This window comes from Cibotium barometz, chromosome 52, assembly GCF_041138505.1.
Source record: "Cibotium barometz isolate CiBa-2024 chromosome 52, ASM4113850v1, whole genome shotgun sequence".
NCBI lineage: Eukaryota > Viridiplantae > Streptophyta > Polypodiopsida > Cyatheales > Cibotiaceae > Cibotium > Cibotium barometz.
Window position 1 is genome coordinate 41,469,625 of NC_141097.1, and position 72,089 is coordinate 41,541,713.

Here is a 72,089-nt window from a genome sequence, read left to right on the forward strand (position 1 = left end):
GATGACCGAGCTTACAGCTTGTGTAATGCTGGTCGTAGGAATGAGCTAGATGTACATAGAGCTAGAAAGCCAATTTTGGGCCCCCAATTGTGAATGGGCGGCTGACCATTGTAAAAAGTGAGCTCATGTATATAATTCATTTTATGGAATATGAAAAGGAACAATCCCATTTATCTCTCTCTCTCTCTCTCTCGCTCTCTCTTTCTTTCTCTCTCTCTTGAGCTTATGGTTGCATGCTTGTGTTGTGAATGCTTGCTTGCTTGATTGTTGTGTATGCATGGAGGGGATAGTGAATCGCCATGTGGGTGACACAATTGGTGGTGGAGTGAGCCCCTAGCAACCTCACATAGAGGAGTTAACCCTCATTAGTGTTGGCTAAATGCTATTCTCCAAATCGACCCTTGCATGGTTTCATTCCCTTCTTCTCTCCCTCTCTTGTGCAAGGTAGTATGTTTAGGTTGAGAGAGAGAGAGAGAGAGAGAGAGAGAGAGAGAGAGAGATGGTTTTGTATCGTCCAGAGATGGACAAAATTACAAGGTTGTGGGTATGCGAGTGGGTTCAGGAGGAAGGGGGAGTAGTAGGGCGAAGGGGAGAAGGGGATGCGATAGAGGGGGAGAGAGAGAAAGAGACATAGAAGTCGAGAAAGAGAGACGGAGGAGAGCTTGGGGGGAGGGTGCAGAGAGACGGAAGCAGGAGGAGGTGACGGCCGAAGAGGAGGTTAGTTTACAACGCATACCTATTTTAATGTAAGTAACTAATGCAAAACAGAAATTGGGTGAACAGGTATGCAGAATAGAAATAAAAAACTATAGCATCGATTAATTAATTCCTCAATTACCAAAATAAAAAACCATACCAAAACTTTTGACGCTATAGCATTAATTCATTAATTCCTCAATTTTGTAGCCAGAGTGTTTCATGGACCATGGTAACGTATGGAGGACACATGCAGGTGAGTGTAATGAGGAATGCCAAGTCGATTGCGCAGCCTGCTACCATCACCGTCCCGAAGCCCACATAAAACCCATCACCAGCATCGGGAGGGTCTCTTTTCTTGCGAGAAAAATGCAGCCAAGCCCGCATGTGTCAGCTCTGAACATCGTGGGAAGCAACACTCACATGGCGCTGACCTTCTATCATCTCTGTGTCAAGAAGGGCTGTTGGATTCGGCCCTACATCGCCTGGAGCAGCTACCTACTCCACCTTCCCACAATGTCTACCTTTCCCTGCTCAAGGCATGCCATAAGTATAAGGCCCTATCCCAGGCCAAGCAAGTCCATGCTCATCTTGCCCTGAATAAAGTGGAGCTCACCGGCACCCTTGGTGAGCACTTGGTCATCACCTTTGTCAAATGCGGTGCCCTCGAAGATGCCCTCCATACCTTTCACAGATTGCCATGCCATACAGCCTTCTCCTGGACAGCCATCATCTCTGGCTTCACTGACTGTGGTCGCGGCCACGAGGCCCTGCAAATGTATGCATACATGCAGGAGGACAGTGTCGAGCCGGACCCTTACACCTTTGTTAGTCTCTTCAAAGCGTGTGGCAGCATCCCCAACCTCGAAGTAGGCAGGAAATTACATGCTGCAGCCCGAAGGAAAGGTTTCAGTTCAGATGCCTTCACTGCCACCACACTTGTCAGCATGTATGGAAAGTGTGGAGCCATCAAGGAAGCAGAGGATGTGTTTGTTGGACTGCACTGTGGTGACTGTGTGTCATGGAACGCAATGCTGTCAGCATATGTTGAGCAGGGCCAAGGAGAGAAGGCTTTACAGCTTTATACACAAATGCAAGTTGAAGGCCTACTTCCAAACAAGCAGGCACTAATAATTGCTCTTCAAGCATGTGGCACCCTTGCAGATAAGGAAGATTTGAGTAGTAATGTTAATGTGGCATCTTTGGAAATTGGCCAAGCGTTACATGCAGATGCTCGAAGAGAGGGCTTGGCTTCAGATATCTATGTAAGTACTACCCTTATAAGTATGTATGGCAAGTGTGGGACCTCTCAGGAAGCAGAGAAGGTCTTCAGTGAGTTGTTCCTGCCAGGTGTGGTGCCATGGACTGCAATGCTTTCAGCATATGTTGAGCAGGATGAGAAAGAGAAGGCTGTACAGTTGTACAGACAAATGCAAAATGAAGGCGTGGGTCTAAATCAACAGACACTAGTATGTGCTATTCAAGCATGTGGCACTTCTATGGAGAAGGATGGTGACATTTTTGAGGAGGGGCTATCAACCAAAAAGTTCTTAGAAATTGGCAAGGCAATACATGCTGATGCCCGCAGGAGGGGCTTTGCTTTAGATCTTTTTGTTTCCAATGCCCTTGTAAGTATGTATGGAAAATGTGCAGCCATCGTGGATGCAGAAAATGTTTTTGATGGGTCGTTGCAGCATGATGTCGTGTCATGGACTGCCATGCTTTCAATTTATGTTGAGCAGGGTCATGGAGAGAAAGCTTTACATTTATACAGACAGATGCACGATGAAGGTGTGAGTCCCAACCATCATACATTTGTCATGGCCCTCCAAGCATCTGGCATCCTTGCTGAGAAAGAAAAAGCTAATCATGTAAAGGATGGGCGACCAAAAATTCTGATGTCTTTGGAAATAGTCCAGGCTCTGCATACTGATGCTCAAAGGAAGGGCTTTGCTTCAAATGTTTTCATTGGTACCACACTTGTGAGTATCTACGGAAAGTGTGGGTGTCTTGTGGGAGCAGAGAGTGTGTTTAGAAGATTGTTTGACCGCAATACTGTGTCATGGAATGTGATGTTCTCAACTTATGCTGAGCAGGGCCAAGTTGATAAGGCCTTAAAGTTGTACAGACAGATGGTAAAAGAGAAAGTGGCTATGGATGTTTGCACACTTGTCTGCATATTGCAAGCCTGCAGTGAAACAGGAACTGTTGACACATGTAGGAAGCTTCATTTTGCTATCATTTGTGCTGGGCATGATGGCAATTCTTCCCTAGCAAGCACTCTCATACATGCATATGGGAGTAGTGCAAGTATGGTAGATGCAGAGGCAGTTGCTCATGGAATGCCGCAGCCTGATATTGTGTCATGGAATGCATGCATTGCTGGCTATGCAGGTGAAGGGCAATGCGTTGCAAGCTTGCAGATGTTTGAAGAAATGCAACTAGCAGATCTTGGGCCAACTGGAGTCTCGTTTACCTCACTTCTCTCTGCTTGCAGTCACGCGGGCCTTATTGACTTAGGTGTCAAGTACTTCGAATCCATGGGCAGACATTACAGCGTAACTCCAGAATTGAAGCATTATGTGAATATTGTAGACCTTCTTGGGCGTGCAGGAGACTTCAAGAAGGTGGGAAACATTCTCCGGAAGATGCCAATGCAGGCTGATGTGGATATTTGGTCATGCTTGTTAGGTGCATGTTGTACGCATAGCAATATAGAGCTTGGAAAACTAGCATTCTCGAATGCAGTGAATCTGCAGCCCAAGCAGGCTGCTGCATATGTTTTGATGTCAAACATCCATGCTGACGCCGAGCCGAGGTGTATGTGGAAAATCTAGTCTAGAAGAAGCCTGGTCAGAGCTGGAAGGGGCATGAGCAGGAAGAGGCGACACGTGGACTCAACTTATGGAAATTCTGGTGTCCATGAAAAGTTCTTAACCGAGGTCTTGGACAATTACGATTTTTCTGGAGGGCTTCAACAGGTATCTGTCTGCCAGGTATGTGTGTGGCGTCAGCATTACCCTGCCTGTGTTAGTTTTCAGATATCTTGCCAGTGTTAGTTTTCAAAGTGTTGTGTGCGATCAATCTTTAAACTGTATCCTTAGTTGAAAAAAGAACATCCACTTGCAAGCCTCTCTAAAGAGGTAACAAAGAGCAAACAAAATGGGGAAGGCAGGGGAAGGGCCATCCCCCTTAGGTAGGGAAGGGGCCTGGGCTGCAAGAGCGGAAGAAGGCTGTCCAGCGCTGCTGCCTCCGCTTTGACTTCTCTGTGAGGGGCTTCAATCACCCTTGGAGGGTGTGAATGAGGTCTGCTTGGATAGTGTGGGCAGTGTCCGCAGGGGACTGACGGTGCCCTCAATGGTTTCACTGCATCGCACTGGCCACCTATGCAAGTCGCAATGCTGCTGATAAGCTCTCATCGCTGGTCAGTGTGGGTCTAGTTGGTCTAGGATGTGGTTGACTCTGGGTCACTGGTGATTGTTAGTGAATTGAAGCACAAGACCCCTGCTTCCATCCTGATAGAGGAGTGAATTGAAGCACAAGACCCCTGCTTCCATCCTGATAGAGGAGTGCCGGACACGTCTCAGCAGCCCACGCGTTAGTACCCCAAGTGAAAATCTTGAAGGTCATGGGATCTGAAGTGAAGGTGCAAGATCTGCCATCAAATTTACTGCCTTTGGGCAATCCCAAAGCCTAAAGGCAGCAAAGGTAGTGCTGTTGGGTGTCCTGAAAAGCGCTGCACTGGCTGCAAGCAGCAGGGTGATTTGCCTTATGCCCATTCCAAGACTTGTATGGGCAAGGGTCACTTTTCTTGGCTCAAAACTGTCCCAAAGCCTTTTATAAAAATCTGAGAGGAATAAAAGGGAGAGATCTCATGTTGTTCCTAGTGGGGGACTCTGTCCAGTGTTGCATTGATCCTACACATCTATTGCCAGGCTGGTCTGGCTGAATCTTCATTTGACACCCCATTTTTCTTTTCATTATTTTCACTTGTCATTTGTCGTAGAGTTGTCTTAGGATTAGCTTAGAATCAAACTATGTCTTTGGACTCATTCTATGTCTTTTAGAAAATTGGCCATTTTGAAGGGGGGTTTTGTCACACACATCCTGCACTTGATGCTGCGGGGACATGTTTGTACAGGACAAATGCACGCCTTGGGCCCAACACCAAACATTTTGTGAGCCCGTACAGGAGTGAGTCACCCGCCACAGGTGATCAGTTGGATTGCACTGTTTTGTTGTGCCCATCTGGCACTGTCCTTGTAACCCACTCTGGGAGTGAACGATGTTGATTACGCACACACTTTTTTTAATGGTTTTATGTTTTAATCAGAACCTTGCCAATGCAACAACATAATCCTCCTAGGGAACAAGCTGCCAACAAGTAGAGCATCCTCTAAGTACATCACTATGACCAAACCACCGGTTTCCATGTCACTCTACATCTGTACGTGTTAGAATATATTTGGTGGTTTGTATATAATATGTTTTGATGATGTAACTGGACACTTTGGGTGTCTTTTGCAACTCAATTGGTGTCTAGGTAACTAGGCAACATACAAATGTTGGTTGTGAATGGTGAGTCTTAGGAACTTACAGCAACCAAAGACATGGGAAGCATGGATCTTGCCAAAATGTAGAGGTAAGTCGGCAGGTGTAGAAGGGCAGTGAGCAGCCAATAGTCTACAGTGGCCTTACGCCAATGCCCAAGCACAATTGGTTGGGCCCATGAGCCCTAGTCAGCAAGCACAAAAGGGGCAAAAAACCCCGTCTTCCTCCAGTTGGCCAGCCCTACACCAAGTCGGTCCGAGTCCTCCAGGATGACTAAGGCCCCAGCCCTTACATGAAGGTGCGCAAATTCCTCATTTTTTCCATCTTCAAGTCCAGCAGATGCATCATCTCTGGCAGTCATACCAGGTAGCCTGGAGGAGATCAACACATTCTAATGTCTAACTGCAGCCCTCATCTGGGAGATCTTTGGCAGCCATCTTGCAGCCTGTGAAGAGGTCAATGCTTTCCCTATGTGAGGTAACCAGTTCAGTCCAGTATTTGGGCAGTACACTGACATGTGACATTCATATTGAGCTTGATCTTGTGACATGTATTGAGCATTTTCTCTCTGGTGGATGGTTTGTTTTACTTGGAATAGGAACTTGTGAAACATTCCACCTTGTTGCTGAGGTGTAAGGTATTTTCTGCGCTCAAGCAAAGAGTCATTGAGCCTTCCACCATGGATCAACAAGAGAAGCAGATTGAGAGCACCAATCTTGATGTAGTGCCTTTGTCACCATTTGGTCCCTCAACCGTCTCGACCAGTGTTTTATACACTAGGTAGAACCAAGGTGTGAGCGGGGATTTTTCCGAAGGCAGTTTACAGGACATGAGTTTACAGGATTTTACTCACTCTTATGGTTTATAAGGATACATGTTCACACTTATAAGTGGGTGGACATGTGGGGTTTTGGTCAAAGAATATATGTAACTATTTGGTCCTCCATGCTCTTTTCACATAATAAAACTCATGCCCGGACACATGGACAGGATGATGAACACATGGAAGTAGGGTTCCTAAAGTTGGAATGGGAAAAAGCACTTGTCTGGGTCAAAAAAACAAGAAAAAGCAAAAGTCAAACTTTGTTGACCAAAAAGCTGAGGACACCGTTGGAAAGAGCTCATCGAACTGAGTCAAAAAGCTATAAGCTGCTTTTTCAAAGCTGAGGACACCGTTGGAAAGAGCTCCAAGGCCAAAAAGCAAGGCCCTGAAGTTAAACCAAGAACTTTGCTTATTATTAAAATAAAAGCAAAAGGCAAAAGCAAAGCATGGTAAAAGAAAGCCTCCCCTCAAGTATTTAAAGAACCAAGCACTCTCTTGGTGAAGTCTTGTGTGTTACTAACTTCGGGCTGATTTTACGAAACCCGTTTGAAACTTTTAGGAAACCCGTTTCAAACAACCCCCTAACTACTATGCTCTCGTCTTGGCCTCTTTCGAAGCCTAGCTTTCTCAAATTTCAATAATACCCAATCACCTTCCTTGACTTGCATGTCCCTTCGATGCTTGTCATCAGCAACCCTTTTATGCTTGTCTTGTGACCTTGCAATGGCTGTCGCACCTGAGCAAAGGCTGCATCCAAGTCACGCACATACTCATCAGGTGCAAAAATCTCATCTTTTGTACGAAGGATGGGTGGCAAGACCACTCTGCCATAATAGTCTCAAATGGGGCCTTCCCCGTGGAGGCATGAACTGTGTTGTTGTAGGCAAACTCCACAAGTGGAAGATACTTTTCCCACATAGTCTTTTGATCTGCCATGTAACACTCCAACAAATCCAACACGGCTGAATTTGCAGCTTCACTTTGGCCATCCGTTTGGGGGTGATAGCCTGATGAAAACTCAAGTTTAGTGCCCATGTTATCAAATAAAGCCCTCTAGAAGAGGCTCGTAGTCCTGGGATCTCTATCCCCAATGATGGATTTTGGCATACCATGATGCTTGAATATGTGAGCAAGAAAAAGCTTCACCATATGATCAACTTTAATGGTTTTCTTGACAGGCAAGAAGTGAGCTTGCTTGCCAAACCTGTCCACAATGGTCCAAATAGCATCATTCCCATGCTAGGATCTAGGCAAATCCATAATGAAGTCCATAGTAATGCTTTCCCATGGCTGTGAGGGAATAGGCAAAGGTTGAAGCAAACCTGGAGGCTTTTGCCTATCAAATTTCACCTTTTGGCAAGTGAGACATGCTCATACATATGCCTCAATGTCTTTACGCATGCTTGGCCAAAAGAAATCTCTCTCAATCATGCGTGTAGTAGGCATGATACCTCTATGACCAGCATAAGGTGGAGCGTGACATTCCTCCATAACCTTTGGACGCATATCTTTCACCACACATAAGCAGTTATCCTTCATAAGATAACCCTCTTTGATCACATAAGAGGCATGTGAGTGACCAGCCATCAAATCAGTCCATGTATGGCAAAAATCAGCATCCAAATGATACAAATCTCGCATGGCAGATAAGTCCCCATGAGAGGTGTAACTTGGTTGAACACAATGCTAATCAATACACTTAAATACACTCAGATTTGATGGACACTTGCTCAAAATACAAGAAGTAAATTGCTGAATTGACAAGAGACACACAATGAGCCGGAACGGCCGACCCCTCCCTGAAATAAAGTATATTGATCTTGGGAGAATCAAGTACATAGTGTCATGGGCATTTCTGACCAGATTTCCATACCAATGCATATGAATACAGTATTGCAAACAAGTGGTTGTCGATGTAGACTTGCAACCCACACTACCCTCTCAAGTGCCCATGTTCCCTACCATCTGCTCTCTATTGTTCCACCAACACATGGTAGCAACAATCTGCAAGAGAGCATGTAGGATAAGAGAACACTACACAGGGTATGTGATCTTGTAATCTGATTCCTCCCTCCTGCTACTTGCTCCCATATTTAAGCATAAAAGCTTACCAATAGCAAGTAGAGTCGATGACAGTGGAAGTCTTCGCGATGGAAGTCCTTGGAGTGTTGAGATCTTTGATTTGTCGCCTTTCTTCGCGACAAAAGTCTTCAAGAGGATGAAGGGAACCTTGGGAAAGCTTCCCCTATGGTTCAACTTGAGAAAGGAAGGCTGAAATTAGGGTTTTCAGCAAAAAGACCAGAAATTACAGCAAAAATGACAGCTGTTTTACTGAATTTCAGTCATTGGGAGTGAGTAGGAGAGTGATTAGCACTTGGAAACACTCTTGGAAGCTTGGAAAACACCCTAGCAAGTTGGGTATGGCTATATGGAGAGCTTGGAAATGGAGAGAAATGGTGGAAAAAGAGAGTTTTCAGTCTCCAAAAATCTTCATGAAGAGAAAACACGAATTTTCTCTTAATAAGTAAGTGAATTGGGATCCAATCAGGTGAAGGGACATGGGGAGATGTCCATTTATGAGTAAAAGGGGAGGATCAGGTCCTGGACATTGAGTCTTGTCCGCCTCGGGACTTTAGTGAGTGTGAACTTGAAAGCGGTCATACTTTATAAGTGACTTTTGGGTGCCCAAACTTTAATGAAATGGGAACGCACTCACTTATAAATATTGGCTAAGTCCTAAGGGCTATTTGAGCCTAGATTGGGTAATACTTACCACCTGTTCACATGCCACACAACCATGTCAGCAGACAGTTTCACACGCACGGTTCACGGGCGGGCGTCCCCTTATCCGGAACTACACATTGGTCAAGCAAGCATGAAAACAGCATGCAATTTCAATTGCAAGCAAGCACATAAAGATGCTATGCAATGCAGCATTGGTATGGACAATCCCCGTTCATGAGACTATATCAAAATAGACGTGCTCCAGGCAAGTACACGAGATACCAGACCCAATGGAACACCATTCCACCAAGCATTTCCGGGCATGTATACGGAGGCACAAGTCCCAACGAAAAGCCAAGTCTACAGTATCACATGAGTGGCATCAATCCTCGGCATAAACAACTGCCATGGACACCAGTCCAATGTACATACATGATAAGAAAGCACGGGTAGACCAATTGGGTGGCCAAATGGTGACATCCCCACCGGCTTCTAAACAGTTGTTCGCAATTGAAAAGCATCCAAATATGTCTGAAGCACATGCGGGCAATCTCTGAAGAACTCTTCATCTACCCATTTAGCATCAATGGGAAGTCCGCCACAGCCCGTTCTGCCTAGCTTCTTCATCGGCGCTACTGCACGCACAGTCGCTGCGGCCGCTCCCAGCCGGTGCTGTTAGTGCGCAGGAGGCAGCCACCTCCGACCGGTGCTCCTGCGCCCATCTCCACCTTTGTCCCTCGTCTTTGCTTTTCGTCACTGGCCGTCTGCTGGAACTAGCCCAGAGCCATCGCAGCTCAGCGCCGCCCAGTGCCTCCATCCATCGGTTCACGTGCCCAGCAACACCCCCGGCTGACGCCTGCATTACACGTCAGTGCCATCCGTACTGCAGGTACTTTTTTGACAAAATTTTGTTCACATGAAAATACACTTTTTGCAGACACTTCAGTGCAGGTCAGATTCAAAGAAGAGTTGCAGGTGGTAAAGGGTTAAGGCAATTTGGGGGATTTCTCAATTTGAGGCCAAATTGAAAAATTGGACATGTTGCTTTGCTTGCAATTTGGGGGTTTTCCAAATTGAGGTCAAAATCAGCAAATTGAGCCTCTTTCAGTTGCAGAAATTTGGGGCTTTTGTGAAAATTGGCCAATTAAATGCACATTGAAGCGATTGGAGTGCATAAAAATTGGGGCTTTTCAGATTGGAGCATGTAATTGGGCATTATAGCTGTGATTTGTCGCGTATGTATACACATTGTGTGTAATTGGACAATTTGGCATAGGTTTACACTTGCTTCAGTTTGCAGGCAAACATTTGCACAGGACATTTGGTTGCCTGGCAGTGCACATTGGTGCTTGGTTTGCTTGCAGGTATATTTTGTTGACATGGCTCAAAATGCTACAGATGTATTTGGTGTGCTCACCCAGGAGGACAAGTTGGATGGATCTAACTGCTCCCTCTGGAGTTTCATGATCCGTAATTTGCTGGTAGCCAAAGGGCTTTGGGGCATCGTGTGTGGTGATGACACACGCCCACTTACCATACAGCCAGCCACGCCTCAAAGGGGAGGTGCTCAAAGAGCTCCTGATGTAGAACCTGCTCCCACACAAGAGTAGAAGAGATGGGACTCTAGGGATGCACATGCCATGTCATTGATAGCCCTTTCAGTGAAAAGGACTATTATTTCGCACATTCGTTCTTGTAAGACATCGAAGCTTGCATGGGACACATCGGAAGCAATGTATCGGGTACGCAATGAGGCAAGAGTTGCCTACTTGAAGAGGCAATTGGATCTTCTTTCTATGGATGAGCGTGATTCCATGGCAGATCATCTCACCAAAGTGAAAGATTTGCAGGAACAATTGCTCAACATTGATGAGGTTATCCTAGACAGACAGCTGGTCACCAACACTCTTCATTCTTTACCACCTTCCTACTTGGACTTTCACACCTCTCTCAACCTCTCAATGAGAGGAGGTGGTGATCCCGTCACTTTTGAAGAGCTGGTGGGTTTACTCTTGCAGGAAGAGCAAACAAGAGTAAACTTAGCAAGCAACCGTGGTGGAGACAAGGCATTTACAGCCAAGGATAAGGGTAAAGCAAAGAGCTTTAAGCATGGGGGACAACAGTCTAGGAAGGCTGGTCATGGACAGCCCTCTTCTGGTGGTGAAAAGTCCGACAAAGGGGATGCAAACAAGCCCAAAAAGAAGGGCAAATGTCACTACTGCCATAAGCCTGGACACTACATCAGTGAATGTAGGAAGCGGATTGCAAAAGAGAAAAGGAAAGAAGCAGGCAATGCAGTAGCAGACTCTTCTGATGACAAAGCACAGCAATCAGCTAATGTAATCCAGGAAGAGTACACTTTTTTGGTCACATGCACTAGTGGTTGTCACCAATTGGCCGACCATTTGGTCCATCTCCAGTTTTTGTGTCTCGTTCACTTGAGGCCAAGCCGGTGTCTCATGTGAAGAGGCCAGTATTTTGCTGACATGGACGGGAGCCAGACTGGTGCCACCCGTGTGTTAGCAGGATGGTGTTGTATGGACGGGAGCCAGACTGGTACCACCCGTGTGTATGACCTGGACTGTGTTCGACCCATGGGATTGTCACGCCATGGAAGAGCCAGTATTCGTGCCGTGTCTTACCTATGGGACTGTCACTCCATAGGGAGGCTCGTGCCTGGAATTGTCTTACCTATGGGACTGTCACTCCATAGGAAGACCAGGTTTTTATGTTTTACGTCGTACCATTTTTGTGCCGACAGATATTTTGTACTTGTTCCATGAACGGGAGATATGTCCATGATACTATTTGCACATGCACTCATGTTCTGCATGTTTGAAACTGTTTTCGCATAACTTGTATTTTTGTGTTTGCCTGCTTGACGTGTTACTTACTGAGCGGGGACGCCTGCCAGTGAGTCGTGAAGTCTGCTCTGTCTTCTGATGAGTTTTGGTGCCTGTGAACAGGTGGTAAGTATATTGCACATGTTGTTTTAATATTTCATATTTTAACCTTTGTTTTATAAGGTCATTTGTTCACACTCACTTAAAAGTGGGCATCCCCTTTGGGCACCCACTTAGGGGCCAAGGTGGGGAACCCCACTTAAGTGTGTGTGTGGGGGTGGGTGCATGGACACCTACCCACACCCCCCACCCACATGCAATCGTGGGGGGGCCAGCCAAATCACTATTTGTTTACTCCCCCTCCAACCTTAATAAAAAACAACAGCCGGCGACCACCCTTGAAACACGATTTTGTGCGCCTCCATCACCCTTAGTATTGCTCCAAATTCAGTCAAACTGAAGCTAGAAAATTCTAGAACTTAGTTGGACTCAGTTAGTGGCCTCCCTCACACCTATAAATAGACCCTCATTCTTTTGTATTCTCATCTGTGAACTAGATCATGCTAGTATTACTCTAAAATAAGCATATTTTCTGTTATCCTCTAAAAATCCTCACAATTTGGAGAGATTGGAGCTTCTCTCTCTCTTCAAACTTCTTTGGAGCTTTCCTCAACATAGTAACCAATTGATTGGTTGGAGGCCTCTCCTAAGACTAGAGAATCAAGCAAAATAAGAGGTAAGGTGTGACTTTATGATTTTTTCTTAATCTTCTAAATGTTTTTCACTTCTCAACCTCTCTCAAGTTTGAGAAGTATTCAATTGAATGGTTCTTCAATGCATATGAAGCTCTTTAATGAATTTTAATGATTAATCACATAAAGTTTATATTTATGCTTAAATTAAAATATTTTTTAAAGCATATCTCTTTGGTCATCCTATATTAAATGAATAATTCTCATCATATCCATGAAAAATTGATTTTTAATGTTTATGCATAAATAGTTAATTAGAGAAAAAGAGAAATTTTTAGTAATTTTATTTTTATGATAAAAGAGGAATTCCCATGATAATGGTCATCCATGTATTCCAATGGAGAAAGAGAAAAATTAGAATATCAAAATAATGGATATTTTATTTAAAATTAAAAAAGAATTTTAGTTAAATTTATTTTTATGCATAAATAAATTTAAATGATGAAAGAGAAATTTTCACCATATTTGGAATTCAATCATTTAAATGAGAAAAGGAAAATTTCTAGTATAATGGAATTAATGGATATTTTTTATTTAATTTTTAAGAGAAAATTTAGTTAAACTTATTTTTATGCATGAAGAAATTTAAATGATGAAAGAGGAATTCTCACCCTATTTGGAATTCAATCATTTAAATGAAAAAAGTGGAATTAATTCTTGTCATATTAGGATTAATGGATATTTTTATGTAATTTGTAAGAGAAATTTTAATTAAAATTATTTTATGCATGTATAAATTTAAATGATGAAAGAGGAATTTTCATCATAATTGGAATTCAATCATTTAAATGGAAAAAGAGAATTCTTTGTATATTTGAAATATTAAATATTTTTATTTAATTTAAAGAGAAATTTTAGATAGATTTAATTTATGATAAAAGAGAAATTCCCATGACATTTGGATTGCACTCATTAAATGGGAAAAGGAGGTATTTTAGTTTATTCAAAAAAATAGATATTGGTATTTAGTTAAAAGAATAATTTTTATGATATTTAAGAAAAGAAGGATTTGAATTAGTTTTTAGTGTCAAAAGAAATTTTTTTACCATAATTCTACCTATGGAATTAAGGTTGAGAAATTAAATGGTAGAAAGAATATCTTTAGATATTTTATGCGTTTAAATTATTAAATTGGTATTTACCCAAACTAGATGTATAACTGAAGGAAATCCTTGTTAGAACTAAACCGAATGAATTTGGTTAGACTATGAAAGAGACGGACAAGTAAACCTACTTCTCCATCTCTCGATTTGAATCAAGCAAAACTTCGTGATCAATTCCAGTTCTTAAATACAAAGAATAGACTACCGTTGAACTAAATTAGTTTTCCTTTGATCGAGCTCACCAAGAATCTAGTTGGACAATCAGTCAAATGATGGGTAGATTACCCTGATGAGAGATCAAGGATCCTCATTATGAAATTGGAAATTACGAAAAAAAGGATTTTGTGAATCAATCTCAAATTGGGAATTTTACTTGTATTGGAACCTCTGTTTTTTATTTAAAGGACTGTTTTATGCCAGAATGCTGGAGGAAGCATTTGGCATCATGTGTTTTAATAAGAGGAGGTTCGTTGCAACAGGTGGCGGGGAGTCGTCGAGTGACGTCGCTCGCGGCAAACCTGGTGAGGTCTTGACCAGCCTCGGTGTGCGGTTAAAGTGGTGCGCTTCCGGTATGATGGGCGAGGACCGACGAAGCGGTCCTTGAGTGAAGTGCTAGAACACCTAAGGAGGATCCTAGAGGGTTTTGACCAAGCGATGCACGGGCTCGCGGTTGCTAGGACACCCATGCGTGCGTCGAGGAAGATTCGGATGGACTAGAAGGAAAGATTTTTGTGAATCAAATTTTGATACTAGATCTTGTTGGTTGGATAGCTAGTCTTCAATATGGAGAGTCTAGAGGACACATTTTGTAATACAATGGACTCAGAATTTTGGAGGATGATGATCAGTAATATCATGATTTCTATTGAAGGATTATTTTAAAGCCAGTCGAATATGTTATAAATGGCAATTTCATATTGGGTGTGTACGTGGTATGCCTACCTTAATTTTTGTATAAATCACCGGCTAGGGAGCCTGGGAACTCTTTTTCTCGGTACTCGGGCAAAACATAACCAAATCTTTATAAAAGAATCCCACCAATACAATGGTCGGGTGGTTGGCTAATAACCCATGGGCCAGCTGGATCGGAGGATTCCTGTGAAACAATTAAGATGCGATTAATTACGTTAGTTAGATTAAGTACTGAGAGGAGAAGACCTTGTTCTGTGGGAGGGGATTAGCGGCTGTGCCTGGTTAAAGGAGGAAAAAAGCGATGATTCCATGGACCAAGTGCAAGTCTCTTCTTGATCTGACCATGTGACTTCAGGTTTGGTCAGATCAGTTTAACTAGTTAAGACTTGACTCGTTAGAGTAATTCCACTGTTAGAAGATTTTCCCATGGCGGAATCGCCTGTGCCATCCGGGCGAGGAGAGTTTTCCGGGCTCGGTTGTTTCGGAGGAACCGCCGAGATAGTCTCTCGTCCGGACATCCACGGGCGAGGCCGCGAGTGTGGATCCCCGCCCCGCGCGGGAGGTCGACGCCGCTTTCGCCTGCCGGCGCCCCCCCCCCCGAGGGAGATCTCACCAGCTGGTATCAGAGCCTTGTTGAAAGCTAATAAGGACAAATGAATTCTTATCACTCAAAAATTTGTAACCAAAAACTCAGAAAGAGCATTTACATGTTGTATTTTCATTCCGTAAGCCTCATTAATGAAGATTTTTAATCAAAGGAATTTGATTTTATAGATGGAAGTTTCACACTTATCTGGTGTTCCTGACCTCACCCAGTCACAAGACATGACTGCCTTCGCCTTCGAGCATCTCATCTCTCCGCTTCTACAACTTGAACGAGTGGAGCCAGACTCGCAGGCCATTTCGAGGATCTATATTTTCATGACCCAGCGGAGAGACGGCAACACAAGTAGTTTGTAGAGCAGTATGTTCACACCTCTTGCGACCAGCATGCGATGCTGAGGCAGAATCTCTCATTGACCATGATTCTAATGAAGCTGAAAATGATACATGGTGTTATTTTATATCACTCAACGCCTCGGAATTTTAGACTTTCATGCCAAATCTACTGACTCCTTAGTCGCTTTATTTCTAAAGGAGAAGATAGTAGCTCCCTTGGCAATAAGGGAACGTTTGTATCAGGGCATGGCTATAGCCCAGTACCGTCATCTTATGCGTCTCTTGAGGAGATTTTGACTTCTGGAGCCGAGCTGCTCTATGTACATATTGCAACCTTTCTATAAATAAAGAAATGTTTTGTGGAAAAAGTCCCTGTTGTATAAGTGATTGTTTATGGACGAACTGATGAAGCAAAATCTATTATCGGACATATGTCATATATCCTATTTAAGGAAGAGGTTTTGTTTCCTTGGGTTCTTAGAAACCAAAATGAATGAATTTTTAGAGTTAAACCAGGGGAGCAAAACCATCGAAGAATATCACTAGGCATTTGCTCTTCTACTTAAGTATTCACCACCTCTAGAGAAGACCAACTTATGGCCAGGTTCATTCGGGGAGTGAACGAACCCTTAGACATACTGGTCAAGAATGCCAAGCCAGTGTCCATGGCAGAAGCTGTCAGAATGGCGAAGGACTTTGCCAAAGCCTTCATCATGAAAGTCCCGCCAAAGCCAGCTCCCTCATCCTTCAAAAGATTTCAGACACCGAGAAGTTCTTCCAACCTTCCGCCTCCAAAGAGACACCAAGGTCCCAACCAGAATTTAGAGACGGGGAGCTTCAGGAATGAAGCAAGACCTTTCCCTGGAAGTACTTTCTCAGGAACTCTGGCTCTCTCAAGAATGCAAAGGGAAGAGCTTTGAAGCGAGAACAGGTGCTTCGGATGTCAGGGGTTTGGGCACCAGCTCAAGGATTGCCCATCTCCTTCTGTGGGCCAAGGAAGCCAGGGTCCTAGAATTCAGAGACAGACTCCTTTATATCAATCCAATTAGGGTCCCCCGCGCCAAAATCAGGGTAGCCCCAGAAGAGTGCCAGCTCAGCTTCTGCAGCCTCCATGCAAAGCAGTCTCCGAACTCCCTCCCAGAATTGGAATAACCAAAGAGAGAGAGTTCCACCTCAGACTGCAGCAGCTAGAGCAGTCACTATAGCTGATGAAGTGGAGGAAGAAAAAGGACAGATCTATGCAGCAATAGAGCACCAGGGGAATAACCATCAATTCTCAGTCAATTGATTCAGGCAGAGTACCATCAATTGATTCAGGCAGAGTACCATCAATTGATTCAGGTAGTACTCATTTTAAGTAATTCAAAACGGTCAATTCTAAGTAATTTAAGCTTTTGATTGATTCACGCAGTACTCATTTTTTTATTTCCCTAGGATGTCTGCGTAAATTAGTCCTAAATCAAAAATCAGGAAAACCTATGCAAGTGGAATTGGCCAATGGAAAGATTCTTTTCACACACCTTGAGACTAACCTTATTCAGTTTAACCTAGATGGGAATGTAACAAAGTGCCAGTTCAAAGTCCTACCCTTGGGAGTCTATGATGGAATCCTTGGAATGGATTAGCTCCAAAAGAATCAGGCTGACATTCATTGTCACAAAGGAACCATCTCTTTCCTTGACCTTCACGGGAAGAAAGTTCAAGGAACTAGAATTTCCGGATCCCCAGTGCTACAATTAGTCAAGGCTTCCAAATTATTAAAAGGGCTCAGAAAGAGGCAAGCTGTGTATGTCATTAAAATGAATCTAGTAGACATAAAATGCAAGGCTGCAGAACCAGAGTGGTTAAGTGAGTATGTAGATGTGTTTTTCCTGAAGAGCTGATTTAGATGCCTCCGTCTCGCGAAGCAGATCATGAGATCGAGTTAATCCCCGGAGCTCAGCCAGTGGCTCAGCAAGCATACAGAATGCCAGTCCCTGAAGCCATAGAACTTAAGGAGAAGTTAAGACAACTGTTCAAGCAGGGATTCGTCAGACCCAGTGTCTCACCTTGGGGTGCGCCCGTTCTCTTTCAAAAGAAGAAAGATGGAGCGCTAAGACTCTGTATTGACTACAGAGAATTGAATCAATTAACAATTAAGAATAAGTATCCTATTCCTAGGATTGATGAACTTCTGGATCGATTAAGTGGGACCCAAATGTTCACAAAGATAGATCTCAAATCCGGGTACTGCCAGATCAGAATCAAGGAACAGGATATCCTAAAGATAGCATTCAATACTCGCTATGGGCATTATGAGTTCACAGTCATGCTGTTTGGATTGACTAATGCCCCGGTGACATTTAATCGTCTTATGCAGGATATTCTCAGAGAATACTTGGATGATTTTGTTCTTGTCTTCTTTGATGATATCTTGATATACTCAAAGAATGCTGCAGATCATGAAGATCATGTGCGCAAGGTCCTGGAAATCCTAAGAAAACACCGACTCTTTGCAAAAAAGAGCAAGTGTTCTTTCTTTGTTGACCAGGTGGAATACTTGGGATTCATAGTGTCAAAGGATGGGATTTCTCCTGATCCCGCAAAGATCCAAGCAGTCATAGAATGGCCAGAACCCAAGACAGTAAAGGAAGTGAGAGGATTCCTAGGATTAACCGGATGGTATAGGATCTTTATACCTAGGTATGCTAAAATAGCATCCCCTTTAACTAACCTCCTCAAGAAGAGTACACTTTTTCAGTGGACTGCAATGTGTCAGAGTGCCTTTGATAAGCTGAAGACAGCCTCCTTAGTAACCAACCCTGTTCTTAAGCTACCAGATTTTACCAAACCCTTTGAGGTAGTTACTGATGCCAATGGGTTTGCCTTAGGTGGTGCTCTTATGCAGGAAGGCTCATGCAGTGGCCTATGAATCCAGAAAACTCAGAACACATGAGAGAAATTATGCCGTCCATGACTTAGAGTTACTCTCAGTAGTGTATGCTCTGAAGTTGTGGAGACATTATCTTTTGGGACAGAGGTTCACCTTGATGATAGATCATCAAAGTCTAAAGTGGATCCTCACCCTGCGTCAAAGGAAATGGATGCGTCAAAGGAGATGGATGTCAGACCCTGCAGAAATTTGATTTTGAAATTAAGTATCAGTCGAGGAAAGAAAATGTGGTTGCAGATGCGCTCAGCAGAAAAGCCTCCTTGCTTGCAATTATAGTGGTGTCAAATCCATTGATCAGTGAAGCAAAGGAGAAAATCATGTAGGACAAATTCTTTGCCCCTATTGCTACCCTTCTCATGCAGGAAAGCAATACTCCTCAGGAAATGAGTCAAGTTCTTGGGTACAAATTGGACGAAGGATGCATGTATTATGATAATTGGCTATGTATCCCCAATGATTATTAAGAGACTAAGGTTATGTAAAAGGGAAAGAGAAGGGTGTGTGTGTGAAGGCACTTAAGGTCCGCTAGCTCACCTATTTAAAGGTGGAGCTAGAAGGCTTTTAGTGTATGGAGCAAGAAGCCTAGTTGTATTTGAGCAACTTAATAAGCAAGATATTTTTCTTGTATTCTTTGTGAGTCCCTCTCCTCCACACACTTGATCTAGCATGAGCACCACGAATTCTAACATGGTATCTAGAGCTTTGGTTGATTAGGCCCCTTTGTGGTGTAGATTAGGTCATTTTGCTTCACTTTTCCTTATCCTTTCACTTGTGGAGTTGAACCCCCTGGTAGTGGAGGAGCTCTAGCAGCTCGTGGAGGCCACAACTCGCCGAGCTTTCTTCAAGGAAAATATAGAGGACATCCGGGCGCATACTTTCGTACTGTCCATCAGCTGAATCGGGCGTTTTCCATCGCGGCATTGCCGCCTGTGTAGGCCGACTGCATATTCTGGCTGTAGTCGTGGTCGTACAGAAATACGACGCCTACAGTTGATCATTAGCAACATGGGCTTAGGGCTTTTGAAGCCCAATGTCTCAAGAGTCTACAGCTCAAGTTTCAAGGCCAATGGTGCATCCTCGCGCGCGCTACAGCAGAAAAACCAGGCAGCACTCCCTTAACTCCATTGAAGCTCTCCATTAAAGCTTCAAAACTTTTTTCTTTTCTTGCTCCAATCCTCCCCTCTTTGCCCTAATCACCTAAGTGATCTTGTGAGGGCTTGTTGCTGATCTTATTCTTGATTTTGAAGCGGTGGCCAACCACATGAGGCATTCATAAGTCTCATTCATCAAAACGTCATCAAGCTTCCTCATCATCTTCAAGTTCACAAAGCTTTTCAAAGTGTGCTTTATAAGCACTAATAGTGTTGATTAACACTAATGAGGCTTCTAATCCAGCAAAAGGGGAGTTATTCCAAAGTGTTTTTAAACACTAAGAGTGTTATTAAACACTAATGGTGAATCTAATCACCAATACAAGTGTCATTAGACGCTAAAAATGTGCTCTTAAGCACTAATCGTGTTTTTAAACACTAATAGTGATCTTAATAACCAAACAAAGTGTTGCTTAACACTAATGTGGTTTTAACCATCAAAGGAGGAGGTCTTTAACACTAAGGAGGCTCTTCTTCATCAACATTGGAGGCCGGGCACACACCATAAGTGCCACATTATAAGTCTTCATCGTCAACCCGCTTCTATGCTTACCTTGGCAATCTTCCAAGGAGAAATGGTGCAACCATACGCCATTGTCTTCATCACATAAGCCAAAGGATTGAAGTTTTCTAGTTTTTCATCAACAAACTTAGTTTTTGAGTGGTTTAAAGTTGGGCACATGTACACTAAGTGCGCATCTTTAATGTTGTTGTGTATCACCCTTGAGGCTCGTGTTTGTAAGAGACATAGGCATGTCATAAGCCATATGCTCTCATTTCCCAAGCCCAAGGCATGTTATTCCGCTGCATATTCAACATTTTCATCTTCCAAGATGAGTTGTAAGGTTGAGCATACCATCACTAAGTGCTCGACCTTGTTGTTTGTCATGTTTTTAAGCATCTCTTGGCATTGTCTTTGTAAGAGGCATAGGCAACATTATGAGCCATGCCCTCTCCTTCTTGAGCCAAGAATGATGTACCTTATTGATTTGAGCATTTACCTCAACCACTTACTTTCATTAAGCTTGTACGTTCAAACCCTAATGGGTATCATGTAACCAACATGCACAAAAGCTTTTGTTGCCCTTGGCCAAACCATAAGGCAAGTGGTAAGACCCTCCCTTTCCCTTTCCCATATAAATCTACCTCATAACCATTACTCTAAAAAGGAAGGCCCTCATTGCCCATGGAGGAGGTATGGTATTCAAGGAAGTATCAAGCATGTTGAAGGAACATCTATGTGCAAACCACTTAAGCAAGGGTGACAGCCTTGTTTTGATCATTGTGTGAGAATGGTCAAGGTGGAAAGCATGTGGAAGCAATGGCATGTATGTCTAAAGCATGTCAACTACAAGAGGTCAAGCAAGCACAAAGAGTGGGGTGCACCATCATTAAGGTGTACATCTTCATCGACATCAATAAAGACTTAGATGGCATCATTGTTTTAGCCTCTAAGGCTCTAGGAACATAGTTGTAAGTCCTAGATAAACCACACCACCTATATTCCTAACCTTGTACGCCTAATGTTATAAAGGCATCCTATGTCCAATACCACCTATTCCAATTTCTTTCATAGTTGGTATTGAGGGAGGGTATTAAAAGACTAAGATTATGTAAAAGGGGAAGAGAAGGGTGTGTGTGTGAAGGGACTTAAGGTCCACTAGCTCACCTATTTTAAGGTGGAGCTAGAAGGCTTTTAGTGTATATGGAGCAAGAAGTCTAGTTGTATTTGAGCAACTTAATAAGCAAGATATTTTTCTTGTAATCTTTGTGAGTCCCTCTCCTCCACACACTTGATCTAGCATGAGCACCACGAATTCTAACAATGATGAGGGAATAAAGGGAAGAATTCTGAGAGAAGCCCATGATAGCTTGATAGCTGGACATCCAGGGTTTATAAAAACCTATATGTCTACTATGAAGAAAAGCTTCTTCTGGCCAGGACTAAAAAAGGATGTACTTGATCATGTGCGAAAATGCTTAATGTGTCAGAGAGTCAAGGCAGAGAGAGTCAAGATGCCAGGGAAACTGCAGCCTCTAGACATTCCACAGATGAAGTGGGAATGTATCAATATGGACTTTGTCACTAGATTACTTACCTTCACTGCAATTAGGTTACAACTCCATTTTTGTGGTAGTTGACAGGCTAACCAAAGTTGCCCATCTGATTCCAGTGAAAGAAACATACACTGCAGTGGATGTTGCCAGAGTTTTCCTTAAAGAGATCTTCAGATTACATGGCTTACCCCAGGAGGATAGTAAGTGACAGAGATCCCAAATTCACATCGAAATTCTAGACTGCATTCTTCGAAGCAGTATGAACTTTCTTGGATCTCAGCACAACCTATCACCCCGAAACAGATGGCCTGAGTAAAAGAGTGAATCGTAATAGAAGATATCCTTCGATTATGCTGCGGTAGGGAACCCAAGAAGTGGTTAAGCCATTTGCATCTGGTCGAATTTGCTTACAATGCTTCTTATCATCGAAGCATTGGGATGAGTCCTTTCAAGGCTTTGTATGGACAAGATTGCCTTACACCGTTGACTTAGTCTGATCCAAATGTCCAGACAAATGCTTGATGACATGGACCAGTAGATGCAATCAATCCGTAAAGATATAAAGGTAGCCCAAGATAGGCAAAAGCAATATGCAGATAAAAAGAGATCAGAGAGAGAGTTTGAAGAATCAGATATGGTCTTCATTCGAGTACGAGACCAAAAAGAAGTTCCTTATCCAATGCTAGAGGAAGCATTTGGCATGTGTTTTACTAAGAGGAGATTTATTGTTGCAATAGCTGGCGGGGAGTCGTCGAGGGACGTCGCTCACGGCGGCAAACCCTGCCGAGGTCTTGACCAGCCTCGGTACGGTTAAAATGGTGCGCTTTCCGTACGATGGGCGAGGACCGATGAAGCGGTCCTTGAGTGAAGTACTAGAACACCTAAGGAGGATCCTAGAGGGTTCTGAACCAGGTGATGCACGGGCTCGCAGTTGCTAGGACACCCATGCGTGCATCGAGGAAGATTCGGATGGACTAGAAGGAAAGATTTTTGTGAATCAAATTTTGATACTGGATCTCGTTGGTTGGCCAGCTGGTCTTCAACAGTCTAGAGGACACATTTTGTAACACAATGGACTCAGAATTTTGGAGGATGATGATCAGTAGTATCATGATTTCTATTGAAGAATTGTTTTAAAGCCAGTCGAATATGTTATAAATGGCAATGTTGTATTGGGTGTGTACGTGGTATGCCTACCTTAATTTTTACATGAATCGCCAGCTAGGGGGCCTGGGAACTCTTTTCCTCAGTACTCGGGCAAAACACAACCAAATCTTTATAAAGGAATCCCACCAATACAGTGGTCAGGTGGTTGGTTAACCCATAGGGGTTAGGCTAGATCGGAGGATTCCTGCGAAACAATTAAGATGCGATTAATTACGTTAGTTAGATTAAGTCCTGAGGAGAAGGCCTTGTTCTGTGGGAGGGGATCAGTGGCTGTGCCTCGTTAAGGAGGAAAAAAGCGATGATTCCATGGACCAAGTGCAAGTCTCTTCTTGATCTGACCTTGTGACTTCAGGTTCGGTTTGTTCACTTTAACTAGTTAAGACTTGACTCATTAGAGTAATTTCCCCGTTAGAAGACTTTCCCATTGCGGAATCGCCCGTGCCTTCCGGGCGAGGGGAGTTTTTTCGGGCTCGATTTTCGAAGGAACCACCGGGCTAGTCTCTCGCTCGGACATCCACCGCGGGCGAGGCCCCAAGTGTGGATCCCCACCCCGTGTGGTGGGAGGCCGATGTCGCTTCCGCCGGTGCCCCTGGAGGGGGATCTCACAATTTGGAACACCTGATGGTACGATTCTTCAACTAACCATTTGAGGGTTCGTTTTTATTATCTTTTCAAACATTTCCTTTGGATACATCTTTACCCTTATGCATCCTAGATTTATCAAAATTGCTCGAAGGAAAAGATGGTTTATAGAAGACTTTGTAAAAGACTTTCTTGCATTCTGAAATCTCTAGAAATAGAAGTTTTGCTTTTAGAATTTAGAGAAAGTTCCATAGTAAAACTAAGACTATGAGGATAAAACATATTGACCTCAGCCCTAATAGTAGGCTTAAGACCGGAAATGAATTTTCTTCTTTGCTCTCTTACTTTGACCTTCTCAATCACTTGAACCTACAATAGAATATCCTAGAATTTATCGATGTAATCTTGGACATTCTCTTTCTTGATCTAGCATAAAGTATTCCATCGTTGATGAGCTTTAGCCTTGTATTGAGAAGGAAAAAAATGTTTTTTTTAAAGTTTATGAAACTCCTTCCATATCGTAGAGGTCAATGTTTGCCTTGCTTGATCACATTCCACCACAAAGTAGCACTTTTAATCAAATGATTACAAGCACATTAAATCTTCATTTTCCAAGAATTTTTTGCTTGAAAATAGTCCGATCCAATTGACTAAGCTATGCAATAAGTGCTCGTGCATCTTACTTGCCATTATAGTTATGGAAAGTGAATGCCTTTTGGCTAATCTACGAGTCTTCTCGGGAGTTCTGGGCACGTAAAGTAGCTTTGACAATGCACCTAAAATGATTACTTTCCTCCTCGTCAGAGTTAGAAGAGTCATGCCTTAGCCACACTTACGCTTAGAACGCTTACTATATCGCTCTAGCTCATGTCAAAGTTCACACTCCTTAGGTACAGTACCTGCACTGTACCTGCACAGTATCTGCTTGCAGTCGCCTTCAGTTCTGTACAGTACAAGTCGAATGTACCTGCACAGTACAGTCAACTGTACTTGTTCTTTTGGTGGACTGTACCTGCATATGTACCACAACCTGCTCAGTCAACTTGTGGTAAGCATTACAAATTTTGTTTTTTGGGCAATTCTATTTTCTCTGTGAAAATCTACAGGCACTACAGGCAGACTTTCTAGCAAAGAAGTCTACAGGCTTTTTGCACAGTTTTGGGTGCAGTAATTTTGGGCATTTTTGGGGCATTTTGGCATTGTGTACGCCATTTTTGCTGCTCTACTCAGTCATTGGTGCATTGAGCTACACATTGAGAGGATTGAGAGTGCAGGCATATTTGGGTGAACTGTATTCAGTGGAGTACAGTTGTTTTCAGGGTTCTGGCTATTGGGTTTTTTGATACACAGGTACAACATTGTGCATAGGCATAATGGCAAATCAACAGCAGAGTGATGTATTCACGTATTTGTCTGAGGAAGACAAATTGGACGGCACGAACTACTCCTTGTGGAGTTTTATGCTGAAAAATGTGCTTGTGGCAAAAGGTCTTTGGGATTTTGTTAGTGGTGATGAACCACGTCCAGGTCCATTGGCTCCAGAGACTCCTCCCCAAGGGGGTGCTCGTGGACGAGGACAACAGGTACAGGCTCCAGGGCAGCCATTGCCTGTTCAAAGAACAAATGCTCAAAAGACATGGGATGCCAGGGATGCACAAGCTTTGTCACTCATTGCATTGTCAATACAGAGGTCTATTATACCTCATATTCGTTCAGCTGGCTCTTCACAGAATGCATGGGTGACTTTGGAGCAGATGTATGCTGCTCGTAATGAGGCTCGGATCTCATTTTTGAAAAGAGAGCTGGAAAATCAGAAAATGAATGAAGGAGATGATATGTCTAGCCACTTAAACAAGCTGGAGGATTTGAGAGAGCAACTCATCAATGTGGATGAGATTATTCCTGAGACACAGCTTGTGTCCACCATCTTGCACTCTTTGCCAAGATCTTACTTGGCTTTTCATACCTCTTTGAACCTCAGCATGAGGAATGCTGTTGAACCCCTCAAGTATCAGGAACTTGTTGCTCTCTTGCTACAAGAAGAGCAAATGAGGAAGAATATGAATATGAACACAAGTGCTGAACAAGCATTTACTACAGGTCAAAAGGGGAAAGGAAAAACTCAGCCAAAGAGTTCAAATCAGAATTCAGGTGATGGTGGTTCATCTCAGGATACCAAGAAAGGTGATGGACAGCCCAAGAAGAAGGGCAAATGTCATTACTGTAAGAAGCCAGGTCACTACATCACTGAATGTAGGAAGAGGATTGCCAAAGAGAAGGCAAAGGAAGCTGGGATGTCTGTCAATGATGCTTCTAAAGCTCCTCCAGAGACTGCTTCTTTTGTTGAGGACAGGGATTACTGTTTTTATACATGCAGCTATGATGCCTCTTGGTCTTCACAGGCACTCAGTATGACAGAGCATGCATGTACTTGGTATTTTGATAATGGTGCCTCAAAGCATATCACATCTCGTAGGGATTTGTTTTGTCATGTTGGCCCTGCCCCTGTTGGCAAAACTGTTCAGTGTGCCAACAATGCTTCATATCCAGTTCGTGGCATTGGGGAGATTCAGCTCACAGCCATTGATGGCTCCATTCTCTGCCTTACAGATGCCTTATATGTACTAGGGATAAAGAAGAATTTGTTGTCCATTTCTTCTTTAGCACATTGTGGTATGCAAGTCCACTTTGATGATGATAAATGCATGGTCAGAGACAAAGCTAATGCTTTGACCTTGATGCTTACTGGTACATTATGTCATGGACTTTATCAGTTGGATGCATTTCAGCCAGTGGATCAGTCTGCTTATAATGCATTCACTCTTACTCCAGCTATGGTTGATGCAGAGTTATGGCATGCTCGCATGGGGCATGTAAATTTTGGTAGTCTTATGCTTATGCAGCGACATAACATGTTTACAGATCTACCTCTCATGGAGAAGCCTCCAGATCACATTTGTGAAGGATGTATTTTGGGAAAAATGCATAGGTTTTCCTTCCCACGTGATCAGGCTCTACGAGCAACTGCAAAGTTGCAGCTTATACACAGTGATCTTTGTGGTCCCATGCAGACGAAGTCATTAGGTGGTTGCTTCTATTTTGCAACATTTATTGATGACTTCTCTCGTATATGCTGGGTCTATCCTTTGACACAGAAATCACAGGTATATGATGCATTTTTGGCCTTTGTAGCACTTGCTGAGACAGAGTCAGGATGCAAGGTCAAGACTCTCCGTTCTGACCGAGGGGGGGAATATATGTCACACATGCTGAATTCCTTTCTTGGGAGTAGAGGTATAAAACAACAGTATACTACTCCTTTTACTCCACAGTAGAATGGGGTTGCAGAAAGGAAGAATTGGTCACTCATGGAGATGGCCAGATGTATGCTAAAGGCAAAGAGGCTACCACATATCTTTTGGGTGGAAGCTGTCATGTGTGCTTGTCATATTTTGAATCAATGTCCCACAAAGGCATTGGTTTCCATTACTCCTTTTGAGGCTTGGCATGGCCGCAAGCCTTCGGTATCACATTTTCGTATCTTTGGGTGTCTTGCATATGCACACATACCCAAAGAGTTGAGGAGGAAGTTGGATGATAAAGCCACAAAATGCATTTTTGTTGGGTATAGCCGTGAGAGCAAGGGCTACCGGTTATATGACCCACTATCCAGGAAGATATTCACTAGTCGGGATGTGATTTTTGATGAAAAATCAGAAATATCCATGGCTGGTTATGATGCAAATCAGGCTGAAAATGATGTGTTTGAAGGTCTACTACCTATGGAGTTTCATTCCACAGTTGGTGATCCAACTCATGAGGGTACAGGACAGCCAGCAAATGATGAAGGTGGTGCAGAAATTCAGCAGCAAATTGAGCCAGAAGCTGAACCAAATATGGGGCAGCAGGCACCATAGGTTAGACACATACCTAGATGGTATTTGAGGACATTACAGGACAGCCATTTAGAGGGTCCTCTTGCTGGTCGTACTCGTAGGGAGACACGGACCAATGAGCATGCACACATCATGGATTTGAATCTGGTTATGGCAGCCAGTTTACAGGATGATGATGAGCCTGATTCATTTGTGGATGCACGAGATAATGTGCATTGGAACAAAGCCATGCAGGATGAGCTTGATTCTATTAAAAGGAATCAAACATGGGATTTGGTTGATCTGCCCAAAGGCAAGAAAGCAATTGGTACTAAATGGGTCTATTAATGGTGGCTGAGCTTGTAACCCTTGAGGTCTACAAGCTCTACAACTCCTTGAGAAGAAATTCCACCATGCCTTGAGCATTGTCACACCACCGCGTTGCACTACGGGTACTCGTCCTTCCTCTCACCTCACTTCACTCACACACACTCACTAGCATGCATTAGGGAGAGAGATTAGCAAGAGGATAAGCAAGAGCAAGACTCCATTGCACAATGGGAGAATATGTTGTATTATGAGAGATGCACTTATATAGATGGCCATAAGTGTTCACACTCACTTAAACTGTGGCTGACCAGGCACTTTAGGCTCATAAGAGGCCTAATGCTATTACAATGATTACTCTCATAATATATCCATGAAATACATCACTTAGGACTTCATCCTAACTTGCTACCACATGCTCTTGAAGTGGGAATCACCATAAATAATCTGTCACACTATTACAGGTGTCCATCCAAGTTGTAGCTTTGGACATTATTGCATCATATCTTGCATGTATGACCCTTTGGTGTATCTACCTTGACTCCTTGATGTAAGATAATGGCAGTAGCTCTTGTTAATCCTAGGAATGGGTTAACATCCCCCCTTCCTGACGGCGATCGCGTGCTCATGACTCGAAGACCTTTTTGTGGGGAGAATGGACAAGCTTTGTTGATGGCTTTGATGTTGAGTGACATTCAATGGTCTTTGTCCCTCTAGAAGGAATGAGAAAGGTTAGTTAGTCAATGAAAAGGTTAGGGGTTTATTGGGAATTCCTAACGGGCTGGGGGTGAGGTTTTTTGCGAACAATTGCATTTTTATATTTGTGTGAGCATTTTTTGGGGGTTTTTTGCTCACTTTGTTTTTTGCAATCATAAGCAAGGTTACATGTGATTTGTGTTAGTGGGGATGCTGAGAGAGGTTAATAATCGGAGAGAAGGGAATGAAGGATCCAAAGGAACGTAGACATAATCATTAGAACGAGATGGTGATTCTTAGTTCCTCATTTGATTCATTGAAGTGACATTCATCATTTGAAGAAATTGACCTTCAATGATATTCCTTTGTGTGGTAGGATTGTTTTTAAATGTTGTTTAGTAGGACTTGTTCCTATAGGCTTCTTCCCATATGCTTTTTTATGTTTTTATGTATATTTAATTGCTCTTATGACTACATGTCTAGAATTAACCCTTACACTTTCTGGTTATTGTGCCACTTTCTATATTTTTACAGATTGGGAAGCGAAAGGAGGGGACAACCATGGGAATTATGTATAGGAAAATATTTTGATTTTTTCTTTGATTGCAGAGGGTGGTTGAAATTGGCGCATTTGCTAGGAGAGGCGGCGGCAGTAGAGACCAAGCCAAGGTCCATGGACATGATGCTGCATTGGTACACTATCTTGGTCGGCTTCCTGTGGATGGCATCGCTATTATCCACAGGGACTACATCCCTCAATCTGCCTTCACTCTCTTCTTTTTGATGAAAGCCCTCTCTAAGGTGCTCTGTGTAGCCTCTATGGCATAGAGCACCAAATGTATAGTTCTGATTAAAAAATCCATTGCCTTCGATGTTTTTGGTTCTGGATTTAGGGGTAAGCTTCTTGCTCGTATAGGTATAGCCAAAAGCATAGGCATAGAGGATTCTCAAGAAATAGCCCAATTACTCCTTGAGCACACTCTGCCCAATAACAAGAGAAGGAAGCTCAACAAGCTTTTGTAAAGATGATGTATCACTTCTTATTATGAATACAATAGAGTTTTCGCAAACTTATTTTCATTAAGTATATCATTGTTTTTTCTAGTTTGTACCATCAATGTTTTTGTGAATGCATTAGAAATGACCCTGGGAGCTTGGGGGAGCAGTGTCAGAACAGTGCGAATTTTAAGCCTGCACCGCTGTTGTAGAGCCCAAATTCGCACTGTTGTGGCACAGCTTCCTCAGTCCTTCAGGAGCAATTCTGATGTATTGAATGACAAATAATATATTTTTACACATGATTAAAGGTATTTTTATCTTGTAAATTATTGTTTTTCATAATCAATGTACTCAACTTCATTTTAAATGCATCAGAAATGATTCTGAGTGGCTGGGAGAGCAGTGCCAGAATAGTACGAATTTTGAGCCTGCATCGTTGTTGTAGAGCCCAAATTCGCACTGTTTTGGCATAGCTTTCCCAGTCCTCCAGGAGCAATTCTGATGCATTGGATGACAAATAATGTATTTTTACACATGATTAAAGGTATTTTTATCTTGTAAATTACTATTTTTTATAATTAATGTACTCAACTTCATGAATGCATCAGAAATAATCCTGAGTGGCTGGGGGAGTAGTCCCAGAACAGTGCAAATTTTGAGCTTGCACCGTCGCTGCAGAGCCTAAATTCGCACTATTCTAGCATAGCTTTCCCAGTCCTCCAAGAGCAATTTTGATGCATTGGATGACAAATAATGTGATTTTACACATGATTAAAGCTATTTTTATCTTATAAACTATTGTTTCTCACAATTAGTGTACTCAACTTCATTATAACTGCATCAGAAATGATCCTGAGTGGCTAGGGAAGCAGTGTCAAAACAGTGCGAATTTTGATCTTACATCGCCGTTGCAGAGCCTAAATTCGCACTGTTACACTGTATTTTTACACATCATTAAAGGCATTTTTATCTTGTAAACTACTGTTTCTCACAATTAGTGTGCTCAACTTCATTATAAATGCATTAGAAATGATCCTAAGTGGCTAGGAGAGAAGTGCCAGAACAGTGCGAATTTTGAGCCTACATCACCGTTGCTTGCAGAGGCCAAATTCGCACTATTCTGGCAAAACTTCCTCAGTCCTCCAGGAGCATTTCTGATGCCTTGGGTGACAAACTGGCACATGATAGACACTCCATGTTAAACAAACATGATGACACCGAGACATTATAAGAGAAACTTAAAATTTTAATTATCAGAAGAAGGTTACAAATGAAAGCCAGATAGGCTTGTTACAAAGGGGGGTTTGAAACAAAAGAGTTGCTTCAAAAAGAAGGTTAACATCTAAGATCTTAAGATCGTGTCTCGCTCGCCTCGAATGCGTCGAGCTAGTTGCTGCATGTCCTTTGGCAGATATGGTAATCCTCTTTGCATGTATTGCAAGGAGGTTGGCGTCCTCAAAAAGCCCAACAAGATAAGCCTTGGAGGCTTCTTGCAATGCTTCAAGGGCAATTCCTTGCACACAGAACTCTGTTCTATATCGTTGGAGAATCTCCTTCACTGTGCGAGCGAAAGGGGCTCGTCTTATCAGCAACTCAGTGTTCCTCTGATAAAACTTGATTTCTTGATTTATTGTGATGCTTACAATTGAGATTGGAGAATATGGGTTTGCCAAGCTCCACTTGTAGTCAATCTTCTGGTATCCTAACAAGCCAAGCTCTCCTTCACCAACAAATTGCGTAAAAGATGATAAATTACCGAAAGGAGGGTTTGCTCTTAATGGAGGGTCAATTGGATAGGGATGCCCATCAACCCAAAGATCTACATTTTTCTCCTTAGCTATCCTACGAGCTTGGACAGATTATTGTGCATCAGTAGGATGGGTTTTTTTAGAGCTGCCATACTCTTCAGGAATACGAATGTGTAAATCAACCTTCCGTTTTCTAGCTTCACAAGGGGCTACACACACAGCTTGCAAAGGCTCCATAGCTAAGCAGAGGAAGCAGCTAAAGCAGAGAGATCCTCAAGAGGAGGAGGAGGAGAGAGAGAGAGAGAGAGAGAGAGAGAGAGAGAGAGAGAGAGAGAGAGAGAGAGAGACTGTTAAAACTTTGCTGTTGGAAGTTTAACACAAATTCGTTTTTCTAAGTAGAAAATGATATTTTTGATATACAAATATACTAACATGGAGTTTTTCAATCAATAAATTATATTTATGAGAAAAATTTAAAAATATTAATTTTTGGGATCCCACAATTTTGGGATCTCATGGATGTAGTGGTTCCTGACAAATAGTTATGTTTATGGGGTCGTGGTGGTGGAGACCTGACAGTTAGTTATGGATGTATTGGCTCTTGACAGGCTTCTGACGTGACCCTTGAATTACAAGCTTTTTGGAGAAAAAAAATTAATTTCACCATACATATTGGTTGGGTGGTGTTTTTTTCACCTCAAAATGTAAAAAATAAAAAATATTCACTTTAAATTTGGGACTCACCTAAATACGAGAATGTTTTGTTGATGTGGAAGGGAGATATGGTGAGAGTTAATGAGAAAGGAGATTTCAAACTGACAAGAAGATTCAATTTGTAGAGAGTGAAGATAAAAAATTCATACATATTGGTTGGGTGGTGTTTTTTCCACCTCAAAATGTAAAAAAATAAAAAAATAAAATTTTTTACTTTTTGGGACCCACCTAAATACGAGAATGTTTTGCTGATGTGGAAGGGAGATATGGTGGGAGTTAATGAGAAAGGAGATTTTAAACTGACAAGAAAGATTCAATTTGTAGAGAGTGAAGATAAAAAATCAAAAAGTAAGAGAGAAAGTATGAGAAAAGTCAAAAATAAGAGAGATAGTATGAGAATATTCCCTTTAAAAAGTGAAACTAGGGGGTATGGCTGATGTGGCAAGGTAAAAAATAGGGGTCATCATAGCCTTTGTCTCCCTTAAGCCCAGCTTTTTAAGCTCTAATCCCTTAAAATTAGAAATCCTTAGAAGGTCCTTTTTGGGTCCAAAAATTTCCTAATGACAATAGTCCATTTATGCCCCAAGATCAAATCTGCTTCCAACACATACTCAACCACAAAAACTTGCAAGTGAGGAGGTTAGTTTCAATATACATTGTATGTTCAAAGTACCCCAAACATGACATGTTTAAGTCTTGTGTAAAGGAACATACTCAACCACCCACAAAAACTTGCAAGTGAGGAGGTTAGTTTCAATATACATTGTATGTTCAAAGTACCCCAAACATGACATGTTTAAGTCTTGTGTAAAGGGAATTCTTTTAGGATGAACCGTGAGTGTTGATTGACCTAATAAATCCCATAACTCGAGAGTCATGAGATTGTGTTCTTGTGTTGGATAAAGCTATGCTTGAGCTGTGGTGATTTTATTGGAAAGTTCCAATCTAACAAGAATCCTAGGGATCTTTTCAATAAGATATGTTGGAAGTTCTAGCTCCTCCAAGGTCTCTTCCTCCCGTAAGCAATTGTACATTTCTTGCAAGAGTGTTCAAGGTGACTGTTTGCATGGATTCATCACTTGAATATAATGAGTCACGTATCCAAGTTCCACCAAGGATGACATTATACTCAAGGGAATCTAGAATAACATAGAATGCAAATTCCACATCTCCACCGATTGTTTGAGTAGCATAGGCAAAGTAACCTGTAACTTCAATGTTCTGTCCATTGGCTCCTCTTGTGCAAGACCATTGTCTGTAGGGATAAGTTTAGGTTGTCTCAATGACACCCAAGTGTCTATTGTCATGATGTCATGACTAGCTCGAGGGGCTAATCAATGCGCATTTATGCTTAACATCATTGCCTGTGTAGGGAAATCCAACCATATCATGATAGAATCTTCAAAAGGAACCATGGATATTTCAGTTTTTGTTTCAGCTTTAGATCCCATTTCTATTTCATATTCCCATTCACTTTCATCCTCTTTTTGGCTCTCAGTTTTTTCAAGAGTACCCAATGTGTACACTGGCACACTTTGTCCTCTGACAATTCTAAATGAGTATGTTTGGAAACTTGTGAATCCTCACAGTCTCATTCTATGGAGCTCTTTATATCTTGGTATAACTCATGTTGAGTCCTTAAAGGTGCAAGTGTTGATGTTATGCTGGCTTCACCATGAGAGAAGATCATTCCTCCAAATAAGGTTTCGAGAGAGTGATTTAATTCAGTAAGGGAATTATTGAATTCCTCACGTGCTTTCTCAATAGCATAATTCGTGCAATCTGTCTCTCGAATGACTCTTCTATAGAGAGTATGTCTTCCTCTTGAAAGGGAAAGTGGTACTCCTTTGGGCTTTGTATTTTGGTTACTTTTTTTTAAGGATTGGCATTATGAGGCTCAATCATAATTGGTGATCCTTTAAGACATTCAACCATGCTAAGCATGCTCTCCTGAGCTTGCCTTTTACGTTCCACATATGTCATGTGATCATGATTTTCCATTTGGGGTGGTTGTGTGGGTTCTAATTTCTTGATTGGTCTATGAGGTGCACTGAGTGAAGAGTCAGAACTTGTTTCATTCTCACTTAGTGACGTACTAGAATTTTTTTCATTTTCTGACTTCCTTTGGATTGTCAGTTTTTCATTATGTTTGTCCATCCGACAAGATCGAATTCTCTTTTGGTCTTTTGTATTCTATGTCGCACATATGGGTTTTGTGGTTTGTGTGGTGGCTTTTGAGGTGGATGTTTCTGCATCATGTGTAGTGTAAGATTCCTCCCCAACCCCTCAAGATGTCCAGTATCTTCCCCTGTAATCAAATCCCTCTTCAGAAATATAAAAGATCTTGTTTCTACCTGTTTTTATCTAGAGAGAGAAAATATTCTAGAGAGAGGTTATTCAGATTTGAGATATTTTTGGATGGAAAAATATCTCTTCTTATTAAAATAAATTCCCCCGAAACAGAAGTTCAAAAAGATTTTCAGAAGGTGCGGGTCCAGATTTTCGAAAAATTTTAAATTAAGGTTCTGAGGGGCCAATTAGATTCATCCAAATGTAGGGAGGAGATAAATAGAAGAAATAAAGAAAATCTCCCCAAAAATGAGTAAATACTCACATAAGATGAAGAGTGGACTCAGGACCAAAGGAAATATTAAAAAAATAAAATTTTGACACCTCAAGAGTGGGGATTCCTCCTCATGAAGGAGGCGCCTATTTCACATGTGTGGTGGAGTTTTAAATTCTCAAATATTGAGATATTTCATCTCTCCTCTCTCTTAATTCAAGTCTAGTTCCAAAAAGTAAGCTAAGCTGAGCAAAAAATGGTCAAAAATTGACCAAACTGATCTGGAAAATTCTAGAATCAGTTTGCTTGGTTAGAAGCTCACTTTTTCCTATAAATAGAAGCCTTCCCCTTTGTAGAAACTTAATAGTGTTTTATGCACTCTACTCCTCTCACACAGCCAAAAACTGTGAATTTCTTAATAATTCATTAGTTTTTGACCATTCTCTCTTCTAAAGAATTGGTGGCCACTCTTGTTGCAAACAAGAGTAGATCCCTCAAACCATCAAGCCAAAGGAAAGCTCTCAGAAATTCATGTAAGCTAGAAATCTTACTTTTTCTTTATTCTTTTTTAATGGTTTTTTAATTTTTATTTTCTTTGAAATGTAAAATGATGCTATGCCTTGTTGGAAAGGCTTTCCCCCTCTCATTCTTAAATTCAGCCTTTCTTTATCCTAGATAAGTAATCTAATTGTTGGAATTAAACTTTTCATATTATTTCTCTTTTAAAAGTGGAATTTGATTAGTTTAGAATGCTTTAAACCATTTGGGGATAATTTTTAAGTGACTTAAGGATAGGAAAAATTAAAAAATGTTCAGCCATACAAAGAAGGTTATGGTAAAATTTTCTTAAACTTTATGAAATAAGTTTATCTTTTATTATTCAAAAAGAGTAATCCCCACCGTTTGTGTATTCTAAAAGTGTTATTTTCATTCTAGGCATAGAAAAATGCATAGTAGAAATATTTTTATTATAAAAGTGTTATTTTCATTAAATTTAAATTCTATGCATAAAAAGATGCATATTGGTTATTTTTTTAATAAAAGAGTGATTTTTATTAGATTTGAATTCTATTCATAGAAAGATGCATATTGGATATTTTTTTAATAAAAGTGTTACTTTCATCAATATTGATTTTTATGCATAAATAGATGCATAAAAGAAATTTTTTTATTATAAAAGTGTTACTTTCATCAATATTGATTTTTATGCATAAATAGATACACAAAGAATTTTTTTTAATTATAAAAGTGTTACTTTCATTATTGATTTTTATGCATAAATAGATGCACAAAAGAATTTTTTTATTATAAAAGTGTTACTTTTATCAATATTAATTTTTATGTATAAATAGATGCACAAAAGAAATTTTATTATTATAAAAGTGTTACTTTCATCAATATTGATTTTTATGCATAAATAGATACACAAAATAAAATTTTTATTATAAAAGTGTTAATGTTATCAATATTGATTTTTATACATAAATAGATGCACAAAAGAATTTTTTTATTATAAAAGTGTTACTTTCATCAATATTGATTTTTATGCATAAATAGATGTACAAAAGAATTTTTTTAATTATAAAAGTGTTACTTTTATCAATATTGATTTTTATGCATAAATAGATGCACAAAAGAATTTTTTTATTATTATAAAAGTGTTACTTTCATCAATATTGATTTTTATGCATAAAAGATTTTTTATTATTATAAAAGTGTTACTTTCATCAAAATGGATTTTTATGCATAAATAGATGCATAAAAGAATTTTTATTATTATAAAAGTGTTAGTTTCATCAAAATTGATTTTTATGCATAAATAGATGCATAAAAGAATTTTCTTTTATATAAAAGTGTTATTTCCATAGAGGTTGGATTTTATGCAAATAGATGCATACAGAATTTTTTTTAAATATCAAAATGAGAGTTCTCTTTAATCATTGTTTAAATCCCATGAATATTGGTAAATGAATAAGTAAATACTCTGTGAAAGAAATTCTACTGTTTCATATTCTCTAAGATGGTAATGAGAAAATTCAGAAGATCTATCGAAGTCAGAATTTTAGATAAATGATTAATTTATTCCTCATAGGAATACGTGTTTAGTTTTGAATTCAGTTAAGTAAAATACTTAAAGTAGTAATTGAAATATTACCCTTTGAGAAAGATAGTTCAGGGAGAACCTTTCCAAACACTCGAACCCTGAATCAGATTATGACCACGACTTAATCTCTTTCGTCAGTTTCAAGAAAAGATGATGTGACTAGTTCAGGAAAATTCAATCAAATCACCCATCGAATTTGAAGTTAAATTGAGATCTTTGATTTTGATATGAGGATCAAGATTACAGAATTCGATGAATTCTGCTTGGGAATTCAGACCTGTGATCTAGAAGTCTTGGGATACGGAATTACGATATACTCATTGTATTCAAAAGAAAATCAAAACTGAAAACTTGCATAGAAACCCTGTTTTCTTAAAGAACTGTCTTACGTCAGAATGCTGGAGGGAGCATTTAGTATATGTGTTTTCTAAGGGAAGTTCGATTGCAACAGCTGACGGGGAGTGTTCAAAGGGGACGGCTCATGCGGCAAAAATCTGCCTAGGTCTTGAGACCAGCCAGGGTATGGTGAAAAATGGTGTGCTTCCGATACGATGGGCGAGGGCCGACGAAGCGGTCCCTGAGTAAAGTGCCAGGACACCTAAGGAGGATCCTGGAGGGTTCTGACTAAGCGATGCACAGGCTCGCGGTGCTTAGGATACCCATGCGTATGTCGTGGAAGATATATATATGTATGATGACGAGAAAATTATTGTAGTCTATTACTGGATCTCGTTGCTGACCTGCTGGTCTCAACGGAGAGTCCAGAGTGATACTGTTTTGTGAGAAACAAGGATTGAATGGAAATTTTGAGTTATGATATCTGTAACCAATATTTATTTGTCAATGGATTGTTTTAAAAGTTAAAGTTTAAAGAGGAGTGTGTGCGTATCTGTATCCTAAAGCAAAAGTTAAGAAAGGCATTCAATTATAGCTGGGTGAGTACTTGTCTAGTTCTACCAATTCCAGTGGTTAGTAACCCATGGACCGGATGGGGTTAGGCTGGAATCAGTAGAGTTTTAATAATAAAATTGATCAATAGGAATATGCTTAGAACTCGAGTAGTTAATTAAAAGCTTGAAGACTTCTTTGATGAATAGATCAACGGCTGTGCTTGATTGAATCAGGAAAAAAGCGTTGATTCCTTCAAGTTAAGTCTATAATAGTTTCCCTTCTATCTGATTTAATCAGACGAAGGTTAGTTCAGTATCTTGACCTTGTTAGAGAAATTTATTAAGAAAATAAAAGTGGTGGAATCGTTCCCATTTTTCTGGCAGGGAAAATTTTTTTGGTTTCGATTTTTGGAATAACCACCAGCTTAGTCTCATGCCCGGACATTCGAGGGCGAGGCCCCGAGTGAGAAACCCTGCCCCGTGCAAGAGGAAGCTTCTTCCGCTCTGCTACCATCCGGGAATCCGGTGCAGAGAGGGGGCAGTGGGATCTCACAGTTGGTATCAGAGCACTGTTGTAAATTTACGTAACAGCAGCAGAAATTGCTTAAATTTTTAAAGCAAATCTGGGAAATAATGTTTTCACTTGTTAATATTATGTTGAATGAACTTCAAAAATTGAAAACTCATAAATTGAATTGAAAATTTATAGATGGATACCTCGAATCTATATGGCATTCTTGAACTCTCCCAGAGTCAGGACATGTTAGTCTTTGCATTCGAGCACCTCATCAACTCTGCTATGACCCGAGTAAGCAGAGTGAGACTTGTACGTCATTTTGAGAGTCTTTACTTTCTTGATCCTCTTGAGCGATGCCGGTATATGTGGTTCTGTGGAATGTCAGTACCAGCCAGCGTCAGAGGCTCAGGCAAAATATTTCCTTAGCCATGATTATGATAAGACTAGGGCTTATTCAGCATTGCAACTCTTTGATCATTCACCCAGGAACTTCAGAATTTCATGCCAAATTTTTAGGCTTCTTAGCCGCTTTATCCCTAGAAGTAGAATTACTGCACCACTTTCTATAATGAATCGTGTGTACCATGCCCGAAAACTTTTGATAATAAACGATGTTTTACAAAAAAATTTCAAATTGTTTTCATGATTGTGAATGGTTAATAAAATTATCAGAGTAAGTCTTGTTTCATGAAGTATGATGAAATAATTATCTGTAAATCGTAAATATTAAATAATCATAAATTTGTTGTCAAAGTTAAGTTGACGAAAATCTCGTTTTGTCAGTCATGAGGCGCGCGGCCCGTGCAAGGCAACCGGATCCTCTAACCGATGACGAAGAGTTAGATCCGGATGTTCGAAAAGCCCTGCACAAATCCCAACCTGGTCCCTTCATGGGTGAAGGGGAGCAGTTAGGTGAAGTAGTGGAGAAGTGGATTGAGGCTATGGAAGAATACTTTGATGTAACTGGCTACAATGACAGAAGAAAGATGGCTCTCGCCAGGTTGAAGATTGTGGAAACGGCCAAGGTCGCTTGTTGGAGGAATCACTGCGAGACTAACCGTCTCGACTGGAATACCCAGACCTGGACCGATCTTAAAGCTTACCTCAGAAAGAGGTTTTGTCCTCCGGGCTTCCTTGAAAATAAAATGAATGAGTTCTTAGAACTAAAGCAGGATAGCCAGACAATTGAAGAGTACCATCAGGCTTTTGCCCTTCTCCTTAAATATTCCCCGCAATTGGATGAAGAGCAGCTGATGGCCAGATTCATTCGAGGAATGAACGAGCCATTGGACACCTTAGTGAAGAATGCCAAACCTGTCTCAATGGCCGAAGTAGTAAGAATGGCAAAGGACTTTGCCAAAGCCTTTGTAGTTAAGGTCTTGCCGAAGCCTGCACCATCTAATTTTAAAAGATTCCAAACCCCGGGGAGTACTTCAAACTTTTCTCCCCCAAAGAGGCAGCAAGGCCCAAATCAGAATCTGGATACTGGGAGATTCAAAAGTGAAGGAAGACCCTTCCCAACCATAGAACACTTTCTCAAGAGCCCCACCTCTTTCAAGGATTCAGAGGGATGAGCTCAGAAGTGAGAACCGGTGTTTTGGATGTCAGGGTTTTGGTCACCAACTGAAAGATTGCCCGACTCCTGCCATGTCAAGGGGACATGGAAGTCAAGGACCGAGAGTGCAAAGACCAGCCCCTTCATATCAGTCCCATCTCGTCAAAATCAGGGCAATCCCAGGAGAAATCCAGCTCAGCCATATGCCTCTGTCCAAAGTAGCCTCAGAACTCCTTCCTAGAACTGGGGCAACCAAAGAGAAAGAGTTCCGCCTCTCAGACTGTAGCAGCCAGCGCAGTCACAATAGCAGAAGTAGTGGAAGAGGAAAGAGGATAGATTTATGCAGCAATTGCAAACCAAGGGCCAAATCGCCAATTCTCCGTCATCCATACTCCAGCTGAGTATCAGGGTAAGCCTTTTAAGCTTTTGATTGATTCAGGCAGTACTCATTCTTTTCATTTCCCCAGGATGCTTGCGTAAGCTAGTCTTAGAACAGAAATCAGGGAAACCTATGCAAGTTGAATTGGCCAGTGGGAAGATTCTTTTCACTCACCTTGAGACAGATCGTATTCAGTTCAATCTAGATGGGAATTTAACTGACTGTCAGTTCAGAGTTATACCTTTGGGAGTTTTTGGACGGGATCCTTGGAATGGATTGGCTCCACAAAAATCAAGTTGACATTCACTGTCATAATGGAACCATTTCCTTCCGTGACCTTCAGGAAAATAAAGTTCAAGGAACCAGAATTTCAAGATCCCCAAGTCTGCAATTAGTAAATACTTCTAAGTTACTAAAAGGACTTAGAAAGAAGCAGCTCATTTATGTTGTCAAAATGAATCCAGTAGACACAAAGTTAAAAGCTAAAGAACCTCAATGGTTAAATGAATATGATGATTTCCCAGCAGAATTATCAGAGATGCCTCCAATTCGAGAAGTAGATCATGTGATAGAATTGATCCCCGGAGCTCCAGTAGCCCTATGCACGTACAAAATGCCAGTTCCTGAAGCCATCAAACTCAAGGAACAGCTTAGACAGCTGTTAGAGCAAGGGTTTGTAAGACCCAATGTTTCACCTTGGGGTGCGCCAGTTCTCTTTCAGAAAAAGAAAGATGGAACGCTAAGACTCTGTGTGGATTACAGAGGTCTCAATCAGCTAAGAATAAGTATCCTATCCCCAGAATTGATGAGCTTCTGGACATGCTAAGTGGAGCCCAGATCTTCACAAAGATAGATCTCAAATCAGGATATTATCAGATCAGGATTTATGAGCAAGATATCCCGAAGACAGCCATCAATACTCGGTATGGGCATTATGAATTCACTGTCATGCCGTTTGGATTGACAAATGTCCCAGCTACATTCAATTGCTTAATGCAAGACATTCTTAGAGAATACTTGGATGATTTTGTTCTTGTTTTCTTTGATGATATTCTGATTTACTCAAAGAATGTAGCTGACCATGAAGCTCATGATATTCTGATTTACTCAAAGAATGCAGCTGGCCATGAAGCTCATGTCAGAAAAGTTCTTGAGATTCTAAGGAAGCACCAACTCTTTGCAAAAAAGAGCAAATGCACTTTCTCTACCGAGACCTTGTTGAATACTTGGGCTTTCTGGTATCCAAAGATGAAATTTCTCCAGATTCTGCAAAATTCCAAGCAGTCACATAGATTGGCCTGAACCAAAGTCAGTGAGAGAAGTCAGAGGATTCTTGGGATTGATTGGTTGGTATAGAATTTTTATACCAAAGTATGCTCTCATAGCTTCTCCCTGACTAATCTTCTCAAGAAGAATATCCCGTTTCAATGGTCTACCAGGTGCCAGAGTGCTTTTGATAAGCTGAAGACCGCCTTGGTAATCAATCCCGTTTTGAAGTTGCCAGATTTCTCTCTACCCTTTGAGGTAGTAACTGATGCCAGTGGTTTTACCCTAGGAGGTGCACTCATGCACAGGAAGGTCATGCAGTGGCCTCTATGAATCCCGAAAACTCAGAACGCATGAGAGAAATTATGCTGTCCATGACTTGGCTACTTTCAGTAGTGCCCTGAAGTTGTGGAGACATTACCTACTGGGTCAAAGATTCACTTTGATGACAGATCATCAGAGCTTAGAGTGGATCTTCACTTAGAAGGATCTCAACATGCGCCAAAGAAGGTGGATGCAGACCCTGCAGGAATTTGATTTTGAAATCAAGTACCGCCCAGGCAAAGAAAATGTGGTAGCAGATGCCCTCAGCAGAAAAGCCTCCTTGCTTGCAATTATTATAGTGTCAAATCCCTTGATTATTGAATCAAGAGAGAAGATCATGCAGGATAGATTCTTTGGCCCTATTGCTACCCTACTTATGCAGGAAAGCAAAACTCCACAGGAGTTGAACCGAGTTCAAGGGTACAGCCTGGATGATGGAATTATGTATTATAATCACAGGCTATGCATTCCCAAAATGATAAGGGAACTAAGGGTCAAATTCTGAATGAAGCCCATGACAGCCTTAATGGCAAGACATCCAAGTTTCATCAAAACCTACATATTTGTGAAGAAAAGCTTCTTTTGGCCTGGTCTAAAAAAGGATATACTTAATCATGCACGTCAATGTCTGACCTGTCAGAAAGTCAAGGTCGAGAGAGTAAAAAAGCCTAAGAAGTTACATCCATTAGACATCCCCCAAATGAAGTGGGAATGTATCAGTATGGATTTTATTACTGGATTACCTTCAGTGCAATCAGGTTACAACTCCATCTTCGTGGTAGTTGATAGACTAACCAAAGTTGCCCATCTGATTTCAGTAAAGGAAACCTACACTGCAGTGGATGTGGCCAGAGTGTTCCTCAAGGAAATCTTCAGATTGCATGGCCTACCCAAGAGAATAGTAAGTGATCGAGATCCCAAGTTCACATCAAGATTCTGGACTGCATTTTTCGAAGCACTAGGAACCTTCTTGGATCTCAGCACAGCTTACCACCCCGAGACCGATGGTCAAACTGAAAGGGTGAACCAAGTAATCGAAGATATACTTCGGTCATGCTGTGGTGACAGGGAACCTAAGAAGTGGCTAAGCTATCTGCACCTAGTCGAATTTACCTACAATGCTTCTTATCACCGAAGTATTGGGATGAGCCCTTTCACAGCTCTGTATGGACAAGATTACTTAACTCCATTAACTTGGTCTGACCCATTGATTAGGGTCGAGATGTCCAAACAGATGCTTGATGACATGGAGCAGGAGATGCAGTGAATTCGCAAAGATATAAAAGCTACCTAGGATAGACAGAAGCAGTATGCAGATAAGAAGAGGACAGACAGAAAATTCGAAGAAGTAGATATGGTCTTCATTTGAGTACGCCCCAAAAGAAGTTCTCTATCTCTTGGGAAGTACAAGAAGTTATCCCCCAAATATTGTGGACCATATTTGATCACAAAGAAAGTAGGTGACTTAGCCTACGAGCTTCTTCTGCCTCCTCATCTCAAAGTACATAATGTATTTCATGTCAGCCTTCTTAAAAAGTATATAACAAGCTCGAATCATGTGCTTGATGATGAAATCTTAACTTCTTTAACCCAAGGGTAGATGGAACTCCAACTTGAAGAAATTCTTGATGTTCAAGAGAATGTTCTCAGGAAAAGAATTCTGAGAGAATTGTTGGTCAAATGCAAGTTCTATCCTTTTGAAGATGCCACCTGGTAGAAAGAAGCCGAACTGTTGCGGGATTACCCCCAGTTTGCGAGATGAGGATATCTCACATTTTTCAAGTGGGAGAGAATGTAAGATTCCTTCCCAGTCTCTCAAGATGTCCAGTATCTTCCCCTATAATCAAATCCCTCTTCAGAAATATAAAAGATCTTGGTTCGACCTGTTTTTACCTAGAGAGAAAATATTCTAGAGAGAGGTTATTCAGATTTTAAATATTTTTAGATGGAAAAATATCTCTTCTTATTAAAATAAATTCCCTCGAATCAGAAGTTCAAAAAGATTTTCAGAAGGTGCATTAGAAATCAATTATAATCTGTTCAAAAGGTCTTATCCTAGGGGTCCAAATTTAAAAAAAAATTTAAATTAAGGTTCTGAGGGGCCAATCAGCTTCATCCAAATGTAGGGAGGAGATAAATAGAAGAATAAAGAAAATTCTCCCAAAAATGAGTAAATACTCACATAAGAAGAGTGGACTAAGGACCAAAGGAAATACTAAAAAAATGAATTTTTGACACCTCAAGAGTGGGGATTCTCTCTTATGAAGGAGGCGTCTATTTCACATGTATGGTGGAGTTTTAAATTCTCAAATATTGAGATATTTCATCTCTTCTCTCTCTTAATTCAAGTCTAGTTTCAAAAAGTAAGCTAAACTGATCCAAAAATGGTCAAAAATTGACCAAACTGATCTGGAAAATTCTAGAATCAGTTTGCTTGGTTAGAAGCTCACTTTTTTGCAAACAAAAGTAGATCCCTCAAACCATCAAGCCAAAGGAAAGCTCTTAGAAATTCATGTAAGCTAGAAATCTTACTTTTTCTTTATTCTTTTTTAATGGTTTTCTAATTTTTGTGTTCTTTGAAATGTAAAATGATGCTATGTCTTGTTCGAAAGGCTTTCTTCCTCTCTCATTCTTAAATTCAGCCTTTCTTTATCTTAGATAAGTAATCTTATTGTTGGAATTAAACTTTTCATATTATTTCTCTTTTAAAAGTGGAATGCTTAATCTACCTTTGAATAACCTCATCCAAGAATGCAAAACCATCCTCTATTTCAAAAGCCATAATTATAGCCAGAGACTATGATAAAGTTTTTTTATATGAAAAGTGTCAAGAAGGACATGAGTCCTTCCATGTTAATCAAGAAGAGGTCTCCTAATTCAAGAGGAATGTCAAGCCCACCACCCTTGGCTATACAAGGAATCATGAGCTAGAGCAAAATTAGGTCAAGAAATAGGGATATCAGGGTTAAAGATAACCAAATTCAACAAGTATTTCTATGAGTAAATAGAAGAGGATTGGTGCGCGAAACTCAAATGAAGTAATGTACATGATGAAAAGAGGTATTCTAGAAGACGATACTAAGATTATGTAATTGCTATCATAGATTAGATTACGTAAAGAATTGATTCCCTTTTGTTTTTCCATGACAATTTATGAAGTACCATATTACATGGGGATATGGAATAAGGAATTTGTAAGGTATAATTAGGGATAATAAAGAATGGGTTCGTATCATATGAGAGTGTATATGGATGCATGAACTTAGGATAATAAGGCCAATTAACTTTAGAATAATGAAGACATTTTGGGAGCTCAACAAAATGAGCTAGATACATAAAAGAAGAGACCCTTAGGAACAATGTTGAGATAAAAGAAGATTTTTACCTAGTGGGGATATCACTTTGTAAGAGAGAGGAGGACATCTTGAATCTTTTAAGTGGGGGAGAATGTAATATCCCTTCCAAGTCATGTAATGATTCTCTTTTAATATAGGTTTCAAGAAGAAAGGGAGTGCACTTTGAGAGAGAATATAATGCTAAAAACATTACGAAAGCGATAGAGTAAAAATATTAGGTCTAAAAATCTGAAAAGAAATAAGAAGATAAGAATAGATCTATTAAGAGATAAATATCTCCAAAAATAGAATTTCAAATTTAGGTGATAGGAGGTCATGTTTAGAGTACTTTTATATATTTAGAGTCCATGCATACTAAAAATGTAGAAAGGCAACGCGTTTCTAAAGATAACGCATTTGCGGCTATATACAGACGTTTTAGCCTATTCTACCCACTCTAGCTTGGAGACTAGATACCTTTCGGTTCTTTTGACTGGTTATATGACTATATTTTGAGTTTTTATCAGAGTGTTATTACCATTTTTTTTTGGTTCCGTTAGGGTCTCTACATAGGAAAACTGTAAGAAGGCAGCAAGAATCCTCAAGGTAATCCTAGACCTTGAGATGTATATATCCCTTCATTCGTATCTAATCTCTTAGAAGAGAAGGCTAGATTGCTATGGTCTTTTGGAGGAAGAGACCACAACTCCATAGTTTTCTTTTAAAAGAAGAATAGTATGTCGTAGCTCTATGAGAGAGAAGGCTACTTTGCCATAGTGCTTCAAAGAGAGAAGAGTCAGAGTACGAGTGAGAGGACATTAAGCTCAGGGACGATTGCATAATTCCATTTCTATGAGAAGGTATTAGGAGACTCTCCATTCTCCTATTTCAAGTTGTGAAGCTCTTGTTAACGAGCAAAGGCAACGATAAACGATAAATTTTTACTCAATTTCTATAAGGTATATATATTTTTAGTTTTTCAATTATATATCATTCTTGGGGGTTGAGGTATGGCCTCGGCTTCTCGATTAATTGCTACTAGTGATCTATTTAATTGATTTACTACTACTGAAAGTTTAATCAAGATAAAATTTATTATAAAAATAGTATAATGAATTATTGAAAAGAAAAGTTTTTTTCCTTGATTTCTATGGATATGTTTGCTAGTTTCATTGCTATGGGTATGTTGGTTTTATTGCTAATCTGCAAGTATATCTTCTCCCCTACTTCGCTAACTCCGCTCTAGACTTGCATAGTTATATAGGTGGAGGCAGTAGCAAGCTCGGGAGTTAGCCAAGGGTAATCCCCTCCTATGCCACTGGAAATTGGATTTCCACTCCGTGAGGGTGGACATGTGATTATGATGCTGCCTAGTTCTGAGGGCCCAGGCTAGTTCTATGAATAAGCTCACCCTAGCGCGTAGGCATCCCTCTAAGGGGCGGGAGGAACGAGCGATGGAGCCTAAGGGGGCGACAGGCCGGCTTGAGTCCTCGCTACTGGCGGCCAACGTTGAGGTGTATGGTCCCGTAGGGTTTTGCCCAGTCTGTAGAGGCTAGAAGGTCGAATTCTAGATCATCAGCAGTATAAAGAAAAAGAATAAGAGAGTCAGTTGGCTTGTATGAAATTGATTCTTGTATAAATATTTTTTCTATAAATATTATCTTTGGCATTATTATACTGTGAAAGAGGCTGTTTTAAAACGAAAGGGTCTTAATTAACGAATATTTTTATTTATGTCAAACAGTGTGGTAGGATTAATTAGAAAACAAATTGACGCATGAGTAGGGTGGAAAGTGGGAGGATGGAATGCCCCAATGGCACCATCCTACGGACGGGTGGACCCGAGTAGTTGAGTAGCTTTTCAACAGATTAAGTGAAAGCCCTACGCTAGATAAACTTGAGGTTCTCGGGTAACTCTATTCTAGAAGACTAGGCCAGCGGCTGTGCCTTGTATGGATGAGAAAAAACGCGTTGTCTCTAGGAAATCAAGATTAGTAGTTGCCCAAATTATGATCAATTGCCCTATGGGTGATTTGATTTTTAGAAGACCATGCTTTCCCTATGGGATAGGACTAGTTCTTACCTACAAATCATATCCTTGAATCTCTCATGGTCAAGGTGTCGACGAGTAGGAAATTCTCTCCAAGTTAAGACTTAGTAGACTATCTTAAGTGTTTCTCCTATTTTGGAAGGGGAGAACCTTACAAATTGAAGAGAGATTTTGAGGCTTAAGAAACATAAGCTTTTGGATCATAATATTTTTCAAGGTTATAAGATTATTTTTAAAGGTTATACTAACAATAAGCTTTAAAGCTTATAAGCTTAAGCTTTCTAAAAGTCTCACATGGCTATGAAATCCCATAGTACCGTGCTTATAAGAGAAAGAAAAATTGCAAGCCATTCGTGACTCACCGCCAAATCGATGGAGAGAAGAGAAATAAAATTACAAAGTTTTAACTCTTCTTTGAAAATACTTGAAATTCCTCTTGGTTAATCCCTTAATCAAGAAATTTGCAGCTTGTAAAAGAAATCACTTTTTCCTCCAAATTAATTAATGGAAAAATAACCACCATCTTTTATAGATATTTTTCATAGCCAGTGGTTTAACAAACTGAAAGTGGAGCCAAATCCTCCTTTCTATGCTGTTAACCCATGGCGGACATTGAGACGTACTATGTTTTACGTCATTAATTTAAATATTCTGAGTCATGGGCCGGGCTTGTCGGCACCATATGTTAAGGATGAAGGGATTGGGTGATCGCCGATGAGAGGCGCACCTTGGATATCAGTAGGATAAGGGTTAGGGTCGGCCGGCCATGTATGGGCACCCAAGTGTGAATGGCCAAGTCACCTATAAGAGTCAAATGTAACCCTAAAATCCTCATTCTCATGTGTTGTGAATAGAAGAGTGCTCTTGCCTTATCTCCTTGTTTTCCTTCTCCTGCGTGTGTGAGAGAGAGAGAGAGAGAGAGAGAGAGAGTGAGAGAGCGATCAAGCGCACTGTGTAGCGGCACGGCGAGGCGGCGGAGAGGCGGTAGAGCGGCGACGGCGGCTCCTCCTTCACGGCTGCGACGCGGGAATCCTTCAAGGCGGCAGTTAAGCGGTGAGTGACACACCTTTTGCATTCTGTTTTGAGCTTGCCTTCCTGGTTGTATGCTTGCAGCCATTCGTGGCTCGCATACGGTGTTCGGCAAGTCCCCAGCTACGACCTGTGCGGCAAAAGCGCACATTTTTGGCGCCGCTGCCGGGGAGTTGCCCTGCACCAAGCTCCAGTTTGCAGCTCTTGGCTGCTGCGTGAAGTTTAATCTACACTGTAGGAAAGCGACTGTGTGTTTGTTGTTAAGGTGTTTCTGTGTTTTGCAATCTGTTTCTGCAATCTGTCTGCTGCATTTCTGTTTCTTTTGTTATATTTTCGCTCCGCGTGTGGGCGTGCATTCTGTTATCTGGTTTTTGTGTGAGGGGGGATTTCTGAATCCCCAGACCTGTGCTGCGTCTGAACCGCGTGGCGGCCAAGGCTAAAGGCTGAACCGTAAAGGAACCCTAGAAAACTTATCTCCAAAAAAAAAGAAAATAAAAAATAAAAAAATATAAAAAACAAGAAAAAGAAAAAATTAAATTTTATTTTCAAAGAAAGAACCGAATGTGTGGAGAGGAAAGATTTTCTAATTGGAGAAAAAATTTTTGAAAAGAAAGAACCCCAATTGACCCACGACCCCGGCCCCGGTCTCGGTCTTTTGATATATATATATATATAGGAGAGTGAGCCTCCATAGCTTTCTCTCAAGTGAGAGCTTATGGGAAGTTGTGCCCTATATGTAGCCCACTCCCCAAGGAGTAAAGTGAGTATGTGGGATAAAGCCCTCACCCTTTCCTCCACAAGCAAATAGGCTTTTGCCCCTTCCCCCCAAGGGAAACGGACTGTTTTGAGGACTACAGGAGCTCTAGATAGGCGAACACGGTGCTGTAAAGCACACTAGGATCCTTTGAACGATACGCTCGTTTCGAGCTATCATACGCCCTAGTCCAAGTTCGACCGTAAGTAAGGGGGTCAAAAACGGGTTAAAAACAACACAAAAACAAGTAAAAACGGGGTGCGAAACACCTAAGAAACCACTTGTGTGGGTTTCAAGGGTAGTTACCAACGCACGTAGGGTACCCACGTCACATGCATCTACGTTCTGGTCGGGTACTAGAGCCTGAGCCACTAGAAAGCGTTTCAGTTTACGCAGGCTCACACCATCCCTCCACGTTGGCATCTTGGCCTTCGGCTCTGGAACCCAAGGGAGTGCACCCCAAGATCCACGAATAGTGGATAGTGACTCGTCCCCTCTGACTCAGAAGCCATGGAAGGGCACCCTACCAAGAACCCTGAGGAGATAAGCCAAAACATGCCAGTGTGGGCCCCACAACCCGGATCTAGCATGTTTAATCATCTAATAGAGACCTTTAGTAGAGCTACACGCTCTGAACATGCTACAAGCGAAGTAAATAAGGAAGGAGGGGTAGTAGATTCGCCATTCACATCTTATATAGACCCTACCCTCCCAAAGAGTGTCCATGTGGATATTCTACCCACTTCGTTTAATGAGGGCCCTACTGAGCTACCACATTCCAATGCTCTTCCTAAAGTAGAGGTCCCTAGAAGCCAACCCATAAGAAGTGACATTGCGTCCACTTCAAGAGAACCATTTGGCACACCAAGTCTAGATGGGATATTTCTCAATGAAAATTGGGAATATGATCTACACACAGAGACTCTGACTGACCTATACACAGGTTACACATACTATGTAGGTTGGTTAGAAGTCCTACGATCTACATCTAGCGCCACTAATCTAGAGGAGCAACAACACATGATATGTGATGTTATTCATAGAATTATGTAGATTGAGAGGCAAAATAGGGGAGTGGACCTAGTTTCCACTGGCCCTATGAGGTTTTTGGACACGGGCAAGGCTAAACAACCAACCCTATCACAATTGGAGACTCCCTCGGTGAGTCCCATAGACCCTTCATATGTTGTTTCGCCTGGAGTCTCAATGCAGGTTGAGCCCACGAGTAGTAACTTTAGCTTTCCAACCTTGGCTCAACTTTCCATTAGGGAATCCGCAATGCCTACCCCAATGATGAGCATAGCTGAAAGTGCACCTGTTACCGCTGTAGTTAGTACGACACCGCTACCTAGTGGAACAGTACCTACAACAGTGCGTGCCAGTGCCTATCGACCCTATGTACCTATCGCTACTCATGCTCAGGTAGCTCCTACGCCTCCTAGTATGCCAATGGCGTATGCTCCAAGACCGCCTTATCACCACCCTTATCCAAGAGGAGCTAGGCCTAGCCACATATCATATCCTACGTCATTTGCCAACCTACTTAGACCAACGCCAACTCCTATCAGCCAGGCTATCCCAGAAGTGCTTCCACCAGCTATGCCTGCTCACCTAGGTGATCTCGCAGCGTTTGCTCAGACGATCGGACGATCTATTGCGGAAAACATGCGGGGTATGCATGAGAGAGAACCTAGAAGCAAGGCAGTATAAGTGGCTAAGCTCACTCAAAACTTCAGTGGTAACGAGGATGTTAGGAAGCACATTGAAGTCTTTGAACACGTGTGTGATTCCTTGGAAGAGCACAATGAGCTGCATAAGTGTAAAGCCTTAGGCTTAACCTTGAGTGGGAAGGCTGGAGATTGGTATCGAACCTTAAGGATTGAAGAGCGCACTCACTACCCCACTCTCAAGAGACTGTTCTTGAAGGAATACATACGTGAGGGTGTGCTTTGGGGAGTAGCATCTCAACTCCAAAAAGCTGAACGCGAGGAAGGGGAGTCAGTGAGAGACTTTATAAGTCGATTGAAGCATCTAAATTCTCGCTGCACTCCCGATGAACGCTTCAATAATAACCAACTCCTCGATAGATTCATCCGAGGATTGCGCCACGAGGACATTTACAATGGCCTAGTCATTAGAGGTCTTACAACGTGGGAAGCAGTCACTGCCAATGCAATCCAGTTAGAAGACAACTTGATGATTGCAGGTAAAAAGGTGTCTTCGGAGACAAAATCCGTTAGTTCGCAAGTATCTGGGCACGAGCCAATGACGGTAAAACCTATTGCAAATATCTGAAATGTCTGTGACCGACCTTACTAAGGCTCTCCAAGAATACTTTAGGGGTAATCGAGCTCCTCAGAATAGCCATATGTATCCAAGGAGAGAGCAACAATGGTATTCGGTGTGCTTAGGACCACATAGCACGAGTGAATGTCCCACATTCAGAGTCAAATTCAATGGGAATTGCAATGCATGTGGTAAGTATGGCCATCAATCTAAAGATTGCCTAACACTTAAGCGAATGTTGGCAAACCAGGCACCACTAGCCTGGTCAAACGCACCTCAAGTACCCGCGCTAATGCCTGCACAACCTGTCGAGCAACCGTCACAGCACATAGTTCCAAGGAATCTGAATGTAGTCCAGTCTGTGCCGTTACCACCACCGCCAGTGCTAGGACCACAACCTCCACATCCAAGGATTACCCCAATAAACCAGATGGGTTGTGAGTCACATAGTGCATGTGGGGATTTTTGAAGAGGAGATAGACCCTACTGCTCCATACGGGATTGATACATTTGAAATGATTCCCCAGTACTACATGGAGGATCATCTCGGGCAAGTCAAGCCTGTATATCAAGCGGCTGCTCTCACCACAAGAGGGCAAAACCTTAACACCTTGGCGAGGAGACCACCTCTTCAATGCTATGAGTGTGGTGGACCGCATCGTGTAGCGGAGTGCCCTAATAGGCTACAGAAGATCGCTACTCAAATGCAACCAAATCAAGGGAGCACATCGGGAATGCCGGTACTTACATGTAATCGTTGTGGCATAGACCATTTGATTGCTCAATGTCCACATAATCCTAATGCACCCAAGATTACACCATTGAATTTGGTTGAGGTCACCAACCAAGCACGAGGAACCACACCTGTTGTACCCGCGAATGTAGTTACACGGTCAATGCTTCAAAATCAAAACTACATTCTTGAAGAGAGGGATACTGCATCAATCGCTCAGGCAAAGAAACAGAAAACACGGCGAAAGAGATCGCTTAATGCCACGAGCTCCAAGCCCAGTTCAAAGACTAACATAGGGACAAGAGACGACCCCGTGTATATGAATGATCCTGAAGATGATTCTGATTCAATAGAAACCATGGGGACCAAAGCCACTACCTTAAGGGAGGAACCCACTCGGGAGCTCAATGAAGGAGAATCAAGCGAGTAACTAAATAAGGGAAAACAAAAGGAAACTTCCTCGGCCCCACAACCAAGTCAGTTAATGCCCTCTCGACCACCCAAACTGACTGAGACTCCCCAAGACAAGCCACATGGGCCAAAAACCCTCAAGAAAAAGATTGGAACTTACCCGAACCCAGTTGAGGAGATTGAACAAGTGCAACACTTAAGGGGTTTGGTGGAAGAAACACAACGAGAACTGGAGCCAAACCCGAGAAAAATCAAAATTCCAGACACTGTTTCCTACGCAAGTTCAGCCTCACCGGAACCATAAACCGTTAGCTATACCGAGTATCATTCGGGAAGAAAGTGAGGATAGGACATCCGGAAGTGGGCAAACACCCTTCTTACTGGAAAGAATGTTTAGTGAGGGAATGCCTGACCCCATCGAAGAGGAAGCGATTCCATCTTCACCAGTCCCTAGTCAAGGGGCGATGTCTCGAAAAGTACCGTTGAATGTGTCTAAGCTAATGGATTTCACGTCCTCTGAGATCAGAACCACGATCATATCCAAATTATATGGAGATCCTGAGCTATTCTTAGCTCTTTGAGCATTTCTCAATGGAGAACTAAAGGCGGGGCTACCACAATTTGCAAATATGGATAGACCCGACACGCTTCAAGATGAAGGGGAACATTGGGATCTACAACCCAACCTAGATGAAGACTCGGTCGTGGAAATACCTGTGAACAAGTTGGGACAGTACTTTGAAGGGGACGAATCTAATGCCACCCTCCCCATTACTACCAAGGGATTAACTCTAAAGGGAATCCTTGATGGTGGTGCTGGAGTGAGCATTGTGACTAAAAACTGTTGGGAATCTATGGGAAGACCTCACCTCGAAGTCACAAACATAGTGGTTAAGATGGCAAATGGAACCATAGCTAAACCTATTGGAATGTTAAGGGACCTTAAGATCAAGGTCCTGGGATACAAGGTAAAACATACCTTCATTGTAATGGATTTCTCCAAGCATCCTATGTCATATCAAATGATCTTAGGACGTCCTTTCATGAGAGAAGCACAAATGGTGCATGACTGGTCGAAAAACCATGTCTACCTACAATTCCAGGACTCTGTCATTCGAGTTGATCTTGAGAATGGTCGCGCGCATCCTTTAGGAAGCAAGGTTATCATCGATAATCGATCGGATACCACTGTTCACTCTGCCCCATTAAGGTATTGCTATACATGCAAAAAAGAGACTGATGATGGGAAAGATTCTCCTTATATGGATGTCCTACCGGGTATGACTGAGTCGGATAACGTGGATTGGGTACACCTAGCGGCAACCATAGACACATGGGGAAATAGAGGTACAAGTTGGGTAACACCTGAGGGGCAAGATATGCCACCGTTAGTGCCAATAAACATGATAGGTGTTATGCACTTGACCCCTGATGGCGAGAAAGTGGCCAACTCCACTGACACTGAAAGTAGCGAAGACTCTGACCAACGCGACTCTGAGTATGAATCTCAAGAAGAAACTGACCCTGAGCGTGATGGGAGGGATGAATCAAATATTCACCCAAATGTGGAAGCAAGGTGCTCAAGGCCTAGGACAGTGACCTCCTGCAGTTCGTCCGAAAGTGAAGATCGACCAAGTGAGTCCGAATCTGATAGAAACAAAAATCAAAAACTTGGTAAGAAGAAAACGAGACATAAGCGCCAACGCTATCGAGCTAATGTACGCACTGCAATAAACAAGGAAAGATCTACTGCAGAATGGCTTAGTTATGTAGGAGCCATTGACGCTCATCGAAAGATAGCGGATAATTGGGGACAATACCTCCAAAGTGTCATGTGGTGTATTCCGCTACCTCATGACGTTGCCCAATTAGAAATCGAAGAGAAGCCAAAACTAAGTCGTACTGCAAGAAGGCGGCAAAACCAAGAGTTTGCTCAACAGCAAAAGGAAGCGGAATTGAAAGAAAAAAGCCTGGCACAACAAGAACCAGTAGACTTACACCCCGCACCCGAGCATTTCAAATCATTCACCATAGGGGAACGTAAAGTGGTCTACACAAAAGCCCAACGAACGCCTACCAATGGGAGTAGCGGTGTCTACGATGGCCCTGCGGTAGTTAAGGAGATAGACTTAGCAGATCCAGGTGAGGAGTCTAAACCCGTTTTTATTGCTCAAGACCTCACCAAGGCAGAAGAAGCTGCACTTACGAAGCTTCTTAAAGAATTCAAGGACATATTTGCCTGGACATATCATGATATGAAGGGTGTTCCACCCTCGGTGGTGCAACACACGATCCCAATGATTAGCACTGCTAAACTAGTCCAGCAACGTCCCTACCCAATGAATCCTAAGTACGCAAAGATTATACAAGAGGAAATTGAAAAGCTTGTAAAATGTGGATTCATATACCCTATTGAGCACTCAGAATGGGTTTCTCCGATAGTCATTGTACCAAAGAAGAATGGGAAACTCAGAGTGTGCGTTGATCTCAAAAAGGTTAATGCAGCCACCAGAAGGGATCATTACCCCTTGCCATATTCTGAACATGTGCTTGAAAGAGTGGCAGGCAAGGAGGCATATAGCTTTTTAGATGGGTACTCGGGTTACAATCAGATCACAATTGCAATCGAGGACCAAGCTAAAACAGCATTTATCACGGAGTTTGGAGTGTTTGCCTTTCGCGTCATGGCCTTTGGCTTGACCAATGCACCTGCAACATTCCAACGATTGATAAACACGGCCTTTAAGGAATATCTAAGGGACTTCTGTGAAGCTTTCTTAGATGATCTTTGTGTTCATTCCTCGTGGGACGAGCACTTGATGTGTTTACGAAAAATATTTGAAAGGTGTAGATTATATCGCATCTCCTTGAATCCTTTCAAATGCCAATTCTGGGTTAAACACGGAGTTATCTTAGGGCATATAGTGTCCAAAAATGGGATTTCCACTGACGAGAGTAAAATCAAGGTCATTCTGGAATTGCCACCACCCACCAACTACAAGGGAGTCCAACGCTTTATGGGCCATGTTGGTTATTATCGAAGGTTTATTCTATTCTTCGCCGAGATAGCTCGACCATTGTATAAGCTTCTCATCGAGTTTATTTGGACCGAAGAATGTGACCGTGCCTATGAGCTATTAAAGAAGGCCTTGGCGAGTGCTCCAATCTTGAGAATGCCTAACTGGGATTTACTCTTCCATGTGCATATTGATGCATCAAACTTTGCTATTGGGTGTGTTTTAACTCAACCTGGAGAACACAAGCTAGACTACCCCATTAGCTTTGCCAGTCGCCAGTTGAACGATGCTGAGATGAACTACACCACTACGGAGCGAGAAGGGTTGGCAATGATATATGCAGTAAGGAAATTTCGTTATTACCTCCTTGCCACCAAGTTTGTTTTCTATGTAGATCATCAAGCATTGTTGTATCTGGTAAACAAACCATGCTCCACAGGAAGAATCACACGATGGCTATTGATTCTTCTTGAGTTTGATTTCACTGTTGTTGTGAGACCTGGCAAAAAACATGTTATGGCTGATCATTTGTCTCGCATACCTAATGGTGAGGCTCCTACGGGGGTTGATGATGACTTACCTGACACCTCCCTGTTCATGGTGGAGACAATGCCTGAATGGAGTGAGAAGATTGTTAACTTTTTGGTTAATGGCTTCCCACCCAAGGAGCTTCGTAAAGACCTAGCTCGAAAGCTGATCAAAGAATGCGAACCCTATTGCCTGATAGCTGGGACTCTTTATAAAAGAGGAAAGGATGACGTTCTTAGGCGTTGTGCCCGAGAGGATGAGTATCTATACATTTTACAAGAGGCACATATGGGCGTAGCCGGTGGTCACTTCTCAGGAGACTTAACTGCGCGAAAGATCTTACAATCAGGGTATTGGTGGCCCACTATGTTCCAAGATGCATCACTCTTTGTGAAGGGTTGCGATGAATGCCAACGATACAAGAAACCCCAGAGGAAAGATCAGATGCCCCTACATCCAATCAAAGTAAACCAACCATTAGAAAAGTGGGGTTTAGACTTTGTAGGTCCAATTAGTCCAGCGGCCCGAAACACACAATCTCGCTATATTATTGTGGCCACTGACTATATGACCAAATGGACTGAAGCGAAAGCGACACGTAATGCGAGGACAACAGCCAAGTTCCTCTTTGAAAATATAATCACACGATTCGGTTGTCCTTTGGAACTTGTGAGCGACAATGGTACGCATTTTATAAATGAAGTGATTAAGGAGCTCACAACAAATTTCATGATATCCCATCATAAATCTACTCCTTACTATCCGCAAGCGAATGGCCAAGCCGAGAGTACCAACAAGACTTTAATCTCTATTTTGACAAAGACAGTTGAAGCTCATCGCACGGATTGGGATCTAAAGCTTACGACAGCTTTATGGGCCTATCGTACTGCGTACAAAGTGGCTATTAATTGCACACCATTCAAAATGGTATATGGCCAAGAAGCAGTCATGCCGTGGGAATTTGTCATTCCTAGTCTTCGTGTTGCTACTCAAGAGGGATGGGATGGTAATCCCTTAGCAGAGAGTCTGTATATCCTTGAGCGGCTAAACGAAGAAAGACAATTGGCTGTATACAATGCCCTTGTGGAGAAGGATAGAAGGAAAAAATGGTTTGATCGCCATCTAAAGGACAAGGACATCAAGGTTGGGGATAAAGTCCTGATGTATGGAGTGCGAAACGAAAAGAAGAAGCTCAAATATGCTGGTAAGGGACCATATAGAGTATGTGAAATTACCCCGCAAGGTACCATCAGAGTGGAGACTCTCGACGGAGTTGAAACCATTGGATTCCTTAATGGGAGTAAATTCAAACGATACTATGACCCCCTGAGCCAGGAGGAGTTACATGCAATCCATCAAAAGAAGGCAGCTAAAGAACAAGCTGAGCTTAAAAAGATACAAGCGAGAGTCGAAGCTAAAGAACGTCAACAACGTGCTAGGAGACAACGAGAAGCCAACTTGGGAATTACGCAAGTATTTTTCGAGGAAGCAGAGGAGGATGCACTGGAATCTGACCCACCTCTAAGATACCCAATTGAGTTACGGAGTCCTTACGGGGAGGTGTTGTATAATGCATTATTGGATACAGGAGCTCAACACAATTTGCTATCATATGGCGTGTGGTGTCAACTGGGAAAACCACCTTTAACCAAGAGTTCTATCCAAGTTCAAGGAATCAACAAGAAGAAAACCCCTGTCTCAGGAATTCTGCACACTCCGGTTGCTTATGACAAGGGGACCATAATTCAAAGCTTTTTGGTTATGCCTGCTGGTACCATGGAAGGGACTGTAATCTTAGGGCGCAAATGGATGATGGCCACCAAGTGCAATATCGATTGGGCAACCAGACAAGTCACAACGCAAGAACCAACACTAGGTCTGACCGCTCAAAATCTCGCTCCTAAGCCATCCACTCTGGACAAAATGATGGATAACGAAAAATCACCAAGTCCAGTGGCAAAACCATCTTCGATTGTTAACCACCCCTCTAACGCTTCAATGCCAAGAGTGGAAACAGGCAAGGTGGTCCCTAAAGCTTCGCTTACTATGCCAAAAAACACATACAAATGGGTCCCAAAAGCTTCGTTAATAGCTACTTCCCCTGCTCAATCTCGTTCAGCCACCAAGAAGCCTCGTAAAAGGAAAGCAGCTACCCACCCGAGAAAGGGCAATGTAACATCACGATGGATCCCTAAAAAATTACTAGTAGCCCAAGGGTACTACGAGGGAAATGACCAGATTTGGGTCCCTAAACATAAGCTGAATCCCTCTACATCACCTGTGAAACCTTCCAAACCAATTGTTGCCACCCCAACGATAATTCAAGATCGTGGTAAGGGAAAGGTAACAGAGTGCTCCGCACCACTTCTTCCAGAGTTAGTTTGGATTCCCAAACGATATCGATCATTACCACCTAGCTCAGGAAGGGGGGAGCCACATGAAGCTTCTAGCTCCTCATGCCAGGCACACGCTGATATAGAAGTTTCTACATGCTCTACACCTACTCTTGCCAACACCCAACAAAAAACCGATGAGTCTACGTCTCTCCTTGTAATAGTATCGTCGAAAACCATTTCCTCCATTCGTCAATGGGAGCGTACCCTACCATCTCTACAATTGGATGTGGCCACAAGGGTCATAAAAAGCTATCTGCCCACATCACAACCTATGACCCGCTGGACAAATTGGTTCCAAGAGGCTACAACATCATTGCAAATAATATGATCTACCCAAGGAAAGGGGGAGCATGTACTCACGCTCGACATTCTAATGCTTCCTCCTTAGCCTTCTCCCCTGACCATGTAATTGCCAAATTCAAGGGGATGTATATATATAGCTTCATACATTAAAAAAAAAAACAAAGAAAAGAAAAACAAAAAATAGTAAAAAGAGCAAGAGCACAAAACAAGAGAAATATCCGTATACAATCAAGAACTAGATTGACCTGTCTAAACCTACTGATGCTATATCTGTGTTTGCAGATATGGCAGATGCCCGATCATCATACACTTCATCCACTCCTACCTTTGGTGAGAGGTATCATCTGTACCTTTCTCAGATATTCCACATGTGCTATCCTGTAATTGAAACTGAATGGGATCATATAGATATACTAGCCAGAGAGGAAAATGTTGAGGAATTAGAATGGCTAATTCGCCTATTGACCATGACTGACCCCTACTCCGTAGAGGACATATCCCCGATAGCCCAATGCTTTCCTTTTCCACAAGATGACTATCCTCGCATGGTTATATTCTTGATGAGTCTATGTGGATGGGAAAATGAAAAGGAAATATCTGACAATGATGAATGGACGGATGAAACTCATGGCACTACTGAGGTTGATTTTATTTATTTGGATAATGCGGATAGAGGCTTAGCCTTAGGGCTAGAGCCAGGACTCTACAACATCCTCTTACCGTATCCTCAGTAGTAGTGTGGTGACTGGTAGGTAGGTTAGTGTTTTCTAGTTTTTTCTAGTTTACATTCTTTAAACGAGTCTTTGATTTTCCACACTGATGTGCCTCTCGAGGTATAGTGCTTGTTAGTTGATTGTACAGGTTAAAAAGTTTGAGGTGGGTTCGCTTTCAAGTCCTGAGACTGCCGCAACGTTCATCAAAATATATCTACATCAAATTGCAAGCTGTCTCGTCAAATCAAGGAGATCTCCAATTACAGGTGTAATTCTTCCATACCCACTCTCTTTCATTTTTACTGTTCAATTAATTTCATAAACTATAAGGCATGACCACATGAAAATTGTCAATGTACTACTTAGTTTTTGAAGTTGCTTGCATGCTAGTGTAAATCATTAATGAGCTTAACTTTATTGGAAATATTCCTAGGCAGCATGACGTCTTTAGTTAACCTTGGAATACGATTGTCTTAGGTCTAGGGTCAAACCATCTTAATGTTTGAACACTTGGCTGTGTGTGTGTTGACCTCTAGGACATAGCTTTTACCCCTTGTGTCGAAAGGATGTAAGAACACATTTTAGTTCAGGAGCGAAGATCAAAAGAAACTTTATTTAAAAAAAAAAACCTACAATAAATGGCAATACAAGTCTATAATGTGCTTTAATGTTGGCTTATCGCCTTATTGATACTTGGTAGGCGAGGAGTATTCTACTCCAGACCGATGCCTTGGTTGGTAGGGGGTAGCCTTGCCTAAAGTGAGCTAATAGATTCCTGGATAATGCCTTGTGTTAAACATGGTACCAGGATCGATGTTAGTTTTGCCTTAGGAAGGTCGCCATTGTGTGTAAAAATTGTCACGTGCATTTAAAAAAAAAATAAAGGCAAAAGGCTCCTGTAACTCTGATGTTTCTTGTGTCCCTAGCTAGTGGTATTAACTTGTTCTTAGAGTAGACACAGTGTGGTCATCTATTTATTTATTAAGCTTGGTTATTTTCCTTGACTTAGGCCAGTTATATAAACCTTGATTAACCTTTGACACCTTGCTAACTCTTGAATTCCTTTCAATAATTTTAAACTCCTATTAATTTGCTACACTAACTCATTCATGTGACCCTTAAACTAAGTTCTCATAAGCAATATCCATTGTGGTCTAACATGCTTGAATTTATACACTTTATATCTTTTTAATTCCAGCATACTTTCACTCTTTTCCCTGTTTTGCAGACGGTCAACCACAACAACCCTATCGAGCTTACCATACCATAGCTTCCGAGGACGGAATCTACATCAGGAAGGGGGGCATGTTAACCCATGGCGGACATTGAGACGTACTATGTTTTACGTCATTAATTTAAATATTCTGAGTCATGGGCCGGGCTTGTCGGCACCATATATTAAGGATGAAGGGATTGGGTGATCGCCGATGAGAGGCGCACCTTGGATATCAGTAGGATAAGGGTTAGGGTCGGCCGGCCATGTATGGGCACCCAAGTGTGAACGGCCAAGTCACCTATAAGAGTCAAATGTAACCCTAAAATCCTCATTCTCATGTGTTGTGAATAGAAGAGTGCTCTTGCCTTATCTCCTTGTTTTCCTTCTCCTGCGTGTGTGAGAGAGAGAGAGAGAGAGAGTGAGAGAGCGATCAAGCACACTGTGTAGCGGCACGGCGAGGCGGCGGAGAGGCGGTAGAGCGGCGACGGCGGCTCCTCCTTCACGGCTGCGACGCGGGAATCCTTCAAGGCGGCAGTTAAGCGGTGAGTGACACACCTTTTGCATTCTATTTTGAGCTTGCCTTCCTAGTTGTATGCTTGCAGCCATTCGTGGCTCGCATACGGTGTTCGGCAAGTCCCCAGCTACGACCTGTGCGGCAAAAGCGCACATATGCAAATTTCATCTGTACACAGATAGATCAACAAGAGGTTAAGAAAATCTAAAAACCACTTTTGCATAAAAAGAGTGGGTATGCAAACCCATTAGTGGATTTCCACCTTCTCTTTTGCCTTATGGTCTTTGCCCAAGTTGGATAAAAGCTTGTAACTCTTGAAACCGTTGATTATGCTTTCAAGCTTTTAAATCTTGCCTCCATCTTCCTAGATTCAATGCTCTTATACCACTGACACAGATTCATTTCTAGGAAAATAGAGACTTGAAAGAAAATATATTATTGAACGCAATCAACTCATCAAAAACCACAAGTTCAACATATTCAAGAATTGAATAAATAACATGTAAAATACTTTGCTCATGAAAATGACTCAATATTGGGTGCAATCTTCCCTCATGTGTATGGCATCTCCCCACACTAAGTATTTACATATTTTTTCCAGTTCAAGAATCGGCTATAGCCTCCAAAAATACAAGAATATTATTTTACTTTCATGGCACTCTCTTTTGCTCAAAATAGAGTGTCCATAAATTGAGACTAGGGTTTAAGCATATCACGCTTTTCAAAAGTATTAAAGTTGAAGTCTAAGATTGATAACTCTAAGCTTACAAAATAAATTAAAATTTGCACAAGCTAGCACATATATATACAAATCTTGTTTACAGAAATGTGTGCTAACAAATAATATTGTGCGCATCCTCCTCAATCTTCTAAATCCTCTTCACCTAAAAAATAACAAAAAATAAATTGGTAAACAAATATTCCATAAGTATACAAACCATCACCACACATATATTTGCAAGGCATAAGTAGTCCAAGAATCACCCTTCCATACAAAACAACTATAACAAACATTAGAGACCCCAAACATACGTCAATGTACACTAAACATATTAATATTTATAATGGCATCACCCATGATATTAACATGATTTGGCATGACCCAAATATAATCCAAGCATCCCCGAATTATCTAAGAGGGTAGAATAAACATTTTTAAGAGAGCTTAAAATACATTCTCATAACATTCAATGTAGTGTAGCTTCTCCCATAAGATCACATCAACACATCAAGTCAAGCCACCCATATATGTCTTTGTCTCACCACATTAGCATGTGTATTTGCATTCAATCGAGTAAATCCAAGTAGTAATAGCATCCCTTGACTGATTGGTGTGTCCAATAGCATTGAATCTCCACCATCATGGTTATAGATGGTAAGAATACACATGCAATGACTCAAGCATGCTCCCAAATGTAGCCAATGCTCACAAGTAAATAATAATGAGATGGTCCAATCTTGCATCATTGTAGATTTTACTCACCAATAAGCCACTAGTGAAGCTTTCAAGTGATGTAATCAATCTATTGATGTCACCAATTATGTGAATAAGGCATCCATTCTTGAAGAAATTAGAGTTTAATGATGGAGCCTAAAATCTTAAACATATCTTGACTTCTTTATCAAAAGCAAAGAATAATGAGCTTATTTTGTGTCATAGAAAGGTAATGGCAAGTAATAAGCTTCATCCAATGCAATATGGCAATCATTACCTCCAATTTGTGACGAAATTTCCCAAACTTTAAGCTATGTTAACGCTTTTTGCATCATGTGATTAATGAGTATATAATCATGGAATTAAAACTCATTAAATACCATGTAACTAATCGGCATTGTAATCACATGATTAATAAGCATCATTAAGGATTATGTGTAACCCTAAGTCTTGCAAATACACCATTACATAGGTTGATTCTTGGAGAAGAAGAAACCATGGAAATGCAAGGGCTTTACTACACAAGACAAGGCTTCATTATGCATTTAGTTTCTCATGAAATCCCAAGAAATTGGCATAGGTCATTTCCTTTCTTTTGAGCAAGAAATAGTGATAAAAAAACATAGTAGCCTTTGTACGCTTTATAATATGAAGAAAGAGCATAAGAACTCAAGCTTTGTGATTGTAGTGGCTAGGTTTTGAAAAGTGAACCCCAAAACGTAGGCAGTGCATTTGCAAACTAGCCGTGAGGTTACAATGATAGACGGCCACCATTTCGTTGCATTAAGACCTCAAAATGTTGCTAATAGCCTCCTTGGTGCCATCCCATGCTTCAATGATGAACAATCTTCCTCCAAATCCACCATAGAATCAAAAAAATGAGAGGGGGATGAAGGGGAAGGAGTTGCAGGTCCACACCATGAAAACTTTATCCATTGCACACCAAACTTGGCCACACCCTATCTAACTATCAAAATTTGGTCCAACTTGTTCAAAATTAAGACTAAATCATGTCTTAATGCCATGTCTATTACTCAAGATAACCATTTCTCTTATTCTTATCAAACTTGAAATACTTTCCATGCTTGCACCAATTCTCTCAAGAAAATATTGGGGAAACTCAAGAAACTCAAGAAAGATCAAGAAAATCAATAAACTCAAGAATCCCACATTTTTTTTCTTGAAAGGAAGATGAAGATGCATTAAGAACTAAGCTCTCATACCAACTAGATTAGCCTAGATTAGACTATCTTAGCTTGGATTAACCTTGGAATAGCCTAGGTTTAGGGAGAGGAATGGTAATTTTTCATTAGTAAAGTGATTAGTGCCCAAACTAGGCTTACGTTAACTTATATACAAGACCCCCCTTTTCACATTACACTTTAATCTGTCCACGGGCATGGTCCTTTCCCATTCTCCAAACTAATTGGCCTTGGGTCCAAATTACTAAGAGACCTTTTTAACTTTGTTTACAAGGGAAAATACCTAGATTCTTTTCATTAGATTATTTTAGTCTCTAGAAAATTCTTAGAGCGTTTACATAGAAAATAACTAAAAATTGGGAATAGAATATTACCCTATTGAATAAGTCAAGTGTTTATATTAAAGGTATTTAACCTTAGACATGGAATTTTAGCATTTGTACCCCTTCATTTATGTACAACATCCTATTTAAGTCTTAGGATATAAATAGATTAATCTATTCCAAGGTTGGTAGTTTTGGATTGATTTTTGGGACTAGACTAAGGCTATAGCATAGTTTAATAATGCATAGTCTAAAGTATACACATGAGTCTAAAAATTATGCCCGAGATTTTTTAAGCTAGAACTTATAATAATTATTTGGTTAGACCTTTGATTTAAAATCTAATCAAAGGTAAAGCTCAATAGAGAATTGTTGCTCTAAAAATTATGAGGGTAAATCTAAGGTATAATGAAAATAGAAATATTTATTTTTAAGATTAACTTCATGAAATTTGTACATAAATGTGTATGCCTTAGGGTTGCACACAAATTTACACTTTGGTGTGTAAAAATGTGCACATGGTGCACATAAATGTGTACAAGTGGACACAGAAAATAGGATTAAAATATTATTAATTTGTGAGGAATTAGAAAAAGATATAATTTTTAGAAAATCCCAAAACCTAGGTTAGAGAAAGATAGAATTAAGGTTTTAGAGAGAGAAAGTGCTTTTAGATAGATAAGGACTTATATCAATTGATTAGTGGAATGCTTTAAAACTTAATTGAACATTAATATAAAAGAAATTCTAGAAAGAAAAGAATCCATCTAGGAGAAATCTAGAGAGGTAAGGAAGGACCTAGAAGAAGATTGAGTACATAGAATTAATACTAAGGTTAAGCCAAGACTAAGGGCTAGTTCAAGAAAGTATCATGGTTGATCTCTAAAATTTTCTAGGACAAAATCTAATCCTCTCAAGAAAAGTGAAGATTTCTAGAGAGAGAAAAACTCTAGACGTCCATTTTACTCTTAAAATTGAGAATAATCAATTAAAGAAAAAATGGTGTATCCCTAAAGCAAGTATAAGATGCCTTGAAATCGGCTAGAATAAGGTCTTTTGTTGAAAGGTAAAGACTCATTAAGATACATGAAAAGAAACTCTTAAAGAGAGGTAATCCTTAAGATCCTTAAGGCTGGCTAAAAAATTCTCGATATGCAAGAAGACTTGATTCTAAGAGTTTTAGATGACCATCCTTTGTATTGGGGAAGACCTTTTCCAAAAATTGATTAAGATTAGAAAAATCCATGAGAGAAGGGAAGACCTTTCCGACATATATTATGAGGAATTCAACTTGTTTAGAATTTCAACCAGAGAGCTATGATGTCTCATCGAGCTTATGATGGTTTACTCTACTTTGGAATAAGAGTGTGATGTGTTTATTGCAATACTACTTGTTTAACATTGTGTACTCATATATTATATATGTTTTTGTGTAGACTATGAAGGTACCACACAGGTTTTCATCCATCACATAAAACATATATTATATATGTTTTTGTGTAGACTATGAAGGTACCACGCAGGTTTTCATCCATCACATGAAGGCGATCATTCGCGACCTTGAACCCTCTCATCAAATGTGGGTATTATCCTGGCATGATACTAGTGTGAGAAAAGGAAGAAGCTCTAGAGTTAAACGGGAAGGGCAGTGCCTCACGATTGAATATGAGTGTTGGCATTGTACGGCTCCTGTTGTTGGTAGCTAGAGTGTTTGTGCTTTTGGGATAGGTGATGAGACCAATAGAAGCAACTCCTAGGATTTATTGACATTGATGTTAAGGAGAATGCGAAATATTATAGAGATTCTTTGATCATCACAATGGTCCAGGAGTTTTTAGGCTCATTTTTGGTACGTATCATCTTGATCTGAGGATCACAAACATGGTTCAAGGAGATGTATGTTAATTGAGGTGGTTGATTGAGGTGACATTGATGTGTTACTTGGATATTAGATGTCCACCACATCATACAAGGATTTCCTATAGAAATTCTTAGAGTTCTCATGGATGACCTCTGTGTGAACTCAAAGTTGACAAAAGAGCATATCCCACATCTTTAACTTCTCGAGAAAGATGTAAGAGTTATGGGGCACACAGGGTATTATAGAAGGTTATATTCATGTATGTCAAAAAATTGATAGGCCTCTATATGCCTTGTTAGTCTGTTTTGAGTTGAGAGAGGAAGCATTTCATAAGCTAAAGCAATAAGTTTGGTCTCGTCTCCAATTTCTGGGAGCACTAACGTCGGATATCATTTTCTATGTACACATTGATGCATTGGACGATGCCATATGATGCATATTAACTCAATAGGGAGAGAAGAACATGGACTTCCTAGTTTGCAATGCCAATAGTAGACAGTTGAATGAGCTAGAGAATAAATATACAACCATTCAGAGAGAAGGGTTGTGTCAATGTATGATGTGGGGAAGTTTTTTCATTATCTTTTGGCAAACAAATTTGTATTTTATGTTGACCGTAAAGCCTTCCTCTATCTAATGAGATGAACAAACTGTGCATCACGAGGAAGATCACAAGGTGGATGATGTTTCTTCTTCTTGAGTTTGATCTTACTATTTTATTAAGAAAAGGGTAACCCATGTAAGAGCTGACCATATGTTAAGGGTCTTAAGTGGAGAGCTAGCAAATGGGAGTTGAGGCGATCTTCCAGATGCTCCTCTATTCCAAATCATCTTAGTGCCAAGATGGAGTTATGAGATTGCTCAGTTCTTGAGCCATGGATTCCCTCTATAGGAATCAATGTCCATAAAAAGAAAGAGACAATTAGTCAAAACCATAGACCCTACATACTTATCTAAGGGTAACTCTATAAAAAAGGAAGAGATGATATCCTAAGAATCTGTGTATGTGAGGATGAATACATTGGTATTCTTGAACAAGCTCATGCAAGAGTCATTGGAGGCCCGGACTTTGGGAGTGAAATCATTGCTCATAAAGTCCTCTATTTAGGATTGTGGTTGCCGACACTCTTTGGAGATGTTATAGAGTATGTAAAAAGATGTGATGAGTGCCATTGCTTCATAATACCACAGCAAAGAGGTAGGATGCCCCTATAACCAATCATGTATGTCAGACCATTTTCTAAGTGGGGAATTGATTTTGTTGGACCTTTTAGCCATCAAAAAGCATGCAAGTGTGATATATTATCTTAGCTATCGACGACTATGGAACCAAATGGGCTGAGGCTGAAGCCATAATCAAGGTTGATGCTAAGACAATTGCCAAGTTCCTCTACGAGAATGTCAGATATCATAAGGTTTGGATGTCCTCGAGAAATAAGTGACTGAGGGACTCATTTCTTAAATGCTATGGTGGAGTTTATTTTAAAATAATTTATGGTTATCATAAATATTTTCCTTAATATCCACAAACATACAAACAAGATGAGGACTTATATATAATGCTCTCAAAATAAGTTGAAGCTTCGAGGACAGATTGGCAACAAAATTTTCCATCAACATTATGGGCATATTGAACTGCACGAAATGTCGATAGGGATGATGCCTTACAAATTGGTCTTTAGACTAGATGCAATTCTTCCTCTAGAGTTTATGATCCTAACTTTGAGGGTAGCCAATACTCACAAATGCAAGTATCGTAATCCCCAATTGGTATAAAGCTCTCTAAGAGTAATTTACAAGAAATTCCAGCAAGAAAAAATCATCTTCTCATTTGGTCCACCAAATGTACCCAAAATGTTCTCACATATCCTTCCAAGATTGAGGTGGGTTACCACCATGAAACCTCTTTGCTGGGGAAACCCCTCTATGATGAGGTATTTCACCAAAGAATGGTTGCACAACACCTTTTCTCCAGTGCCCCAGACACCTTCTTCGATACATATTCTATCACACCTTCATTGTTCATTAGAGGTAGCTCATCTTGTACTTCTACTATTGGTCCCACATATGGTTTTAATTGAGAGAAATGGAACACATCATGTATGCATGTAGTTTCCAGTGGCATTCGTGGGGAATGTTCAGATGTTAATTAGAAATTACTGGTCTAATGGACCATTATTGTGTTAAGGATATGAATGATCTATTTTTTGATAATAATGAGTTTTGTATGTTTCTTCTTATAGAAGGGATCTTTATCCCAGGATTCTGAGAGGGTTGACCAGACTTTAAGGAACCCCAAAATCAGTTGGATCTAAAGTTTAACTCCTTTTGGATTTAAATTATAAATAAAGTGGTCTTTTTACCTGAGCGTCTTGGTTAAGTTGAAAAAAGGGATTTACCAAAGAATTTTCGTATTGATAGGATCATGGATCGAGGTCGTCGTGGTAGAAATGTTAACCCCCAACTTGATGAGGAAGAGCTCGATCCAGATGATCGCAAAGCTCTTCATAGATCTCAGCCTGGAACTTTCAAAGGTGAAGGGGAGCACTTGGGAGAAACAGTAGAGAAGTGGATCGAAGCTATGGAGGAGTACTTCGATGTCACATGTTACGACGAAAAGAGTAAGGTGGCTCTTGCTAGGCTAAAGATTGTAGAAACAACCAGGAACCACCGTGAGACAAACCGCTTGGATCGAAACACCCAGACGTGGGACGATCTCAAAGCATACCTTAGAAAGAGATTCTGTCCTCTAGGCTTCTTGGAGACAAAGATGAACGAGTTTCTAGAGCTAACCTAGGAAAGCCAAACTATGGAGGAATATCACCATGCATTCGCTCTCCTCCTCAAATACTCGCCCCATTGCTGGATGAAGAACAACTGATGGGGGCTAGGTTCATTCGGGGAATGAACGAACCCTTGGATACCTTGGTGAAAAATGCTAAGCCAGTCTCCATGGCTGAAGCAGCGCGGATGGTGAAGAATTTCGCCAAGGTCTTTGTTGTCAAGGTCCTGTCGAAGCCAACACCCTCGTCTTTCAAAAGATTCCTAACCCCGAAAAGTGATTCCAACTTTTCGCCTCCTAAGAAAATGTGGGGAAGCTATTGAAAAATTTATATCATTAAAGAATGAATTTATGCATAATAAATTTCATGCTAAAAGTGGAGTTTTGAGAATTATTCATTTACCAAAAAAATAAAGAAGGTTATGCATAAATTTTCTAGATTCATTCAATTTATGAGAATTATGGAAATGAGTATGAATATATTTAAATAGATAAAAATGAATTAGTTGGGTGCATAATGTTTTATGCTGAAAGAGAAATTATGGGTATAATTGATTTTGTAAATCCCATGAGATCGTATGCATAAATCTATTATTCAAAAAGAAGAATATTGAGCATATTTTATTTTGAAAAATTTGAGAAAAGAATGTGAAAATATTTATAGGAATGCATTGAGAAAAGATGGATAATTTTTAATAAGAAAGAGGAATTATGAACATATCTAACTTTTGGAATTACAAAGTATACGTCTAGATTCTCAAAAAATAGAATCTTGGGTACATTCTGAATGAGAAAAGGGATTTCCCAGAAAAAGACCAGAAACACGCTTAGTTGGATGAATGTAAATACTTGTGAGACAGACTTATTCCTAGATTCCTTGGGAAAGGAATTTGGAATTCCTGAAAGGATTAAGAATCCAAAAGTGAACGAAAATTTAGACTTAATTAAATTGAGTTGAGAAAAAGTTACCTTTAATTGAGCCAAGTAATGGCCAAGACTTAAAAAGTTTTGTCAGTATAAAAAGTAGAGTAACTGTACTTTTAACGTGGTTGATTGTGGAACAAGGATTCTGATAACTAGATCAAGGACAGTTGATAATCAAACTTGATTCGCTCAAAGCGAAAAGAGACCATCTTGTTTATAAAAATTGGATTGATGTGGATTGATGTGGGGTGATGTGTAGCGAAGTGAGGAATGATGTGGGTGATGTGAGGAATGATGATCTGGCTGATCTTCAATGGAGAGTCCATATAGATTTTATGAGATTATACACCTAGGTACTATGGGCTAGGAACTATTGAAAAGGCCCCTGAGCCAGCTAGGGGGCCTGGGAACTCTTTTCCCTGGTACCCGAGACAAAACATAACCAAAGTTTTATAATGGATCCTATCAATACAGTGGTTGGGCGGTTGGCTAACCCATGGGATTGAGGCCGATGGATTCCTATAATAAAATTCAATTCTATTCAAGTTACGATAGTTGAAGTAAGTCACAGAATAATTCTTGTTCTATGGAAAAGAATCAACGGTTATGCCTCTTTTGATGGGGAAAAAAGCGTTGGTCTCTACTATGAACCAAGTGCAAGTTCCTCCTTTGAACTACTGGCCATGTGACCCGCGGGTTCGGTCGGAATACAAAGGATACTTAAGGCTCTTGACTACATTAGAAGGATACTTAAGGCTCTTGACTACATTAGAAGGATTTTCTTGGAGGAATCGCCTATGCTTTTTGGGCAAGGGAAGTTTTTTTCGGGTTCGGTTTTGGAAGAACGGAGGGATTAGTCTCTTGTCTCCAGACATTCGTGGGCGAGGCCCCAAGTGGGAAGCTCTACCCTGCGTACAAGGTTGCTACTTCCGTTGCCAGCACTCCAGAGTTTGATGCATAGAGAGGGCAGGGATCTCACATGTTGACTACAATCACTACGATCATCCCCCAATCCTCATTATGCATACAAGGCACCTGCTCTTCTATACTGCATATATTGTAAAACCTTTGACCATGATACTAAAAAGTGTCCCGCTTCATCCACAAGGGACTCAAAACCTTAATTTTCCGTGCGCCAAACAAAAACAGTCCAAAGGGTAGAAACTGCTCAGGAAACAATTAATCTGACACTTCAGTGTTTCTATTGTATAGTTTGGAATACTTCCATGCCCATAGTCACTGACACCTTGCAACCAATGTGTGAACGATGTGGCATTGATCACATGTTCCAAGATTGCCCAAAACAAGTTGCTTCAATGCAACTTGTCTCACAAAAATCCAACTCTTAACACCTTAAGTATACAAAACGGGAAATTGTCCACAGTGCCCTTGAATGTGCTTACATGCTTACAAGCCAAGGCATGAGAAACAGTCAAAAGGAACACAAAAGACAATACCTCAACATGGGTAGAAGAACATGCTTCAAAACATAACCCAAAAGAAGGAGCAAAACCTTCTAAACCCAAGAAAAACAAGAGACTACAAACTATCGAAACCAAGGTTGAATTAAAAGACAGGGAAAAGGAGCCTATATAGGACATGAACCCAAACGAGGACATAAACACAAAAGAGCCAAAAGATATACATGATGCAGAAGCATCCACCTCAAAGACCACCGCACAAACCTCAACACCCATATGTGCAACATAGGATGCAAAAACCCAAAAGAAAATTCAATCTCGTCACATGGGTAAACATAATGAGAAACTGACAAACCAAAGGAAGTTAGAGAATGAAACAAGTTCTAGTACATCACTAAGAAGTGAGGATGAAACAAGTTCTTACTCTTCGCTCAGTGCACCACATAGACTAATCAAGAAACTAGAACCCACCCAACCACCCCAAATGGATAATAATGATCACATGTCATATGCAGAATGCAAAAAGCAAGTTCAAGAGAATATGCTTAGCTTGGTTGAATGTCTTACAAGGTCACCGGTGGTGATTGAGCCTCATAATGCCAATCCTAAAAGAGCAGCCACCAAGATACAAAGCCTAGAAGAGTACAGCTTTCCCTTTCAAGAGGAAGACATACTCTCTACAGAAGAGTCATTTGAGACAGATTGTACGAACTATAGGCTTGAGAAAACACGTGAGGAATTCGATAATTCCCTTACAAGATTAAAACAGTCTCTCAAAACCTCATTCGGAGGAATGCTCTTCTCTCATGATGATAAAGCCAGCATCACATCAGCACTTGCACCTTTAATGGCTCAACCTAAGTTATATAAGGACATAATGGACTCCATAAAACAGGACTGTCAGGATTCACAAGTTTCCAAACACACCTCATTAAGAATTGTCAGAGGGCCAAGTGTGCCAGTGTATGCATTTGGGTACTCTTGAAAAAGTTGAGACCCAAACAGAGGATGAAAGTGAATGGGAATATGAAACAAACACATGATCTGAAGCTGAAACAATAACCGAAACACCCATGGTTCCTTTAGAAGATTCTATCATGGTATGGTTGGATTTTCCTACATGAAATGATGTTCAGCGCAAACGTGCATGGATTAGCCCTCAAGTAAGTCATAACATTATGACAATAGACACTTGGGTGTCATTGGGACAACCTAAACTCATCCCTACAAGCAATAGTCTTGCAAAAGGAACCAATGAACAAAACATTGAACCAAGCAATAGTCTTGCAAAAGGAACCAATGAACAAAACATTGAAGTTCCAGGTTACTTTAGATACACTACTCAAACAATCGATGGCGATAGGGAATTTACATTTCATGTTACCCTAGATTCCCTTGAGTATGATGGCGTCTTTGGTGGACCTTGGATAAGTGCATCGTTGTATTCACTAGATGAATCCATGCAAACAGTCACCTTGAACACTCCTGCAGGCAATGTACAAGTGCTATTACGGGAGAAAGAAACCTTGCAGGAGAGCTGGAACTTCCAACATATCTTATTGAAAAGATCCCTAGGATTTTGGTGGGATTGGAAATTTCAAAATAAACTCGCCATAGCTCAAGCACAGCTTTATCCAACACAAGAACACAATCTCATGACTCTCGA

The 72,089-nt window shown here is 41.0% G+C and overlaps 1 protein-coding gene across 3 annotated transcripts; it reads left to right on the forward strand.

Annotated features, from left to right (window-relative positions):
• Positions 1-890: 890 nt before the first annotated feature.
• Positions 891-29,135, forward strand: LOC147609132 (putative pentatricopeptide repeat-containing protein At3g01580). 3 transcript variants are annotated; one of them, XM_086788328.1, is made up of 2 exons: positions 891-3,692; positions 28,666-29,135. In XM_086788328.1, the coding sequence occupies exon 1, from the start codon at positions 969-971 to the stop codon at positions 3,531-3,533; it is 2,565 nt and encodes an 854-aa protein (XP_086644454.1). In that variant the 5' UTR covers positions 891-968; the 3' UTR covers positions 3,534-3,692; positions 28,666-29,135. The 3 variants fall into 3 exon arrangements, with proteins under 3 accessions (XP_086644454.1, XP_086644455.1, XP_086644456.1); XM_086788329.1 differs by having other exon boundaries at positions 28,741-29,135; XM_086788330.1 differs by having other exon boundaries at positions 905-3,677; positions 28,741-29,135.
• The last annotated feature ends 42,954 nt before the right edge of the window (positions 29,136-72,089 follow it).

Bases quoted from the DNA above. Each gene is read 5' to 3' on its own strand.
- LOC147609132 (XM_086788328.1), top strand. From the start codon at position 969: ATGCCAAGTCGATTGCGCAGCCTGCTACCATCACCGTCCCGAAGCCCA.